Source organism: Lissotriton vulgaris, chromosome 7 (assembly GCF_964263255.1).
Source record: "Lissotriton vulgaris chromosome 7, aLisVul1.2, whole genome shotgun sequence".
Classification (NCBI taxonomy): Eukaryota; Metazoa; Chordata; class Amphibia; order Caudata; family Salamandridae; genus Lissotriton; species Lissotriton vulgaris.
This window is the reverse complement of record NC_141695.1, coordinates 897,226,407-897,298,495: the sequence shown is the minus strand read 5'-3', so window position 1 is coordinate 897,298,495 and position 72,089 is coordinate 897,226,407.

Sequence of the window (72,089 nt, the reverse complement as noted above, 5' to 3'; positions counted from 1 at the left end):
TGAAAATCTGCTTTCATTTGCCAATAGTGACTGAGTGTGAAGCTGAGTAAGTATAGAATATATCCTCGGATTCCTTGACCAGCCTGTTGCTATGACCTTATCCGCCCCAGCAAGTGTGTGGAATTATTGCTGTCATTTAGTCACACATCAATCAAAACCACACAGCCCAGGGGAAGAGGGTTAGGGTTTGTAAAATGGATGGGAATGGGGGATTTTGGGAAAGTTTTTTTGAGAGAAGAAAAAAAAGCACAGCATGGACAAACAATAATTGAAGATAAAGAAATCTTTGGGTACAAAGCTAACCATAAATCTTTTAAGTGACATAAAGGAAGTGCATGCACTACTGCATGCATTGTTACTGAAAAGTAAGTAGTACTTTCGACGACCGTGAATGATAGAATGCGACAGTACAGGGCTGCAGCGTTTTCACTTGCCTATCTCTGCACTCAGAGAAACACTTCTTACATTAAATTAGTTTTAAAAAATAGCCGAAGTAAAACCTATAGAATGGCTGTAGGGATCAATTTAGAAGCAGAGAGAGATCCAAGAAATGCAGAGTCACACTCATAGAAGTTCACAGCAATAACATTACTTAAAAAATAATTAGAAAAGAACGGATACTGTATCTGTATGTTGTTGTAGTTGTCTTGTTGAATTTGGTAAGTAATTTGCACGCATCAAACCATTCCTCTTATTAGCGGCACTCCTCCATTCCAGCTGACGCTTCGTCCATCAGTGTTTGTGATCAGAAGACACCCTGTCCACTGCCTGCCTGGCGGATGCTGAATTGCGGCTCGCTAATGTGAAGCCTGACGTCATCCTTTTTTTCCCATTGCACAGACTGAAACCCGGCCTGTAATTATTGATGGAAAAACAGGAAGTGATATTAGAACACCACTGACATAAATATAAGGTATGTACGCTGTGTAGTGCAAAAAGTCACACTTTGAGTTTCTTAATAGACAGTACAATATTTTTGAAAGTGCGTACTCTGTCTGAGTCTCCTTCTGAAGGATAAATAAGTATGGTCAAATTAATTTAGCGGATCTTTCCCCTCAAGCTAGGTGTACTGTAAACTGTGTTTTAGAACACAATTAGACCTTCCCAGCAGTGCTCCCACCCAGACCCTTACTAAAGCCAGTTGTAAAAATGTAGAAGACCCCCAATCAGATCTCAAAAAACGAGGCCTAGTAGAAAACTGGTGACAAAACGTACTTTGAAAGTAAAAGTAGGCCCAAATCCCTCCTTACCACCGTGGATTGTATTCAAACCACTTGCAAGCAAGCAAAAGTATCCATACCCAGCATCGCTCCAAGACTCGCAAACCCCCCACAAACAGCCCCCCACCCAAACACATGCAATACAAATACTGCTAACCCTAACGAGCCCTAAGTTAAGAATAGTGGCAAAATCTTTATTTAACTATGCCAAATCCCCCCTTTCGCACCATGGATTTTCTTCAAATCACTTGCAACCAAAATTACACATTCCCACGAGTACTCTAAGACCCCAGAACTCAGTTGCAAAAATCTAGAACACCCTGAAACACATGCAATCCTGCTGCTAGGGCTAACCCTAACAAACCCTAAGTTACAAAAAGCGCCAAAAGGCTTTTCCGCATGGATTTTCTCCAAACCAGTTTTATCCGGTATTAGACCTTCCCAGCAATGCCCCAAGACCCGCCAACCCACCCGCAAAAAAGCACAACACCCCCAAAGAGCTAAAAAGGAAAATCTCATACTTACAATATTTTTCGGCCTTCTGTCCAAACACGCTGTGCAGCTAGGTCATAACTCCCGTTCTCCACCATGGATTTCCTGAAAAGCAAATGCAATCAAAATTAGAACATGCCAGCAGTGCTCCCAGACCCCAAAACCCACCCACAAACACCCGGAACCCACCCGGAACCTAGAGTTAGGGCCTAGCTCTGCAGCTAGGCCCTAACTCCCCTCTGTCACCATGGATTTGCTTCAAACCTCTTGCAATCAAAAGTATCCATAGCCAGCAGTGCTCCCAGACCCCAAAACCCACCCACAAACACCCAGAACCCCCCCAAAGAGCACCTCAAAGACAAGCAAGTCAGCAAAAAAACGCAAAAAGAATTTCGCCTCCGATTTGGTCCAAACCACTTTTATCCGGTATTAGAGCTTCCCAGCAATGGCCCCAGAGCCGTCAACCCCAGCGAAAACAAGTAGAAGACCCCCAAACAGCCAAAAAGCAAAAGTACAAAAACGGGGACAGACATTTTCATGGCAATTTCCAAAATCACTCCGCGCGTACTCTGCAGCTAGGCCCTAACTCCCCTCTGCCAACATGGATTTGCTTCAAACCTCTTGCAATCAAAAGTATCCATAGCCAGCAGTGCTCCCAGACCCCGAAACCCACCCACAAACACCAGGAAGCCCCCCAAACAGGCCCCCGAAAACACTACATTGAGCGAAATGTCAGAAATAGCAAAAACTTTTTCCTCATGGAATTTGTCCAAACCACTTCTATCCGGTATTAGACCTTCCCAGCAATGCCCCAAGAGACCCACCAACCCACCCGCAAAAAAGCACAACACCCCCAAACAGCCAAAAAGGGAAATCTCATACTTACAATATTTTTCGGCCTTCTGTCCAAACGCGCTGTGCAGCTAGGTCATAACTCCCGTTTTCCACCATGGATTTCATGAAAAGCAAATGCAATCAAAATTAGGCTGTGCCAGCAGTGCTCCCAGACCCCAAAACCCACCCACAAACACCCGGAACCCCCCCAAAGAGCACCTCAAAGACAAGCAAGTCAGCAACAACGCAAAAAGAATTTCGCCTCCGATTTGGTCCAAACCACTTTTATCCGGTATTAGAGCTTCCCAGCAATGGCCCCAGAGCCGTCAACCCAGGCGAAAACAAGTAGGAGACCCCCAAACAGCCAAAAAGCAAAAGTACAAAAATGGGGACTTAGTCATTTTCATGGCAATTTCCAAAATCACTCCGCACGCGCTCTGCAGCTAGGCCCTAACTCCCCTCTGCCACCATGGATTTGCTCCAAACCTCTTGCAATCAAAAGTATCCATAGCCAGCAGTGCTCCCAGACCCCGAAACCCACCCACAAACACCAGGAAGCCCCCCAAACAGGCCCCTGAAAACATGATAGTGAGCAAAAAGTCAAAAACGTTTTCAAGTCTGATTTGGTCAAAACCAGTTTTATCTGGTATTAGACCTTCCCAGCAATGCCCCAAGACCCGCCAACTCACCCGCAAAGAAGTAGAACACCCCCACAAGTGCAGAGTCTTTCTTCATTGGGCATAATCCAGCCCTCTTCTTTGAGGGAAATAGGAGTCTGGAGGAGGAGGATAGAGGAGCATGTTCTTATGAACTTGTGAACCTGAGGAATGCAGACTGCGGCACCTTGAAATCAATAAGCAAATAAGTGAAGACAGTTCTGCTGATGGGCTTGTTTTTGTGATTAGGTGATTAAAGTTTTAATTATATTAACTGTGCAAAACAAAGAAAGACAGACACACAGGAATAAAAGTGAATAAGGACGAAAAAGAAAGTTATTGATTCATTGGCTCATTTTCAGGGCTCGGTGTCAGGGAATAAGAGTTCGTCCTCATACTCTGCGAATTCAGGCAGGAGTAGGTCAGTGTCACCTAACAGAAAAGAAATTCCCTCATCTAAGTTGCTGTCCTCCTCTTCTTCTTCCGGCGTGTATTCTCGTACTTTGTAATCTGGTGGTATGAGGTGCTGATTCATCTTGATCATTGTTAACCTCTCCACATTTTTGGGCGAGAGGCGGGTCCGTTTGCAAGTTACAATGCCACCAGCAGCACTGAAAACACATTCAGAAGACACGCTTGTGAGTGGGCAAGACAAGTAGTTTACAGCCGGGTTGGAGATCTGTGACCACAATTCTTTTTTCCCATGCCAATAAGCCAATGGGTCAGCATTAACATAGACCTCTGTTGAGTCATTCAGATAGTCCTGCACGATCGACTGAAGGTTCTCCAAGGTTCCTCCACTTTGCTTACTTTTAGCTGGGACCTTTTGAGAACCAAACCCAAGCTGAGTTAGCCAATCCTCTTCTTCACCCAAAGTTACTGTTGTGTCTTTAACGGCTGAGAGGTCACTTCTGCCACAGCCACAGGTGCAGAAGTGGATTCTTTTGACTGGGGATGGCCTGCTGATGTTGATGTACTGCCTATTCCTTCAATTTTCTGCCGTTCTCTTTCAAACCTCATGGCTGACAAGGCTAGCCAACGTTTGTACTTTGTAACATCTTCATCACCAAAAGGAAAGAATGCTCTGCCTGCCAGCGCCTTTTTGTAGCGTGGATCCAGAATAGTAGCACAAATGTAATGCTGTTCTGAGTGGATCATTTTAAGACCTTCATCGCCAAGTAGGCGCACTAATAATTTCACCGCCAAAACAAAAGCGTCTTGATTTTCTTTATCTTTTTGAAACATAGAAGACACCGCCTTCAGTTGGTGCTCCAGCATGCGCAACAATGGGATAGCTTTTCCCAAATTACAGTCCTCCCTGCTGACTGCACGCGTGAAGACCTCAAAAGGACGAAGCATGTCTGTCAGGCTTTTAACTAGCTTCCATTGCGCCACATCTAGCCTCAGGTCCTTCTGAGCTGTACCCAGTGTTAAGAAATACTGATCGAGTACCGTAAACTGCTCATACAGACGCTCAAGCATGTAGAAGGTTGAGTTTCAACGTGTTGGCACCTCCTGGATGAGTGCTTTCACTGGCATTCGACGTTCATGTAGCAGGCCCATCAGATGCTTCCAGGCCTTAAAAGAATGGCTGAAATGGTTGCATATTCTTCGGCAGGTGGCCACTAACTCGCACGCTGGACTGTCTTCTTCACTCAAATTTTTTTTTAACAACCAGGTTTATACAGTGCGCCAAACACGGCACTCTGAAATAGTTACCCAGATCCATGGCCTTACCTACATTGGCGGCATTATCCGTGGAAACATAATCAATCTTGCGTTTTTTTGGGGACAGCCAGTAAAAGACATCTGTGTTAAACTCGTTCAAAATGTTTTCTGCTGTATGACGTTTCTCCAAACCAAACATGGCTAGTGTTGCATGTTTCCGAGCAGCTTTAAAAACTTGGTCCGGGTCAACACCTGCGTTTAGCTTTGCTTTAACCCCTGAAAAAGAGACCCAGTGTGCAGTGATGCACATGTAATCAGTGCCTGCACCACTAGTCCACATGTCTGTTGTCAGATGTATAGTGTGAACCGCACTCTTCTGCAAAGCTGCCCCAATCACCTCCAGCACATCTTCATGTAGTGCTGGAACCGCAAATCTGGCAAAATAGAACCGGCTAGGAACCTTCCATTTAGGGCAGAGCGCTGCCACTAATTCTAGAAAACCAACCCCTTCTACAAAAGAAAAAGGGAGAAGGTCCAGAGCTAGTATTTTAGCCAGCTTAGTGTTATACAGACGCGTTAGTGGGTGGTTGCATTCATATGGCGCTTCTGAAAACAACATGGTTCTAATGTTGGCCTGGACCATTTACGGAATGATGATGATGACTTCTTCGACCCAGTTACGCTCCCTGATGAACTTTTTCACATTGGTGTCTCACTCTCTCCCACACTCTTAGTGTGGCTCACAGGGGGTGTGCTGAGGCTCGAGTGAAGCCTATGATGACTGCGTCGTCGTCGTGAGAGTCTTCATCAGCAGGAGTATACGCCACTTCTTGTTGAGCGTCATCACACTCCATAACTATGAGAGTTTCGACGACCTTCGTTTTACGCTTAGCTACCTTTGTCAGATCATGGTGTGCCTCACTCTCAGACGGCTGTGGTGGTTCCCAATTGTCATCCATATCATCAGAAGGAAGGGGGCTTGAAGAAGATGTAGACACCACCCTTGATCTTTTCCTTGCTAGGGATGTGGAAGACAATGAATGATCATCAGGAGGAGTGGCTTCCTCAAATGATACCTCGGCTTGATTGTCGATTTCCTGATGTGCCCCTACTTCGGGAGGAACAAGTATTGTGGGCACTTGTGCCCCTCCATGCACCTCTGCTTGCGCATCTCCTTGCGCTGCCTCTCCTTCCACATGTACTTGGGCTTGTACTTGCACATGTGGTTATTGTTGCGGCTGTGCTTGTTCAACACTCGTCAGATGAGTTACAACAATCTGTGTTGATTGAGGGACATTGCTGCTACTTTCTTGCGATGAGCCAACATCACTGGTCGATGGTGATTGAACAACTAGACTAAGTGCCTCTGCTGCACTCAAGGGCTTGGACTTAAGTTGGCGTGGTGGTGGTGGCACTGAGCCCAATGGAGCGGGGGTGCTGCTCCCAGCTTGGTCCCCAGCAGATCCCGCTGCTGCTGCAGGCGTACTTTTTTTTATTCCCAAAAAAATGTGGCATGATGTTTAAATTCAAGACACCCCACAGAAAGACTAGGCCCATGCACCACTCACTGGCCCTGGTCAAAAGGCCCCAACAACAGCCCAAAAATCGAAAAACACACAGCAATCACCACAATCCCATGCCATCCATGCCCTCAATGATGTTTAAATTCAAGACACCCCACAGAAATACTAGGCCCATGCACCACTCACTACCCCTGGGCATAATGGATGAAAGCTAGGCAAAATGGGTGCAGGCCTGAGAACACTGCCTGCATTCAAAATGGCCCCTTGCCTCCCAGCACATGGCCAGGGCCTGCCTGTACCAGCACTCAAAATGGCCCCCACCCACATGGCCAGTCCCCATGAACACCCCAAAAAAATCGAAAAACACAGAAAAATCAGCACAATCCCATGCCATCCATGCCCTCCATGATGTTTAAATTGAAGACACCCCACAGAAAGACTAGGCCCATGCACCACTCACTAGCCCTGGTCAAAAGGCCCCAACAACAGCCCAAAAATCGAAAAACACACAAAAATCACCACAATCCCATGCCATTCATGCCCTCAATCATGTTCAAATTCAAGACACCCAACAGAAAGACTAGGCCCATGCACCCCTGAGTACCCCTGGGCATAATGGATAAAAGCATGGCAGACTGGGTGCAGGCCAATGGCAAAATAAAGCACACTGCCTGGCTTCAAAATCGCCGCTAGACCCCCACCACATGGACAGGCCCGGCCTGCACCAGTCCTCAAAATGGCCCCCACCCACATGGACAAGCCCATGAACACCCCGAAAAATCGAAAAAACACACAAAAATCACCACAATCCCATGCCACCCATGCCCTCAATCATGTTTAAATTCAAGACACCCCACAGAAAGACTAGGCCCATGCACCAATCACTAGCCCTGGTCAAAAGGCCCCAACAACAGCCCAAAAATCAAAAAACACACAACAATCCCCACAATCCCATGCCATCCATGCCCTCAATGATGTTTAAATTCAAGACACCCCACAGAAAGACTAGGCCCATGCACCACTCACTACCCCTGGGCATAATGGATGAAAGCTAGGCAAAATGGGTGCAGGCCTGAGAACACTGCCTGCATTCAAAATGGCCCCTTGCCTCCCAGCACATGACCAGGGACTGCCTGTACCAGCACTCAAAATGGCCCCACCTACATGGCCAGTCTCCATGAACACCCTAAAAAATCGAAAAACATAGAAAAATCAGCACAATCCCATGCCATCCATGCCCTCCATGATGTTTAAATTCAAGACACCCCACAGAAAGACTAGGCCCATGCACCACTCACTAGCCCTGGTCAAAAGTCCCCAACAACAGCCCAAAAATCGAAAAACACACAAAAATTAACACAATCCCATGCCATCCATGCCCTCAATGATGTTCAAATTTAAGACACCCTACAGAAAGACTAGGCCCATGCACCACTCACTAGCCCTGGTCAAACGGCCCCAACAACAGCCCAAAAATCGAAAAACACACAAAAATCACCACAATCCCATGCCATCCATGCTCTCAATGATGTTTAAATTCAAGACACCCCACAGAAAGACTAGGCCCATGCACCACTCCCTACCCCTGGGCATAATGGATGAAAGCTAGGCAAAATGGGTGCAGGCCTGAGAACACTGCCTGCATTCAAAATGGCCTCTTGCCTCCCAGCACATGGCCAGGGCCTGCCTGTACCAGCACTCAAAATGGCCCCCACCCACATGGCCAGTCTCCATGAACACCCCAAAAAATCGAAAAACACAGAAAAATCAGCACAATCCCATGCCATCCATGCCCTCAATTATGTTTAAATTCAAGACAGCCCACAGAAAGAATAGGCCCATGCACCACTCACTACCCCTGGGCATAATGAATGAAAGCGAGGCAAAATGGGTGCAGGCCTGAGAACACTGCCTGCATTCAAAATGGCCTGTTGCCTCCCAGCACATGGCCAGGGCCTGCCTGTACCAGCACTCAAAATGGCCCCCACCCACATGGCCAGTCCCCATGAACACCCCCAAAAATCGAAAAACACAGAAAAATCAGCACAATCCCATGCCATCCATGCCCTCCATGATGTTTAAATTCAAGACACCCCACAGAAAGACTAGGCCCAGGCACCACTCACTAGCCCTGGTCAAAAGGCCCCAACAACAGCCCAAAAATCAAAAAACACACAACAATCACCACAATCCCATGCCATCCATGCCCTCAATGATGTTCAAATTCAAGACACCCCACAGAAAGACTAGGCCCATGCACCACTCACTAGCCCTGGTCAAAAGGCCCCAACAACAGCCCAAAAATCGAAAAATACAAAAATCACCACAATCCCATGCCATCCATGCCCTCAATGATGTTTAAATTCAAGACACCCCACAGAAAGACTAGGCCCATGCACCACTCACTACCCCTGGGCATAATGGATGAAAGCTAGGCAAAATGGGTGCAGGCCTGAGAACACTGCCTGCATTCAAAATGGCCTGTTGCCTCCCAGCACATGGCCAGGGCCTGCCTGTACCAGCACTCAAAATGGCCCCCACCCACATGGCCAGTCCCCATGAACACCCCAAAAAATCGAAAAACACAGAAAAATCAGCACAATCCCATGCCATCCATGCCCTCCATGATGTTTAAATTCAAGACACCCCACAGAAAGACTAGGCCCATGCACCACTCACTAGCCCTGGTCAAAAGGCCCCAACAACAGCCCAAAAATCGAGAAACACACAAAAATCACCACAATCCCATGCCATCCATGCTCTCAATGATGTTTAAATTCAAGACACCCCACAGAAAGACTAGGCCCATGCACCACTCACTACCCCTGGGCATAAGGCCCCAACAACAGCCCAAAAATCGAAAATTCCAAAATTGTAGTTGCAGCAACTGTAATGCCCCAAACAAACCTACTTGTGAAATTTCTAATCCAAAAGTGATCCAAAGAAAGTAAAAAAGGCCTCAAATCCAAATATCCAGCAGCATCCACAAAAAGTAATCCTTCCAGGTCAAGATCCGGATGAAAGTGACCAGCACATGAAGAAAGCACTGGGAGGAGCCTGCTGGACAGGAACAGGAAGTTGGAGACTGTGGGGCACTTCCTTCCTCCCCCCCCCCCCAAAATGGACTCCTTGCAAAAAAAGTGCAGGCAAATGTCAACCTGAGGAGTTATTCTGATAAAAATCATCATTTTCAGAAGGTTTATGCTGCTTGCTGGTGGATTGCAAATTCTGTATTTCGCGAGTGCAAGATTGTTGCTGCCCGCCGCATCTACGTGTTCGCAATTGCGAACTCTCGCGATGCGTGCTGTGCAAGGTGGCAAGCCGCGATTACGTAATCGCGGTCGCCAAACTCCCGCGGGATCCCGCAGCAAGATCCAAAATGGCGCAGCACTCGCAAAATATCGAGAAAAATAACTCGGCAAACGCTAAATGATGGTAAGTAAACGCCACGCGCTGCAATATTGTATCACCAAGCAAAAAAATCTGCTGCGTGCGAATTTGCGGATTTTCGGCAAATTCGCGAGAGTTCGCGGATTGCGAATTTGCCAAAAATACGCAAAATCCGCGAGCGGAACGGATTTTACGCCCATGCTTAGTCAATACGATGTGTGCATGTTTCTCTGAAGTAAACATTGCCTTGGAACAACCATCTTTCTCGCTTTCCCTTGATATTGAGGTGGAAGAACTGTTTGGCAATGATTTAGATGACAGACAACTTCGTTCAGTGTCAATTTGTCTCAATTTATGTCGCCGCTTGACCTTATGGGTGTGCGCCAAACGTTGCTTCTTGGAATGTTCTAGCAGCCATTTTGTGTTTGCACTTGCTTTTGGCTTTGCTTTACAAATCATCAGAAAATGATTATGTTTACCACAGACTTCACATACCTGTCCAATGGAAGGACATTTATCTTCGTGTGGAAATGAAAATCCACATCTAAAATATACCTTATTTTTATGTATAGACATCTCTATGTGTCCTTCAGTCTTTTGCTGCAGCTTACTTTTTATATTCATGACTGACTTACTGTATGCACCTCCAGCCTCCATGTCATAAGCTTGTTTTTTTTTCTGCATGCTCCTATGCTCTGGCAGCCATCACTACTCGCTCCAGACTAAAAGTTTATCTCAGCATTCATCATCTGAATGAGTCTGACAGGCATCCATCAATAACTCTAAGATGCATAGCTTCTTCAGCATTAAATTCCTTGGACTTAAAGTGTTTGATGAGTGTATCAAATCTCTCCACGAATTCATCAATGGTTTCACAAACATTTAGGTGTTTTTGACTGAAAATGTATCTTTTGTAATCAACGTTTGGTACTGTATTGAACTTGAGATTCAGCATTTCTTAAATCCGACAGAATGTGATTTCTTCATCCGTTCACAGCATTTTCTTTTTGACTTCTTTCACACCATCACCAGCAAGGTTTTTTAGATACTTAATAATCTTTTTGCTATCAATCTCTTCAAGTGCATCAATGAAGTAATCAAATGTCTCTATCTACGCAGTCCATCTATCGCCATAATTTTGCTCTTTGGTGGTATCGAAAGGTGGTGGTGGTTTCAGGAAAGCAGCAGCATTGTAGACCCTTGTGGAACTTACTGACACCGCTTGTAGATCACTGTGACTTGGTTTAGGCAACTCATCCGTGAGACCTTGCAATGTGCTGGCCTCTGAATCATCTTTAACGATAGTTGGAAACGTGACTTTCTTTGCTGCCATCAGAATGATTTCACTATTCCGAGAGTCGCTCTGTGCTCTTTATTCTTTGAAGACCTGTGAAGATGTTCTGAGCCCCACTTGCCATTTTTGCGGATTAATCAGTACGGATATGGATGCACTATCCTGAAAACTTCTCCATGAGCCAACTTCTCCGAGTGCTGTGGTACGATGACTCTGTTTAGTGTATTCAGTAAGTCATTTATTTCTTCTCTTTTTAATGTCAATTTACATTTTCTGACACCTTGTTGATTTCCGCCTTGAAGCGCTTCTGTTCTCAGTGTTATTTTGCAAGTTATGATTATCAGTGGTTGCTCTTCATAAACCGGGTTGAACTTGCCTTCCGCGTTAACACTTCCTATAATGTGCAATTGAATTTTATGTGGCAGCTTGGGCCCTTTATGTATGGCCTGACCAACATGTTCTTGACCATCGAGGTGCAGATTCTTTGCAACGCTTTTGTTGTCTTCACCTGCTTTACAGCGGCTGGAGCTGGGCTTTGCCTCTACAGGCATGAAGCGTTGATTCTGTACTTTGTCAGCCACACATGTAGCACAAATGTTGAACACAGCAAACTCTCATGGAGAGCAAGGGTGTTCTTCGAGTTACTGATCCACTAACTCGCCAACAGTTATAGCACCCTCCCCAGTCTAGGTACCCACCAAAGAATACACCACACACAGAGGTTATTACTACATGTATTTGCCTGTCTGTGTGTAACTGCGAACTCAACATTCTAAAACAAGCTTTCATTGCATTCCGCTCTGACACCTATGTCACAGCTCTACCGAATCCGTTGGGAGCAAAAAGGGTTCTGTCACAAAACTTGCAAGACACTACACATGTGTACCCCCAACATCAGTGGAAGGTGACTACTGGCCCCTCAGCAGTCTTTAGGGAAACTGAGTTGTGGTGGTGGCTAAATCTTTGTTACAGAGGTCATGGCTTTTTTACTAGTACCCTCTTGTCCAGTCACTTATTATTGTAATTGAAACACTTTTTATGGGCTTATGTTGTGAGCTGGGCTAGGGCATCTAACAAGTGAGTTTCATACTTTTGTTGGGTGTTACAAGTTTGGAAGTCAATGTGAAGAGTTAATGGTGTTCTCTTTAAAGACATAAAGGTTGCAGCCCAAGATAGAAATCCTTATTCAGGGTGCTTTTCTTTCACATGAAAACCTACCAGTAGCTTCCCCCCTGCAAGTTCTTTCATCTTTCCCCTCTACAAGGGTTTGGGAAATCCACGTTTTCGTTGTATTAAGCCAGAGCTCTAGTAAAGAACAAAGGACTGCCCAAAACTGGTTTGGTATATTTTTGTAACAACACTTTGCCTACACGGGGATAAGCAGCTATTCTTTATAAAAATATTAATTCGAACTGCACTTACAGTGTGTGGAGAGTTTGTTTAGTGTGACAAATGTGTCAAATTGCATCTGAGCAAGAGCGGCCTGTGCAGGTCAGAGCGGTGTGGCATGGTGCATGGGGGTGTCGACAGACGACGACAAGGGAAAATATAATTTAAAAAAAGAGAAAACCACTTACTTTGTGCTCCTATCTTCCCTCGTCATCATCTGTTGGCTCCACCCATCCCGCCCCACCGCCCACCAATCTTACATGATCCTGCATATAAGTTCCAACGTATTATCAATCATTTGAGATGCTCAACCAGACTACCTTCCCTTGGAGAGTGAAATCTACAGTAGGGAGCAACTTTCTTACACAAATGGGGTGCAATGACGCATTGGCCCTAGGGACATATATGTGCTGTCAGTACTCACCAGATGCTAAATGTGGCCTCTGACGGCCTCAGAACACCACCAAGAAGGGAGCATGTTCTCCTCTCCTCTTTCCCTCACTGACTCTTATTGGCTATGTCACGAATCCAAAGTCTTTCCTGTGAAATGAGGTTTTTTAAAACAAGAAGCCACTCTCAGTTTCAGGCCTGCAAGCAACAGATAAGCTTTCAGATGCGTCTGGGTTTCGAGATTACAAGATATCCGCTAGAGTGCCAAATTTGACATCGCTGTTGCTAAAATCAATGGAGACCAATGAAGAGGACCCTTTGTGAAAAGATTGAAGACTTTACGAAAACAATACGTCATAGTTCCATGTTGTATTCTCGGAGGAAGGGATAATTATGCTGTGAAACAGAGAGAATTAGAATTTCAATCTGTCTTCCTTTAGTACCTTAAGCCTGAATATCAAGGGAAAGAAAATCCCTAGCTTGGCGATCACTGTGGTCGCAGACGCAAGCCATTTCTAATTCGCTGGGATAGCTGCCTCCTCTTCCACTGACGTAACAAAACTCGAGGGGGCCTCCCTGCATGGCACGTGGAGGGGCCCCCTCAGGGCTCGATCAGGAGCTCTGCAGCCAGAGTGCTGTGCTGAGGGGGCCCCCTAGAGCTTGGGGGCCACCTGCACCGCAAGGGCATCGGGGGCCTGTGTGACGCCCCTGTCCTCTTCAGAGCCCTGTCATGAATGTTGCATTAAGGAACATGCCCTTTCAGTAACAATGTTATCTCTGCCATTAGAGCAGGCTGACCTTTGGAAGATCCGGCCCTTTCATCGGTTATATAATTGATTCAGAAGATGTTCTCACAGTAATACATGCAAAACGACACATTATATCTGATTTTTAGTCTGTTGCATACTAGAAACATACAGGGACTAGCTGCTACTCTGCATAAATCATTCAAAGCATTCTCCTGGTTTTCCCAGTCATCTTTTTAAAACGTATTACACCTAAAATAGTGGGAACAGCTGCTAGATCCCCCGCGACAAGGCAACTCACTTCCCATCCATCAAAGTAGGAATGATTTTAAAGTCCCTTAGACTTAGGTCTGTAGTGGTAGCAGCCATTCTTTTTGCATGTCAGATCTGTCAAGTACATATAATGCCACTCATTAGGAAGTAGAGTGCTACACAGAATGAGGCAGGAAGCAACCCATAGGACATTGTGCATTATTAATAGTGTACAGAGTGATTAATTTACACTTAAATTCACATTTGTATACTGATATGGAACTATTTCAGTTGAAATGAATTTGCTATGACCGGTTAAAGTGTGTTTTCCTGCCTTAGGGTAACTAGGCCCCAGTTACACCTCAACACCATCTTGTCCAAAATGAATGCATATCATTATGTTGTTCTCTGTTTGTATTTCTGCCTGACACTACGTGCAGCAACATGTGAATTTGTTTATTTTTGAAATGGCACTGTTCTCAAAGCCTCTAGCTTTAATAACAATTCACAACAACCTTCTATTTGCACGTGGTATTGCATTAATTCACAATGGTTCACTGTTATTTTTGTAACTAGTTTGTTCTGACACCTCTGGGTGACATTAGGTCAGAAGGCTGAACCCATATAGTGGGTTAGTGCTAAAGTGATATGGTTATATGACAATCCATAATTCTATAATTTGATTTGTTGAAAATGTAACTCTTTGCTTACACCATGATGATTTTGCAATCAGTGGCTTTTTATGGAGAGAGTGGCAATTGAAACCCTTGAATTTGGGGATTAGCCAGGACCCTTTTGAGACATTCTGCCTTCTGCTAGGGATGCTGCCTGATTTCTTGCTGATTTATATATTGACAGTAAGCATACTCCAGTGCAGCGGTGAAAGAGTATGCTTGCTTTCAACATTATGGTTCGCTCACTGAAAATTAGAACTTTGGTGTAACCACAGTGCAGACTACTCCCTCTCTACCATGGTTGCACCCCTCCGACAGTCTGGCGGAGTAAAGGCTGTCAGAGGTTGACCTGTATATCTGCGGACAAAGTTTTCACTGCCTGTTACTGCCAATAAAACCACCTTAGCAAGAAGGGGCAATGAAAACTGTGTAATGCCCCTCTGGACATAGGAGAAAGCTCTCATGGCAAGGGGGGATTTTTTTTTTCTTTTCCAAAAGAAAATCCAGCTTTCTTTTTGAAAAGCAAAATATACTTTGCTGTATGGAGTTACTTTGCTATATGGCTCTGTCATGTTTGACAGAGCCATACATCAAAGTTACAATGCATTTACAGGAACCACCTTGATGGCAGTTCCTGTGAATGCTAGAAATGTCTGATTGGTTGGTGGACATTTCAAAATTAGGCAGTCTGGACCTCTGCCTAGAGTGATCGAGTATTTACTCCGTAGCCTTAGTGTAGAACATCCTGGCAGCCAATATCAAAATCATGCCCTAAGTCTAGTTTTGAGTTTGCCTATTTCTGCACTATTCCTATTATTGAGACCCTTCATGGCAGTAACTTTATGAATTTCAATAGGAGTAATGCTGATCTGCACATAACTATTTCTGTAGTATACCTTAGAAATAAACCTTCATGGTTTTTGTAAATTTCACTATAGAACTCACTTTTTGAGTCAGTCCTTTTCTTATTTGATTGGATTTTGAGATGCTGTTTTGAACCTTGTCTCTGGGACACCTTGCTTTGTGATTCGAGGTTAACATCGTCCTTGATCCACCCAAATTCTGGACGAGCCACTGAGATGCAGCTTTTCTGGGCGTACAGCATGCCTACAGTTTTATAGTAGCAGAGATTCAAGAGAGGGGATAGTTTCAGAGACTACGTTTGTCCCTATGCCTAGACTGGATTCCTGAAGTCCACATTTAGATTAATAACGGAGTCCCAAAGTTCCAGTACTGTTCCAGAACAAGAGGATTGTGACTATTACTAGATTGGAATGATTTTTGAGATTGAGAATGTTTAGTGTGCTGGTAATGCATTGTGGAATTTGTAGTTGAGTTATGAATTGTTATACTCTTTGGTTTTGCTCTGCTGATTGTTGGATCAGTTGGTGGTTTTATTACTGTAATTTTGATGAATCTGTTATATTTGTGAATTGCTTTTAAAATATTTTGGTTTTGTTAGTTTTTGGTTAAGGTATTCCCATTTGTCTTGATCTTAGATCTCAAGATATTGTTTTACTTGTCTGCAAAGTAGTAGTGTGATTTGCAGGGCACAGCATTCACACTGGAAAGGGATCTTTCGGTATTAACTGTTTTCATTCAGGTTTTGTGAGTCTAATCTAGGTTGGTGTTACTTCCTTTTCATCGCCAAGAGTAAGCACGCTAATCAGCAGTGGATTATGCAGGACGGCAGTCCGATTTAGTGTGAATTCATGATTGTCAAGTGTTGCAAAGGTACTGGTCTTGTTTCTATTGATTGTGAGATTCTTCCATTTAATTTTCAGATTTTCTCACGTCTAGGTTGAACAGACAAGATTTTGTTTTTGTTTGGTGGCAAAAGGCATTGCATTGTTTTCCCTATTCATGAAGCAGTCAAGCCGCACTTGGCTTACGGATGCTGAAAGTAAAGCTAGTATTGGTGAGACATCCTCACTGTGTCACACTGTCATTTGTTGGTTGCAGCTGTAGCGGCACTGTGATTCATTGACCTTTGCCATAGCCGCGCTGGCCTTGGCTGTTGCTCATCTTTATATTTTGTGAGGCTTTTGGATTATTCTGTGTGAAAATAAAGGGTGCTGCACTGAACAGGCCTAAAACTCCTAGTGTACAAGTAATGGAGGGACCGATGGTTCCTCCTGAAGGTTCTCCTGCATTCAAAATGTTGACAGATGTTGGTCTATATTCATGTGCATGGTTGGCCGACTGACATGAGTGCACTTCTGTTGACAAAGGCCTACAATTGTATCTAGATGGTGCATTCAATATTTGGAAGCTTGATTTTGAAAGACACACAATGTGTAAGATAAAGCTGCAAACTAAACCTATACAACTTGAAGCATTGAATAAATGGGATTGAATGGCCATAGCAAAAGTGAGAATGCAAACTGCCAGTACCTGATATGGGTGCCAAGTATGCAAGGAATAGCAATGCTTCCAGAACCAAGTGCAAGTACCACTGCAAATGCAACTGCTTCACCAGAGAGTACACTGGCGAGTTAACGTGGTCCTAGTGAGATTACAGCTGCTGTGGATGCAGAGGGTTCTGCTGTAGAAGCCGTATCTCCTACACCTCCTCAGAAAAGAGAAATTAACATTGTTAATTTTAAAACAGAATTTGGAGAACTTTTGCAGGGAGCAATTGGTTTAGATAGAATACTGATAAATAATTAAGACACTTGAGCAAAGAAGCAGTAAGGTGTGCAAATAAGGCACATGATAATCTTGAAGATTAAGGTGATGAATTTGGTGTTCATTTAAGTAAAATAAAGAACTTTCAGAAAATTACAAAATTAAATTGAGTGAAGCAGAAATACTGGACATGAGTCTAATGACTTTGGGAGCTCATATCAGAGACGGTAGGGTGTTCAAATATCGATTACAAAAATATAGTTGACATAAATATAGTTGTAAAAATATTGTTTACAAAAATATCGACACCCTATACCTAAACAGGTAAGTACATAAATATCTACTCAAAAATATCGTTGTAATAAATATAGATGTAAAAAATATCGACTTTTTAAATTAATTAAAATTACATTAAATAATAAATAAATATAAGTACTATTAACAAAATACATTACATTACTTTTATTTTTTAACTATTTAAAACAAATTAACTACACTTTTTCATTATAAACTTAATAAATGTGTACATATACATATATTTAACACATTACTTTATATAACAACAATAATACATACATATAATTAAAATATAAAATATATTATTATTTAAAACATTTGATAGCGAAGGGGTAAAAATTACTATTCCCACTCCAGAGGGTGCAACAGTAGGGAAAGCGTTGGATAGCGTGGGGGTAAAAATTACTATTCCCACTCCAAAGGGTGCAACAGTAGGGAAAGCATTGGATAGCGTAGGGGTAAAAATTACTATTCCCACTCCAGAGGGTGCAACAGTAGGGAAAGCGTTGGATAGCGTAGGGGTAAAAATTACTATTCCCACTCCAGGGGGTGCAACAGTAGGGAAAGCGTTGGATAGCGTAGGGGTAAAAATTACTATTCCCACTCCAGAGGGTGCAACAGTAGGGAAAGTGTTGGATAGCGTAGGGGTAAAAATTACTATTCCCACTCCAGAGGGTGCAACAGTAGGGAAAGCGTTGGATAGCGTAGGGGTAAAAATTACTATTCCCACTCCAGAGGGTGCAACAGTAGGGAAAGCGTTGGATAGCGTAGGGGTAAAAATCACTATTCCCACTCCAGAGGGTGCAACAGTAGGGAAAGCGTTGGATAGTGTAGGGGTAAAAATTACTAAATGTATTTACTCGTTTAAAAATTAACAAATCTTTTTTTTATTTAATTAATCATTAATTAAATAAGTATTCAATTAAAATGTAATTAATTCACTACATTTTCACTTAAAAATTCCAGTACACACACCTAAAATTAATTAAACAATTAACATAATTAATTTACATAATTATTAATCAATTAACTAATTGAAATTAATTAACTATTATTTATTACACTATTTATATTCAATTAAAACATTAATTAATCTATTATTTTATTATATTTAAATTACTTCCCACCCTACTCCCCTATAAACCCACAACCCGCTACGGAACTATTAACACTAAATTCAACATAAAACAGATTATTAACTAATAAAATAGTACAAAAAATACTACTTTGACAACCAATACTCATTAAAAACTCTACATTACTTATAATTATTTAAAAAACGATATTTTTGTAAACTATGTTTTTGTAAACGATATTTATTACAACTATATTAATGTTTTCGATATTACTTACCTGTCTGTCGATATTCTGGTCAAACTATATTTTTGACATCGATATTTCTTCTTGTACATATTTCTGCGGCGATATCAAGGTTAGTCGATATTTTTACGACGATATTCCCACTCTGCACCATCAGAGACTTAGTGGAGCACATGAAAGATTGAAGAGATTTGAGAAAATACAGGGACAAGTGGAAGAAGAAAACTAGTTATAAAAAATAAGAATGTTAACACAGGAAAGAAAGCAAGTGTGGTTATGAGTAATCCTAAACCAGAGTCAGTGGCAGAATTTCCTATATGAGAAATGCATGGACGGAGTTATGTGCATATTCCTTGGTACAGAGGTGATCTCTATACCTTTGGAACAAAGTTTCCAAAACGGAGAGAGGACTCCTAAAAATGGTATAAAGAGGTTCATATATTGGAAGAAAGGAAAAAAAGCACAAGCAAAGGCAACACCCAAAGAAAACAAGCACAAGCAAACACAAGAGTGACATACAAGCACGCGGAAAGGCAAAGTGACCAAGACATAAATCAGAGATGTCGACGTCACCACAACGGAATGCGGCAGACGCGGCGGCAACCACGCCAATCACAACTAGTGTCTCATATCTGCGTCCTCCTGAATCACTGCCCCTGATAGCTGGAGGGGCCATAGGCCCCAGGTGGCAGGAGTGGTTCGAGGATTTTGAGGACTATATGAAAGGATCGAAAGTCACGGATGACGATGAGAAGTTAATTGCATTATGAAATCTGGTATGGAAAGAAGTCAGTAGGTTAATAAAGGAATTGCCGACAGCCGAAACAGGATCATATGTCAAGGTGTGAGATGCGTTAAATAAAAGGTTTTTACATAAAAGAAATGTGGACTATGAAAGATACATGTTTCACCAAGCCCATCAAGAAAAAGAGGAACTGATGACCACGTTTATAATGAGACTACGACGACTGTCTCGATACCGTGAATTTGACATGTTCTCCACGGAGGACGCTATAAGACTGTGAATAATTGAAGGGTGCCAATCTGAAACGCTCAGAAGGCGGTCACTAAGGAAGAGTCACAACCTTGATGAGATTGAAGAGATGACCCGGGTGCATGACCAAGCAGAGGAACATGCTAGAAGAATGGAGACGGGACACGGTGAGAGACAGGAACAAATCTATCGTGTACAAGCCAAGAGCACTCGCAGACACTCTCGAGATTGACGGAGGTCATCCAGGCCGTCTTCCCGCCAACAGTACACAGGGCGCAGATGCCATGAGTCTGGCCGTGGAGACAAGAAACGAGACCACCCACGAAAATGTTATCGATGTGGGTACGACTTTCCGCACACAGATGGCTGCCCAGCACTTGGTCAGCAGTGTCGTAAATGCAGAAGGGAAAATCATTTTGAGGCTATGTGTGGAGAATATCGCAAAGAAAGGATGCAAGAGTCAACGAGATCATCTCGACCAAACACAAGGCGACATCATGCAAAGGCGGTGTAGGATTGGCCGGAGTCGTCTTGGTTTCCTCACACTCCAGCTGAGAGTCTCGCAGGTCCCAATGGGTGAAAAGGTCTCCATCCAGAGAATCTAGGTCAGCGTAGCTGGAATCGGTATACACTGACGAGTATGCGAGCATGGTAGCTGATCCAGACCAACTAAAAAAATACCCAAGACTAGACATCAGTGTGGGAACTCATGAAACCAAGTTTGTACTGGACAGTGGAGCATCACTGAACTATATCCCTGTAACTGAATACAACAAAATGAAACCACAACCCACGTTGAGCCCGGCCCATGTCAGAGTGTTCACGTGGATGTCGAAGAAACCCCTCCCATGCCTGGTAAAATTTGCAACGACACTCAAGCACAAAACCACATCAGTGCCAGCCTATGTACATGTCATTGAAGGCCCAGAAGCTGACTGTCTCCTCAGTCCCACTGCAGAGCTTCTTCGGCTGGTCGAAATTCTGTATAGAGTAAGCGATGATCTGGACATCATACACAAGTTCCCTAAACTATTCACCGGACTCGGGAAAATGAACAAGTGCCAGATCCTGTTGCACATCAATGAACGGGTATGTCCTGTTGCACAATACCACAGGCGAGTACCCTTACACCTTCAACAAGCTGTGGAAGATGAAATTCAAGAGTTACTACGGACGGACATTATCGAGCGGACAGAAGGGCCAACACCGTGGGTATCACCAGTATTCATCGTGCCAAAGAAGGGCACACCCGAAAAGGTGCGCCTGTGTGTGGATATGAGGCTTCCCAACACGGCCATCGAAATGGAGCGTCATCCAGGACCCCATTTAAGTGACATGATTTCGTCTTTAAATGGCGCAAGAGTGTTCTCCAAATTGGACTTGAATAAGGGATACCACCAGTTGGAACTGCATGAGAAGTCGCGATATATAACAACATTCGCCATTCATCTAGGGCTGTTCCGCTACAAACGACTTAGTTTTGGAATTTCATCTGCTGCGGAGATTTTTCAAGAAGCCATCCGCCAGACCATACAGCACATACCAAATACACTGAACTATAGTGATGACATTCTAGTATACGGTTCGAATGTCCAGGAACACGACAAAGTACTAGACCGGGTGTGCCATGCTCTTCTGGAAGCCAACCTCACCCTCAACAAAGACAAGTGCGAGTTCCATCAATCCACTCTTAAATTCTTTGGTCACGTGTTTTCTGGAGCCGGGATGAAGCCTGATCCTGAAAAGGTGATAGCCTTAAACGATACCAAAAGTCCACAAGATGTTAGTGACATTCGATCTTTTCTGGGCATGGCAAGCTATTGTGCCAGATACATAAAGGACTATGCTACCATCAGTCACCCATTACGGGCCCTTACCAAGCAAGGGCAGCCCTTCGTCTGGACTCCCCAATGTGAGCAGGCGTTCCAGGAAATAAAAGGTGCCGTTGAGTCAGCGGACAACCTGGCATACTTCAGCCCCAAGAGAAATACGGGGATCACTGTTGACGCCAGCCCAGTGGGACTGGGTGCAATATTGGCTCAATTTGACAATGAGACAGACCAGAGGCACATCGTGGCCTATGCCAGTGGAAGCTTATCAGACACCAAGAAAGCCTATTCCCAACCTGAAAAGGAAAGTCTTGCGGTTGTGTGGGCGTGTGAGCACTTTCACATTTTTATATATGGCAAGCACTTCACGCTAGAACCCGACCATCAATCGCTAGTTACCATTTTCGGAAACCCCAGAGCCAAAATGCCACCTCGAATTGAGCACTGGGGTTTGTGTCTACAAGAGTACACGTGTACAATAGTGCACAAACCAGGAAAGTCAGCGAATCCAGCTGACTACATGTCGAGACACCCTCAAGCATAACAGGCGTCACGTCCATCTGTAGCAGAAGAGTACATACACTTTGTTGTGGACCAAGCCAGGCCACCGGCGGTTCCCTTGGAGGCCATATGTGAACCTACGGCTCAAGACGACATCCTTCAAAAGGTGATGCGTCGATTGCGGACCAATCGATGGCGCCATAACAGCGAGGAGGAAGGGCGAGATCCACACTTCCGCCAAGAAATGCAGGCTTTCAGGCATGTGAGTGAAGAACTATCTGCCACCTCAGAGGGGCTCCTACTGAGGGATCAACGGATTGTAATTCCAACACAACTCCGCCAGGGTGTCATCAATCTGGCCCACGAGTTTCACCGTGGAGTGGTCGCTACTAAAAGAGCACTCAGAGAGCGAGTATGGTTCCTGCTGCTTCACCAGATGGTGGAGCTCACTCTCAAAGATCGCCCCCAGTGCCAACTGGTAAATGAGGGAGATCCTCCAGCACCACTACAGATGTCAAGGCTACCCAGTGGTGTATGGCAAGAGCTTGCCATGGACTTTTATGGACCCATTCAGCCGGGCAAATACGTTTTAGTGATAATGGACGAGTACTCCAGATTTCCAGTAGCACAGTTTGTATCATCTACCAGTGCTACCGGTACCATTGCTGTGTTAGATGAAGTGTTTTCTGCCTGGGGTGTTCCAAAAGAACTCAAGACAGATAATGGTCCCCCTTTAATGGGCACAAATTTGGAAATTTTGCGAAGCACCTAAATTTCAGGCATCGTAAGATCACTCCCCTATGGTATCAGGCCAATGGAATGATGGAGCGTTTTATGGCAACTTTAAAAAAGACATTCCAGCAGGCCACCATTGGCAAAAAGGACTTACAAGTGGCCCTCAATGAAGTTCTGAGAGCATATCGAACGACACCCCATGCCACCACAGGGAAATGTCCTGCCACTCTCATATTAGGATAACCGATCAGAACACGGTTACCTATGTGGGAAGGGGCACTGCGACCAGTGTCACCTGCAAGAGCACATACGGAGCTAGTGGTGGCTGACCGCGAGCGCAAGAACAAAATGAAGTCCCATGCTGGCGCTCGGAGGAGAGCCAGATCTCCATCTCTGCATGAAGGAGACTGCGTACTGGTCAAGCAGGAACAGCAGAAAAAGACAGACTGCAAATTCAGAGCTGAACCTCTAGTGATCACTCAGCAGAAGGGTACAATGATAACAGCGGAGTCGGAGAACAGGAGAATTACAAGGAACGTGTCGCATTTTCAAAGGTGCATCCCTGCTGTCAAAGATGCCCTCAACAGACTGACTGAATGACTGGGCACAGAGAGATCTGGCGGTGCAGCTGAAGTGCAGAGACCTGAGACTCAGGCAGACGCTGAATCGGGGGAGGGAGGTGTGACCCTACGCCCCAGACGAGATATTCGACGACCTGTACGGCTGATCGAAAAACTATAACCAAGTCAGACTTTTGTTTTCTTTACATTTGTTAACAAAGGGGGACATGTAAGAATGTGTGCAGTCTAGTTGTTGGTGGGGTGGAGTTAGGGGGACACAGGAAGAGGAGGAGCAGCAACAGGTAGGGGTCAGTTAGAGTAGGGACAAGGAACAGTGAACAAGAGTAATAAAGAGCTTGTGAATAAGGCATCCTGTGTAGCATCATCCTTGTTAGTAAGACCCTACACCCCGGAAGAAGAGGGGCTTTATAGGGCCAGACTTCCAGGTGATTCCTGATCCTCATACCGGCCATGCATCCCAAGGGATTCTGGGATTCGGAGTTTCTCTGGTGCCAACTGCCTGCTGGCGGCGCCAGTTTCCCCTCAGACAAAGCCACATGCACACAGGGGAGGAAAACCCTATGCATAGAGGCCACCGACCCCTGCTGAGTGAACATGACAGAACCCCCTCTCAAGGACCGACGTCGCGGTGGTCGCCCAGGTCTACCAGGATGCAGGGTGTGAAAGCTTTCCAACAGAAGGTGGCAGTGTAGGTTTTGCACTGGTTCCCAGGTTCTGTCCTCTACCCCAAACCTTTTACAATCCACTAGATACTGCAACCGGCCTCTCACTAGGTGAGAGTCCAAAACTTCCCGTACCTCATACTCTTCCTGGCCTTCCACCTCTAGGGGCAGTGGTTTCGCCTGTAAGCTTGTGTCGACTGGACAGGAACAGAGCAGCGACACAGGAAAGACAGGACGGATATGCCAGGACCAAGGCAAGGACAGCTTCATGGCAACATGATTGATCACCTTCTCAATGCTATAGGGGCCTACATACTTGGGTTTCAGTTTATCCACCACCTTAAGATGTAGATTCCTGGTGGTCAACCACACCTTCTCCCCCACATGGTAAACGGGTTCAGGAGCCCTCTTCCTATCAGTGAAATGTTTCTGTGCTTTCTGTGGCACAGTCAAATGACGCCTGGCATCTATTAACCCTGCTCTGAGATTGGCATGGTGTTTGTGTACGGTAGGGTGATTGGATACTATAGGCCATTCGAAAGGAATGGTGCCCATACAGACAGAAGAAAGGAAAGCAGTCAACGTAGAATGGTCTGCGTTGTTGTATGCAAATTTTGCCATCCAGATCAATGTGTACCACTCCGTGGCATTCTGAAGGGTAAAACAGCATAGGTACTGTTCTAACTTCTGATTGAGGAGTTCAGTCTATCCGTCCATCTGAGGGTGATAACTGGTGGACAGTCTGGCTTCGACCCTCATGGTCTCGCAAAGAGCCTTCCAGAAGTGGGAAGTGAACTGAGTTCCCCGTCGGTGATGAGAACACAGGGTATCCCATGGGCCCGCACTATGTGCTGGAGTAAGATGACTGCTAACTCCGAAGAGGAGGGCAGGTGTTTCAGCGGAATGAAGTGCCCCAGCTTCGTCAGACAGTCTTTAACAACCATGATGGTGTTGTAGCCTTCGCTGGGGGCCATTTTCACAATAAAATCCATAGACACGGTGTGCCAAGGGCAAGGAGGAATGGGTAATGGACGCAACAGCCCTGTGGGTTTTGTATGACTAGACTTCCCTTGCGCACATACCGCGCAGTTCTTCCGATAAACCTTGGCATCCTTCGGCAACGTGGGCCATTGGAATGAGCGCTCCATGCAGGAAATTGTTTTATATTCTCCCAGATGCCCTCCTAATATTTAATCTTGAGCCCAGGCCAGTACTTTTTGTTGTAAAGCGGTATCCAGTATGTATAAGACATGATAGTGAAAAAATCAAGTGGGGAATGGATCACTTGTACTGCATAACTAGTTTTTTTTTTAATTGTATAGCATACCGATAAAAAACCCTCATTCACGTACAGAGGTTGGTGGTGGCAGTATATCTTGGTTCTCCGCCTTCCTCTTAAAAACGTGACAGCATCATCATAGGGTTAGTTCTCATGCTTCCTCCACCCGGAGGTCTACCCCTGGTTAGTGCAGTAGTGATCAGTGATAAAGGGGTTATTGTGTAGTGAATTTCAAAAAGAAAATTGTGGTAAAAAACTCATATAGCCAGATTCAGAATTTTAATAGGTCTGGGTTTGAGATTTATCTAAAAAGTAGTTCTGTGTATTGGGAGATTTTTTAGGTATCTCACTCACGTTAGTATGTCCATAAAAAGAACGACATGTTTCAGCCCCAGTATTTGCCCATGCGGGTGAGGTGGCTTTCTTCAGGACCTAGAGTGAAAAAAAGCGATTGGAGACCTCCGATCCGGATGGGTTCGGTGCTGTCTGTTGCCTTGGTTCGTTCTTCGGTTATGGGTCGGTGCCTTGCGAAAAAGAAACTGTTCTCTCCCCTTGATCTGTCCCCTTTTCGCTCTTGTAATCGGTAGTGCCGCTGAGATCAATCAACTCTTTGCAAGATTGGGGTAGTTGAACTACTTAAGACAAGACGTCTTATAATTCCACGCACAATCCCTGGTAGAACAGAGTAGTACATTTCTCTTGGGGCCAATCGGTTTCCACTACCAGACGGTTGAACGTAGTTATGTAGGTCAGAAAATCCTGGGAACCTTGTCTGAGAGTTATCAATTCCTAGTCCAATGTCATTACATGTGATTTTCGGTCAAACAGCTTTCTCATTTCGAGACAAAAGTTCGAGAAGTTGAGCTGGATGGGGTCGTCTCGCTCAATTAGAGGGATGATCCAGCTTGCAGCGTTACCACCCCATGTAAGGCATCATGAAAGCTGTTTTAGCCAGTTCTTTTTTTAATATATATAAATGCTTTATTTGTTGATTAATTAAAATCATTACAAAAACAAAAATACATAACAAGCACAAAGTCTGATTGAACAAATATGAATACAATGCCAAAATATAACATGCCCGACATTGGATTAACCGTTTTCCAGTTTTGGAGGTAAAGTGCATAAATACATGTGATAGCAGCTTATAATTTCCAGTTAAAATATAACATGCCCGACATCATATTTACCGTTTTCCAGTTTTGGAGGTAAAGTGCAAAGTTTTAGCCAGTTCCTCCTGGAAAACCGCAGGCTTACATAGGAAGTGCAACCTGCATTGATTCAAGAATATTTCGAATTTCTTTAGGTCCCCAAAAAAGCATTCTGGAGGGGCCAATGGGATCCCTGTATTCTGCATCACATGGACACTAGGAGTAGAGTCAGGGAAAGGGGTAGGATGCTTGTGCAGCTGTAAAGAACCCTGTTCCCTGCACCTTATCCTGTGAGGGTGTGTGTGTGGTATGTATTGGAGGAGGTAGGGTCCATTCCTTAATGTAGGCTCCCTACCCTGAACTATCGGGTCTACCTTTTCTGGACAGGCCTGCTACTTCCCTGCGTAACGTGCCCATCTCCTTTCTCAACTCCTGATTTTCTAATCGGGAGGTGTGTACCTGTTGTTGCAGAGACATAATGCTCTCCAAGAGGGAGGTCAAAACCGCATTGGTGTCCATCGTTCAGGCTGGGCAATAGTCTTGGGCTTGACAATCTGTCGCGATCTGTCAACAGCGCAAAACCAGTAATGACACAAACCTTTGAAACCACCAGCAGGAACGAAGGAGCATAGAAAAGCCCCCCTACTCCCCTGAGTGTAATCCCACACAGAGTAATGACACACTATGCAGGGGACAACCCCGGGGAAAAGGAAGTGGATAGAACAAAAAACACAGCTGCTAGGATAGTGTCTTCTTTGTACTCAAGTTTGGTCTAAGAGTTTGGTACGTTGTCAGAAGTCACCCCAAAGGTGAGTGCTGGATACAAGAGAAAAGAGAGAGGTGTGAGAGGTAGAACAGGGAGTTGCACACATACATAAATAACAGAACACTCAAAGCTTCGTTATACTCACAAACACGTATGCAGCATCAATCTGATAATGGAACATGAAACAATAACCCTGTTTTTGGAGACCATCAACATCAGGTAGAAGATAGTACTCAAAAGACACTGTGAATACCAAAGCAAAATGTCCAGTACAATAAAGGTGATGTTTTAGCAGCTAGAAACATGAGCCAAGGCAATGCTCCAATGCTCATCTAGGTCAAGAACAGTATAAACCTATGCACAGTCCGCTACTAAAACAGCAGTGAATTGCACTAATCCGCTGTTGAAAACACAGCGTTGATAGTGCCTTTTCACTGCCCTCACATCCCACTGGTTACGGAATGGCAGCTGAAAGAAAACAAGTAAATGTCACAGTGTGGGAATGCGGGAGGAGCGCTCCTGCGTTTCCCTCCCGGCTTTATTTTAACAATACTTGGTGATGGCCATAGACAGAGCGGCGATGAACAATGAAATCCGGGTGGCTAGGAATCACTGTCGGGAGAAGGGGTGACCAAAGGAAGCCTCGAGGTCTCTACTTCCAGTGGAACACTCTCTTGGGAAATGCAGCGGGAATAAACTCTGTCTGCATTGTACATGATCCAGCGGGGAACACACTTCCGCATTCAGGAACTCTGGAAGCTGCGGGAGACCAAACGTTTCACAAACAAGCACCCCGGCATGGAGAATGGCCAGGGATGGTTGGCAACAGGGCACAAGTTCTGAAAAAAGTAGTGGGGGACGCTGTCACCGGAAGTGACGTCACAACAGGAAGGGACGTCCCGAAAGGTGCCAAGCTCCTCGTCCCAGAGAGGCCAAATAGTTAAGTTCAGCTGTTTGGTAGGGGGGATGAGGTAAAATAAGTGGGGGGACGCCGTCCACCCGAGTAGTACCCCGACTTGAGCCCTGGTTGGCAAGATTGGCAAGCCCGACCCCTGGAAAGGGAGGGGCTTTATAGCTCTGGAATTCCAGGTGATTCCAGGTGACTCCTGATCCTTATACCGCCCATGCAACTGAAGGGATTCTGGGACTCGGAGTTTCTCGGGCGCCAACTACCTGCTGGCGGCACCAGTTTCCCATCAGACACAGCCACAGCCACATGGACACAGTAGAGGGAAACCCTATGCATAGAGGCCACCGACCCCTGCTGAGTGAACATGACAACAAAGCAGATTCAGAAAGCAAATAATGAATTCTGATCCAGATTTTTGTGCAGCCTGCAGCTTCTAGAATGAATGGAGCACAAGGAATGCAAGAAGTGAAGGAATGAGGTGGTGGAAAAGCAGGCTAAGGGTCGAGGTAGAGGATTAGTGAACTGTTGACGAATGAATGTGATTGCTAATTTGCTGAAGAAGAGCATTGCTTGTAACATCTATGAGAAGATTAAGCTCAGGAAGTGCACATTTAGGTAAAATCCAGATCGAATATAAATTAATTTTATTCCCCAGATGCAGAATAATCCAAATCAAATGCAAACCACTATGCAGAATGTGCAAAATCAGGGGCAGTTCAATATGATCACGCCTAAAGCTCCAGTGTTGCAGCAAAACATGCGAAACAAGATGCCATATAACCCAGGGTACCAGCAGAATCCACTTAATTATGATCAATCATTTTACCCAGTTTTCACCAGATGCAACAAATTCACAATGACAGTGCCTGAATGGGGGAGGAAGATTGCATGATGGGTCCCATCTTACAGGTAGACCAGAGTGGCCCATACATGGATATAGATGTGAAAGGCCACGCCATGTAATTTCAAGTCGATAGTGGTGCTACCCACTCTACTATTCGTTTCATGGTGGTTCCAAGCCCACCCTCTCTGCAAAAGACATCTAAGTTGTAGGAATCAGCAAGAAACAGATTACTAATCAGGTTATAGCAGACATCCTAGTTGAATTAGAGTCAATGGAGAACAGTCACCAATTCAAATTGTGTGATTCAAGTTCTATTAATTTGTTTACCAGAGACTTGCTTTGCAAGATGAATCATGTGAATTATTGCACAATGGATGGTGTTGCAATTGAAAACCAAGAGAAAGATTCAATATTTAAAATAAAATCACAAGTATCAAGAGTTCAGTTGTGATAAAGCTGAAGATTTTTATGCAAATTTCACCACATAATAATAATAATAATAATAATATAGAAGCACGCTAAATATTAATATGGAAATGCAAAATGTGTTAAATGTTAGAAAATGTGCCTTTACTTTAATATGCACACATGAAATATTTTGTTTCTTTTTGGTGGATATCTTTCATTACTGTTGTTCTCCACTTGCTAGCCAGCATTGCCCATTTATTCAACACTGTCCTTTTAAGAAAATAAATGCTTTCTATAGAATAGTGACTTAACGTTATAATTGAACTGTAGGGCTTGAATTTTTGTGAAATTTGCTGTATCCTGAGAAGATGTATTCTTCATTTTTCCTCACACCATAGGACTTCACTGTACTTAGTTTTCTTTGCCCCTATGCATAATGAACACGTGTATGAAGGAAAACAAAATGCTTGCTGTAGCTTACATTTTGTGATCTAACCAGGACATACCAGAATTTGAATGTTTCATTTCATAGAACAGCTCCTTGTTATACAGTGTGCAATTAGACAACTAAAAGAGTAGGTTTCCAAAAGGTTCTCGTGAGAACCTTCGTATATGTAACTTTTTGTAACACATTTTGGCCATTCTTAACTGACTTTATGTTGGAGTGAACGTTTACCGAGGGAATTGAGGGCAAAGACGATGGACCATTGGAAAACCTCTCACCACTGAACCATGATGACACTGCTGGTTGGGTGTTTAAGTCCACTTGGATACTGAGGATCCTAGGGGCCCAACAAGCCCTCCTGTTACCTCTAATAAGTCCCAAACATGGGATAGCTGAGAGGACTTCTGAGGCCACGCCCCCTTTCTCCACCACTCTGCAAATGCCTCCTGGCGCACTGCTGGTTGGGGGGTGAACTCTTCTTGGCTCCAGATTGTCCTTGGGGGCCAACTACCCCGCCTGTTGCCTCCACTAAGTCCCACAGAGCATGATTGCTGTGATGGATTCGGAAGCCATGCCCCCTTTCTCCAACACTCTACAAAAGCGTCTTCTTGCACACTTGTGTTAGGGGGATAAGTCCTCATTGATGCTGAGGGACCTTGGGTGCTAAGAAGCCCTCCTGTTACCTCCAGGGGGATTCCTGTGATCTGCTCGGAGGCCCCGGCCCTTTCTCCACTACTATGCAAATGCGACTACTACATAAAAAACATAGGAATTCAAATTAAAAACAAAGGTTACCGGGACGTTAAAGTTAGGAAACAAAATTTTAAAAATCTTAGAAATTCACTGAAAAAAAGCAAAGGTTAAAGGGACATTATAATTATGAAATAGAATTTAAAAAAGCTTGCAAATTCACTGAAAAAAACAAAGTTTACAGGGATGGTATAGTTAGGCTGAGATTTGTCTTGTACAAAACCAGAGAAAGTCAGCTGTTATAGTTAGCTGAGCTAACTATAACTTATGCCGCCGCAATGCACTGCCTATGACCTCACATATTACATCACTCCCGACATGGTCAATGACATTAATCATGACATCACTGATGACATCTCAAATTACATCACTGATGACATCTTAAATGACCACTGATCACTGATGACATCAGCCAGTGATTGTGAGTGTTTTCTAAAAGTTACTGAGTGTTAAACATACAAAGGTAAGTGGCTGTGGGAGTTCCTATACGGGTGAGTGAGTGGGTGTATAAGTGTTGGTCAGAAGCTGGTGTTCACTAAATGCTTGCTTATTGTGAGTCTTTTGTGGGAAAATGGTTGTATGCCATTTTAGAATGCCGCTCTACAACAGGAAATCGAAGGGGTCCATATGAAATGCCAAAAACAGGAAGTCAGATAATGCAAATGTTTGCGCAACCAGTTTCTCTGGGTGTGCTACTCTGTTTCAGTACTGTACCAATGTAAATAAAAGTCATGGCCCTCTTCAACAGAAGCTTTGAGAAAGATCTTGCATTGAACTATAGTGTAACTATCTGTCAATGAGATCAGCATGGACACAACAACTAATGTGATCTTGGATTCCACTGATATTGATCAAGTTGTATTAATACATTTTACTTTGGGCACCTCAAATATATTGGCAGTTTATTTTAAAAAATGTTTTGAAATAATCCCTCAAACCTGTGAACAGTTTGGAACTAATCACCTCAACGCAGATAAGACCACAACTGATGATGATCTACTGTTATTTGAAACCAGTCGTCTTCTGATTTTATTTCCAAAGGGATAAATTACGTAAATAAGACTAATGATCCTATTTTACGGACGTAGGAGGATGCAGGGCCTTTATTAGGCATCCTTAATTCACTAACACAATGATGAAAGTACTTGGCTGGCATTTTGATAAAATGGACATCCAGGTTAGTTTACTTGAGTAGATAGCCTCTCATGTTTCTGGTGCAAAAGCCAGCCAGGCAGAAAGAGCAAACAGGAGATCCCTATCCTCTGAGCATATTCTGTGTAAGGGATGGGACATGCACACTTATTTATTGGAACATGGCTGGTTTTGCCAATATTTTCCAGAATAAAGAGGCCCGATTATAGTTCTAGAATCAGGCATTTGCAGTCTCCAAGAGACATGGCAGAGGAAAAAATCAGAAATGAGTGCAGCCTTCGAGGTCTTTGAGAGGAGGCCCTCTACATTTAAGAGAAGCAGGGTAAAGGAACGTCTGGTTGTGTTAATTTCCACAGCTTGCAAAATTATGAATCGGCTGACTAAGAGCCATGTTTTTTTAAGGCTTAAAACAAGTTGGAAAGGGCAGGTCAGGAATGGAAAGGACTACCTCATTTTATGGAAGGCATACTTGATTACTTTAGATAGCAAATTTGACAGCTGGCGATTTGAAATGCTAACCTTTCTCTAACTGTCCAATTCATGTTTCACCATCCCTGACTCACAGTTAAGTGGCTGAGAGGCCCCCTGTGCCTCCTTTGCCTGTGCATTCACACATGGGGCTTAAAATGTGTCCCCTGTGTTCACGGGTAACAGTTCCTGCACGGCATGGACTTTTCACTCCATGCCATGTAGGAACCTTGTGAGGCGTTCCCATTGCAGGCACCTTGTCCTCTGAAAGAGGCACCATCCTGGGAACACTACGCCGCCCCCCCCGACTACAAATAACGTGTAATGAGGCTGGCGCGCGGCGGCAAGGTTCGGCAGTGCAGGGAAGCAGTGGTGGAGTACCGGCGGCCCCCACACCACCGAAACTCGTATTCGGGCCCTATGTTGGGATGCCCACATGATTCAAAGGGCGGTCTAGTGTGAACTATTGGCATATAGTGACTTTTCAACGGGGATGCAAGTTTGTTAATGTGTTTTGAATTTACCATCGTAAAGGAAAAAAGCAGCATTTTGAATCTCAGTTGACTTTGATGTGGAAAGCTGCAAAAAGAAAAGAAATCAATTCTGGAACTGCCACCACCTACAAGAAGATTGAAAGCCACATCTGTCCACTGGTAAAAAATAATTTATTTCAAAGTCAAAGTCAAAAGCCAGCTTTATTCGATTACTTAAAATCATAAAAGCAACAAGACAATACAATTTATAAAAATTTTAAAAAGATTATTTTACATATCGTGTAATTCATATAGTTAAAACTATTAAAAAATCAGTCCCAATGATATATAGATCCAATCAATAATTTAGAAGTTGGTACAAAAACAATACATTCGCAATGTAATCATAAGAAGAATAGTTGATTAAGAAGTGTTAACAGAATCTGCACTATGGTAAGGTCGCCCTTCCAAGTCCTTCGGGGATAGCTTCCTGGTTTTCGTGCGCATAGCTGCAACCAGAAAGCTTGCAACCCCGAAGATTATCTTGGTGCTACCTAGTAACTGTAAATAAAGTAGTGCTGGGCGTACTTGCATAAAACCTGCTTCCCTTAGGATAGGGACCAAGTACAGTTTTCTGCTCTTCTTAAAGTGTTCACAAAACATTACAAAATGCAGCTGCATTGAATTGACTCATCTGAGACCCCCCATACAGGGAAGACTCCTAAAGAGTACTGGATGATGTTGAACCTAAATCTAATAAGAAGATGTCTATGGTATGGGCGGCTTACAATTGCTAGATAAGGTTCAATCGAGGGCGTAGTCAGGAGGAGGAAATTGGCTCTAGCTCTAGGTTTGGTCAACTTTCGCTCTCCCGCTTTAGCGATGCCCTCCTCAGGAAATTATCCTTGATCCATTTCACGTCCCCCTTGCAAATTGTATTTGGGTGGCTAAAAAGATTGGGCCTGCCAAGACTTTCCAGGGCGCCCTTTACGTAAGCCATCCACGGGATCTTTGAGACATTGTCCAACGCCATGCAGTCCCTAAGAATGATGTGGTTAAGTCTAATATCGTTATTCAGCCAGATTTTGGCCCAACACACCAATGGTGCCAAGAGAAGCTGGTCAGTGATAAAACCCAAACCTAACTCTGTGTGTAAGGAAAAAACTGGAGTGGATTGTGGAACACTTAATAGGGTTCTAAGAAACTGGTTTTCCACAATCTGCAAGTCACCAGATGAGTAGTAACCCCACAGCGCTGCGCCGTAGGTGGCTATGGATAGGCATTTCGTTTTATAGACTTTCAGTAATGCCTCCATTGGTCGTGAGCCTAGTAGCTTTGCAAAGCTTAGCAAGGCTGAGGTTGAACAGGTTACGGCAAGTGACTTTGCGCACACATGTGGTTTCCATGAGCCCTTCTCCTCAAAGATCACACCCAGATAGGTGAAGACCTGTACCCATGAGACCCCCTCACCACAACAGGTAAAAGTTTTTAGTTTTTTCGGCCTTTGCCACCTCCCGGCCACCATGACATGAGATTTGTTATTATCGATCAGGAGGTCAAGCTTTGCCATAAAGTCACCAAACGCGTCCAGAAGTCTTTGTAGCCCCACTCCCGTACGGGCTAGGAGGACCGCGTCGTCTGCGTATAGCAGAACAGGCACTGCGGAACCCCCCACGTACGGGATGTCAGGTGTGGACCCCTCCAGGGCTTTATCCAGAGAATTAATGTATAAAGTGAACTAGAGTGGGGCTAAAATACAGCCTTGCCTCACACCTCTTCTGGATTTAAAAGGTCTGGTGGTATTACCATCCTGGGTTATTCTGATGGATGCTGATAAGTCTTCATGAAGTGTGGCCAGGAAATCTATAAGAGGAGGATCAAACCCTATACCAGCTAATATGGCCCATAACTTGGTCCTATTGACCAAGTCAAAGGCCGAAGAGAGGTCAATAAATGCAAGGTATAAGTGACCCTCCTACGCCATAGTATACTTGCTAACCAGAATATGTAAATTCAGACACTGATCAATTGTGCCCAGTTTCTCACGGAAGCCGTACTGGAGTTCCGAGAGCACCCCCTTCTCTTTAGTGATGTTGCTCAATCTAGTTAAGATAACTCTGCCAAGGATCTTGACAGCGGAGTCAATTAGCGATATCGGCCTGTAGCAGGCTGGATCGTTTCTTGACCCCTTCTTATATATTGGGACAATAGTTGAGGTGGCCCAAGATTTAGGGAACCCCGCTATAACCGTAGCATTAAAAACGTTAGTGACTATTTTAGCCCAAAAAAGTGGACTTGAGCTATATAAGTCTGCCGGGACACCGTCGGGTCCTGGAGCCTTGTGTTTGGTCATCTCAACTATAGCCTTGTTGACCTCCAATTCGGTAAAAACAACAGGGGGGGCTTCTGTCATGGACTGGTGGGATCTGCTGGGTGCTGGAAGCATATCACTGTTATAGATCTTGCTAAAATGATCAACCCATTGATCTTCAGGAATTACACAGTCCATAACAGTGTTAGTTGATGTAGAAAAATAAGGATGGTTGATAACCATCCAGAATTTGGAGCTGTCCTTCAAGACATTGGCCGTTATTAGACTATCCCAAGCCTCACTTTTAATTGACTTTTTCCGCTTCTCGGTGGCCTGTCTATATTTTTTCCTAAGCCCTGCCACCAGGTCTCTATTTCTTGGCTGTTGTTTCAGGGCTTAAAGTAAGTCTTTGTGTGTCTTTGAACATTCTTTATCAAACCATCTTGGGATGGAAGGATCTACTTGGTTCTTAGTGCATGTTAAGTCCCTGTTGATGTTAGAACAAATAGTAGTAAAAGAACTGATAATGGCAATACCTTCGGATGTACTATCCATACATATTGTCATATTGTCTTTGGACTTCAATACAAGATTCTCCATAAAAGTATCCGGCACCACCTTTGCCCATTTCAGTCTGCGGCCCTGATCCTTAGGGACAAGGGCATCGCCACGTCCCCCAGACGCTCAACCTGGGTGACGCTATTGCGGCCCATGTTCAGGAGCAAGGCCACCGGGTTATGATCACTAAATGGGGAGGAAATCACTTCATAGGATACCACTATATCGATTATCCCTGGTGAAATAAAAATGTAGTCAATGACTGTGCTAGCATCCCTGCCAACAAAGGTCGGTGTTCTCACATCCCCCCATGACCCGTGTGCCTCGTACAAGTTTTGGTTTGCTAGTAGATTCTCCAAATCCGCCCCCTGTAGGGTGTGCTCAAAGTGAGTGCTGAGAGCTCCTGGAGGACCCAGTTGCTCCTTATTCTGACATCCCCAATTACACGGGTGAACGTTAAAATCTCCCAATAACAGGGTTTCGAATAAAGCAGATTGCTGTGACTTGTATGTTGTTAAAAAAGAAGATAGGGAACTCAATTGTGAACAGCTTCTATCTCTATCGGGTGCATTATAGAAGTTGATTATCAAAATTAAAGGGGAATTTGGCCTTGCCCACTCTATGCCTAGTATGTTTTCAGATGAGTGCGCAATTTTCCGTGTGGTACCCCGCAATTTTATGGAGAAGAGTATATACAGACCACCCTTATGTCTGCCACCCTCCCCAGGAGTAGCTTTGATCGAGAAGCTGCGGTACCCATCTAAGAAGAAATCCACACTGGAATCCCAAGTTTCCTGAAAACCCAGGATATCATATTGTGTAACTAGATTTAACCATCTATCATCAGATACTTTCTTCTTTAACCCAGCAATGTTCCAACTCATTGCAGTGACATGGCAACCGCTAGCTACTGAGGTGACATCCCGGCATGGTGAAACGGTGGGTGGTTGTCAATCATTAGTGTCTAGCGTAGACGTGTTTAAGAGAGGATGGAACCTATTGCTAAGTGTAATCCCTGGCCCCTGACTGAGAGTATGCTCAGCTTGGGATGCTATTGCTACTGCGCTATTTGGTCTTGCCCGCAATAATGCCTGCTGGGTTTGATAGGATACATGAGGCTTCACTCTCAAGCCCTCCACACTGCCTGAGGAGGCTTGGACATAAGGGTAATTTGTTTTGAATTGAGGATAGGTGGGGGGAGGATAGAAGTACCCTAGTAGGAGTGGTCTGATGCCTACGCCCCCTAGGTCAGATCCATCCCAAAGTAGGGAATCTGCTATGTTGGGTGTGTTAAAATTAACAATCACACAATCTCCAGTGATGCATTTGGGCCTCCTCCCCACCCAGTCTACCCTTCGTGCAGCTATGATATGTTTACCCACATCCAGGCTTCCACTGCTGAACTGCATACACCATCTCCTAGTTCTATTTAGCAAGTCTAGTTCTGATTCCCTCTGCTGTGGTTTAAGGCGCAGAATCCCAGTTAGAATGACAACTAGACTTGCTGCCTCCGGAGGGAGATCCACTGGGTGGCTCAGTCTTTTGCTGGGCTCGCTGAAGGGGTGCTCCTGTGGTCTAGGGGTAGGTAACATATTAACCAACCCTATCTCCTCGACCCCTGCTAGTTGCGGCCCCTGTGCTAAATCAGTATTCTTATCAAGTGTAATAGGTGCGGGTAAATACTGCGTGCTGTGCGCTTCCCTTGGTGAGCTAGATAGTGCGTCAGTTGGTGTTTTAACCCTCCCCTCTTGCTCAGGGGCCACTTTTCTTCTAGTGTGGGGCTGACAATGTGGGCAATGTGGGTTAGGCTCCGTGAGATATTTGTCAATCCTTTCACATTTTTTCAAAATGTTATCTACACATAATTTGAGAGTGTCCACAATGTCTTGAACCAGGTTCACCAGTAATGGTTCCAATCGAGATTCGATTAAGCCCTCCACCACCCCAGCCAAATTGTCCTGAAGGCCCTGGAGTGTCTCTTTATCCGCTTTTGCACCGTGTACTTCACGGGGTTTCTTGCCTCGTGTGTTTTTGGCCTTATGTCGCATATTTACAGTGGAATCTAAATGTACAATATCGCTATCCAGGTCGTGTGGGGGGGTAATGGCCCTGGGGACAGAGGAGGCAGTAGGAGCCGTAACTTCTATAATGAGTTCCAAGGGGATGTGTGATGCGTGCTCAGGAACCGCTATGTCTATTAAGTTCCTCGCCTCAGTGTCCGAGTGATCAAGACCCAGTTCTTTTTCCGCGTTAGCAATTTCATCATTTAAAGCCCCTACTGCAGATGTCAAATAAGAAATAATAGTCTCTGATTTCTTAGGGACTTTAGCCTTCTTACCTTCTCCGCCATTCGTAGTTAGCTTGCGTTTTCCCATTACGAGGAACAGAGTCTCTGGCCCTGCCCTGCCTACTCCTGCCAACGACTGCCAAAGACTGTCCCGCCCTTGTCCCGGGCTTCTCCCAGGCAGCTCCCACGCGCGACTCACGGGGCGAGAATGTGGTCAGCGTTATCTAGCGCCTCTGGGCGCTCCAAGCGCGTCACGGGCGCGCCGCCCCAAAGGCTGCTGGGGGCTGTAGTTTGGCGCTTACTCAGCGCTCGTCCGCCGGTGTTTTGGTGCTGCCGCCGTTCCCCTCACGGCTCGTTGGCGTGCAGGGTGCACTGGTTGCGCTTTCTGGTGTTCCCCCACTGTGCTCCTGGGAGGTCAGCGTTATCTAGCGCCTCCGGGTGCTCCAAGCGCGTCACGGGCGCGCCGCCCCTAAGGCTGCTGGGGGCTGTAGTTCGGCGCTTACTCAGCGCTCGTCCGCCGGTGTTTTGGTGCTGCCGCCGTTCCCCTCACGGCTCGTTGGCGTGCAGGGTGCACTGGTTGCGCTTTCTGGTGTTCCCCCACTGTGCTCCTGGGAGGTCAGCGTTATCTAGCGCCTCCGGGCGCTCCAAGCGCGTCACGGGCGCGCCGCCCCTAAGCCTGCTGGGGGCTGTAGTTCGGCGCTTACTCAGCGCTCGTCCGCCGGTGTTTTGGTGCTGCCGCCGTTCCCCTCACGGCTCGTTGGCGTGCAGGGTGCACTGGTTGCGCTTTCTGGTGTTCCCCCACTGTGCTCCTGGGAGGTCAGCGTTATCTAGAGCCTCCGGCGCTCCAAGCGCGCCACGGGCGCGCCGCCCCTAAGGCTGCTGGGGGCTGTAGTTCGGCGCTTACTCAGCGCTCGTCCGCCGGTGTTTTGGTGCTGCCGCCGTTCCCCTCACGGCTCGTTGGTGTGCAGGGTGCACTGGTTGCGCTTTCTGGTGTTCCCCCACTCTGCTCCTGGGAGGTCAGCAGTATCTAGCGCCTCCGGGCGCTCCAAGCGCGTCACGGGCGAGCCGCCCCTAAGGCTGCTGGGGGCTGTAGTTCGGTGCTTACTCAGCGCTCGTCCGCCGGTGTTTTGGTGCTGCCGCCGTTCCCCTCACGGCTCGTTGGCGTGCGGGGTGCACTGGTTGCGCTTTCTGGTGTTTAATTTGCTTTAAATCTTAAAAGGGTGGGATAAACCACCACGATATGCACAATATAATGCAATTAATCTGGGTTAAAATTACAATAAAAACATTTGTCTAAATAGTGAACCAACACATGATGTCATTGATTCCAAGGACCAACATTTTTGTGATAAGACACTTCAGCCGATATTCTTTGAGATTGTTCGTAAGCGTGTCTACTCCACCGATGTGGGATAAAGTGCTTGTGCTGATGTGAAGCACAATACTGGAGGGGGCTCAGCTAGTCTGCATGATGGGATGCTGATCATCTGGCCTTCCTTCCAAGTTCTTTCGCCTCTAAGTTCAGGAATGTTATTGTCTTACAAGACAATTGAACAGAGGCACCACCAAGACATTTTATGACTGTCGCTCTGCAAGTCCTTATTTGTTTGTCTCTCATAATTGGCCGTAAAAGGATCTTCCTCATGTTTTGTAGAGCCGAATAGATATAGTAGGTGCAATAGTTACTCTTCTCCTTTGCCACAAAGGTGGCAACCCATAGACGACCAGGTCCGTTGCTAATTTGGAGTAAGATCTTTTGTCTGGAAGGACCCCAGCCTCAATAGGGTCATGTTAAGCTTGTAATAGTTAATCAAACAATAGGATTCTATCAAACAAGTATCTCAATTTTTATTTTTATTTTTAATATAAAATGTGAAATAAATCCAGTGTGTGTTGCTGGTCTCTGTGGATGACAAAGATAAGCACTATGTGTTTTTAAAATACCCCTCACACACTATGATTCCTATAGTGTCATGCTTCATCATTGGGGTCTTCTCATCGGACTACGTGGGAGCACTTTTATTGTGAAGATAGACTATGTGTAGTGTGACAAATGTGTGAGTGGTAGGGGGTGTAGGGATTTTGGTGCAAAGTAAAAAATAAAAAAATTCTCTGGCAAGTAGAAAACAATGATTTATTCGCTTCTCTTGCTGGGAATATTAATAAAGGGGTTGTGGTAGGGCAAAATATTGTGCCCTACTTGGTCGACATGTTTCGTAAGCAGTTCCTTACTGCTTTACTTGTCAGGACCTCTATTAATCCCTACTATACTCAAGTAACTAATATTTGTGCAGTATGCCTACTTTCCTAAAATAGAATAGCAAAAATAGGCTAATCTATTTTAAACCAGGGCTTGAGTTGGCTCTCTAAAAGAGAAAATATTGACCCAGTCTGGTCTATTCTTCATAAGCTATCGTGCCCCATGAGATCAGCATCAGAGGTATATCCTCACGGTCATTAACCGCTAGCGTTAACTCTCCATTTCGGAGCAGCACAGAGGTGTAATGGAGAGTTAATGCTAGCGGTTAATGACCGTGAGGATATACCTCTGATGCTGATCTCATTGGGCACGATAGCTTATGAAGAATAGACCAGAATGGGTCAATATTTTCTCTTTTAAAGGGCCAACTCAAGCCCTGGTTTAAAATAGATTAGCCTATTTTTGCTATTCTATTTTAGGAAAGTAGGCATACTGCACAAATATTAGCTACTTGAGTATAGTAGGGATTAATAGAGGTCCTGATGAGTAAAGCAGTGGGGGACTGCTTACTAAGCATGGGCGAATTTTGTGAATCTGGCGTTCGCGAATTTGCTTGTTCGCGAATTCACAATCCGCAAAAACCGCGAACTCTCGCGAATTTTTTTTTTTTGTTCACCAGGGTTTTTGCTAGTTCGCGAGGGTTTGTACCAGTTTGCAATTGCGAACTTACTTGTCAGCTCACAACGGTCGCAACTATGTTGTTTCTACGTCTGGTTCATCATCACAGGTTCACAGCACCCTCTGTTTCACCACTGCCACCCTCTGGTTCACCCATGCCACCCTCTGGTTCACCCATGCCACCCTCTGGTACATCACTGCCACCCTCTGGTTCATCACTGTAGATTATGGGGGGGGGGAAGCAAGCACACCTGCCCTGCTTCAACTGACATGAATTAATTTGGGGTTGATTTATTAATGTGTCACTGAATTTAAACTTCCAGTCTGGCACCTGCTTCCTTATCTGTAATTTGCTTTCTGTTGCAGTGCATTTTTTTTCCCAGGACCTTTGTGGCCTACTTGTAGCTATTCTATGAGCCTGCTGTGAGGGTCAGAGCAGGGTCATAGAATAGTTGCAAGTAGGCAACTGAACTCTGGAGGGGCCCCTCAGGAAGCACTACAGGGAATGGTTACTAATGATGAGTTTGAACTTTTGCACCTGCTGAGTGCTTTCAGTTGTGCAAAACTCGATTTTTCTGCAATTTCGCGGGATTCGCAGGGCGCGAATTTGCGCGAGATCGAATTCAGAAGCCGCGAATTCGTGCGAATGTGCGATTTGTTTTTTTGTGGCGTGTTAGTTCGCAAGGTTTTGTGAGTTTTAGCGAGCCGCTTGTAGCGCAATGGTGCGAAGTTACCCTCACGGTCGTTCACGGGCGCGGCCATCTTGTTTGCATGACGTATTTCCGTTTCCGGGTGCGATGTGTAATCTCGCAAAGTGTGCGGCTCGCTAGTACAATTTTGTGTGTGATCGCGAGGAAAATCTTGCGCGAACTTACCCACGCGGTCGTGAACGGGCGCGGCCATCTTGTTTCTCATTCATTGCTATGGTTCTGGGCATGCTTTCTGTATCCTCTCTGCATCTCTGCCATCCTTTGCTTGTTTGAAGTTTTTTTTAATCTATTTTACTTATTATCTATCCCTCTATTTTTCTAGCTCTATATTTTTGTGTTTTCTGCTACTTTTGGTTAAATTTAAACGACTTTTTTAAACTCTTTTCTTTTCTTCTTCCCTATTCTATTTCTTCTTTATTATTTAGCTTCCTTTCTGCCCAGACCATGATAAAGGGAGCCGGGAAGCATCCTGAGAAGGGGAAGGGTCCTGCACCCCGTGCCCGGCTCCCGTGCGGGCGTTTGAGGGGAGAGACAGTCACAGCCCGGGAGATCTTCAGCGCAGAGGAGGTGGTCGCACTTGTTTTTTATGTTCAGCGCCGCCTCCCCAGGACCATCATGCCAGGCGGCAAGATCGCTAGCGGGTACGGGATCCGGGAGCGCCGGAAGCGGTGGGAGAAGGTGTGCCGGGCCATGTACCAACACTCTCGGGTCCGGCGCACCTACAACCAGGCCACCCACCGTTGGACGGATCTCCTGGACCGGGAACGCAATCTGCTCGACCTGCTCGGCCGTGAGATCCCCGGGCTTGGTGAGTAGTAGTAGCTATTTCTTTACTACTCTGTTTTCTCCTGCTCTGTGTGTTATTATCTTGCAAATTTTTGTTTTTTACCAAGAGCAATAATGATTACATTGTAGGTAAATTATATTTCAAAATCTTCTGTGCATTTCAGGTGCACTGCTCTCCTTCTCAGTAGCGCTGCTACTATGCTTATTTGTTTTCGATTTTGTGTTCATTTCATTAGCCTGTGAAATTATGCATGAGTGTAGTTTAAAGAACTGCGTAATGCTAGACACTAAGGGTCAGATTTTTAATTACCGGCGCATCCCTGCAAAGTAGCAGGGATGTGCCAGTAATTGTGCGCCACGCCACCACCACCCATGGTGCGCCGTATTTACAATGCGGCGCACCATGGGCCCAAAACGTCACCGAAGCGTTACGCTTCTGTGCCGTAAAGGCGGGGCATTGCTGGAGTTGCGTCGCAACTATGGCGCAGCTCCAGCAATGCTCTGGGGTGCCCTATCTCCCGAATGCTGCGTCAAGCCATACGTCTACTTCAAGCAGGCGCAGGGTTTGAGTCGCGCATCATTGTCCTCAAAGTGACTGGTTGAAATCTTGTAGACTTCCCTCAGCCACTTTTAGGATGCGTTCCTGCGTAGGAACGCCCTCCCTTGCACAGGAACGCCCCCTGATGGTGCAGGGCTTTACAACGTGATGCATCTCCCATATGCGTCACGTTGTTAATATACGCCGCACCATGGCGCCTCTTTTGTTCTGCCGCTGTGTCACAAAAGTCACGCAACAATGGAGCAAAAGAGCCGCAAGGGGCTTCTAAATCAGCCCCTACAGACTCAAGTCCAGTCCTTCTTTTGTACACCTGGCAATAAGAAGAAATAGTGGTGGTGGATTGATAGTTTGAGTATTTTAATGACTGGTTAATGTAGTAGGAAACTTTTTAGTATTGTCGCTGATCTGCCATCACAATGGACTTTGTCTGTCACTTCGCGTGCTGTGGACTGCTGCCTGCCAGTCCTAGGCGAACCTTTTTACTAGTTTGGTTAGTGAGTTACATAACTTTCCAAGTCGACGGTCCGCAAATCAAGCAATACTAATATCGTAGTAGACCACATGAGATAGGTCAATATATCCCGTGGAATACTTGTCCATTTGCTATTTCGCCAAAATATTTTGTTATTGTTCTTTTGAAATGTTTGATTTGGTTGACAAATATCATCCATGTTTTCTGGTTTTTCTTTCTTTCATGTTGTACATCAGCTCCCCCCAGGGGCAAGAGGGCATTGGAGGAGGCTGCTGCTGCTGCTGAACAAGGCCAGGATCGGTCAGGCGAGGGCTCCTTTGCTGGCCCGGTAAGTTTTAATTTTAATATAGAGTACCTATTTTTTCCTAGCGTTCCTCATTCGATTTTTTCTAAATCGTCTTTGATCTTCTTGTAGACTGTATCTAAATTCTTATCCTGCCTCGACTATGACTCCCTGTGGTATTACTAGATTATTATTATTAGTCTGTCTGTGTAGCTAACTAAGATTGCACATTTGGGAATTCCATTGGACTCCCATTCTAGTCAGCAATATCTCTATGCACTGAGTGCAGTCCTCTGGGATTGTCCATAATGTCTTTTCAAGTCTTCTAAATGTTTATGCTTTGACAATTGCCAACAATAAAAAGGTGAATGACCACCAAGAAAGAATAAGATACTACTTTACTTTTGGTTTGGATAGGAGGACAATCCATTCTACTACTGTTGCAGGGACAAATCTGCACAAACAGAACTATGGACACTAAATAGTGCATTGTTTATCAATTATAATAGGCGCAGGTAGACTTTCCACATACCTCAGTGATATCAGACTTTGAAGAACCCCCAATCTCCTTACTGACTAGATAGTGTGGCAGAGTCATTTAGCTCCCGAATTCATCGATGATTGATCCCCAATGATGATTATCCAACGCAGGACAAGAGTACGGAGTCAGAGTCCAGAAGTGTCAGAGGCACGGACTCATGCTTGCAAATTGCAAAACCTTTTGCTCATTCACTCATGACCAAAAACCACTCTATAGTCTATTTAAGTTTTAAAGCTTTATTAAAAGTAAAAATATTTATTAAAATCAAGCTTGTCATAAAACATAAACGGTTGATTAAAAATGGAAAAGTGCTTATACTCATTTTTTATTTCACACATTTATTGTGGGCGAGTCGAGCCCTCACCTAGTTTGAACTTTCATTTTTCTTTTTGGTGCTGAATCATTGGTCCCTTCGTCCTAATGATTTGTTCTTAGAAGAGAAGCTTCTGTCTGTTATGAGGAAAATGGTGCGTGTTAAAAAGCAAGCATTCATCAGTTGTGCCAAATATTGCTGCAAGACAACACCCTTCCCTGGAAAAAGGGACATTTTTACTTTAGAGTAGACAGTCACAAATTATTAGATTGGTTTCTCTATTCACATTTCTTCATTCCTAGACAAAGTACTAGTGAGTGGTGTATGTCTATGACATCTAACATTCTTAAATGTACTTTGTAGGTGGAACATTTGGTGCTGGGCCCAGCGCGAAGGTGGAGGGAAGCTCTGGGGAGGAGGCGGAGCAAGTGCCGGACTAAACTGCTGTGCGGGATGCCACGGTAGTGGCAGGCAGTGGTAAGCTCTTATATTCCTTACTTATTGAGATTGCAGACTGCATAGTGTGCTGCTCCCCGTGAGAAAACGTAAGGTTTGTCCAGATGAGAGACATGAAGAAGAATGATTGACATTTAGGGGCCTATTATGATGGCCGACGGACCTGAGTCCGTCTGCCACCATAGAGTAGGAGGGACCGTCTGCAGGGGCAGCGGCGGTTCCTCCGTGGTAATTAGGATGTGACTGCCACCCTGGCGGTCACATCCTGTATTTTTATAATTGCGGTGGGTGCTGCTTGAAGCAGCACCCGCCACAATGATAAAAATGTAAGTTGTGCATTTGCATGCACAAAGCGGCGCGCACCGCGCGGTGCCTGCCGCTTTGGGCAGGCAAATGCAGGGGAGTACCATAGGTACCACCCATGTGCACCCCCCACCCCCCCTTCACCTCTGGGGGCCCGCAACGGGCCCCCAAACAAAAATCTGTATGCCTTTGCACGTCGGAAATGCCGCTGTGTAAAGGCATGTTCCTCCAGGCATCCTAATATGGCTGGCGGTGTCTGATAGACACCGCCAGCCATGTTAGTGCTTTTCCGCCGCGGACGGAAGGCGACCGCGGCGGAAAAGCTGCGGACTGAAAAACGATCCCCCAGCCATCCTAATCTGGCGGGGGTCTTTTTCAGTCCACTGCGGATTTCCCGCATCCTCCGGGCCGGCGGTGGATTCCGCCGGCCCGGAGGATGCGGGAAATCCGCAATCCTAATCTGCCTCATAGTTTGAATGGATGGATGCCTGGATCATGGTACTATCTGACTCTTAGATAGCATATGTGTATCTAGAGAGAGTAGACGGTCACTGGATGAACTAAGTGTTACTTTGAAGAGCATGTAACACCGCACCCGCACGTCCGTCCCAGTGTAGGAAAGGCAAGGAAAAGAAGTTGTAATTTTGTCCGAATACTACCATGAATAGTAGCAGTAGTTTGTATTGCAAGCACAGCATATATCCAGCTATTATGATGGCCACTCACTACCTCTGTTAATAAGTTTAGTAGAACTCGGTCATTCATGTGTGGGTGTATCACTTTTCGCTGAATAACAAGCAAAGCACCTAAAGTCATCCCATATGTAAGTAAATACATACCATGTGCAGTGATAGATAATCAGATTATTTATCTTCTTCATTTTCCTTCCTAGTATTCATTGGCACTGTAGGGTGAAAGTTAAATTAATTAAGCAGTAGCCCTTGTAACAGAGTATTCTCAGTGCCACCCGTAATAGAAAAGTAAGAGCATCACCGCCTGCATGTACTGGACTGGTACAGTAACGCAAGTCTGTCTCACTCATCATGGCGGGCGTCTGTTTTCCTCGGGTGCAAGTTGACTGCGCTGGCATTATGCCGGCTTGCAGAAGTTAACGTACCAATTTTGCTAAACAAGAGAGAAGAAGAAGAATAAGACTGGTGTACTGTCATAGTCGACTCTAATGGAGTGAGTCCATAGTGCTCGTAGAATTGATTCCTTAAACTCCCAATAATGTTAGAGCAAGGGTGAAGAAGTGGGAGGGTAGATAGATACTGGCCACAATAGTTATGTACTGCACTTGCAAGTTGCTAGTTCTACTGTGACACAACTTTCTGCTGAATCATTTTTTGTTAATTTTAAAGAGCATTGGTTACAGACTATGTCTTTCTTTCTTCATATAGATGCTCCTTCCAAACCAACCCGGAAGGAGCTGGCTAGACGGGCCCGGCAACTGAGGTTGGAGGCCAGTGTCGCTGAATATCGCCGGCTGGTGGCCCAGGAGGAGGGGGACACGCAGTCTACCACAATATCTACAGGGACAGCTGCATCCTCCTCCGCGCTCCCTGGGTCACCCAGTCAGCGCAGGTCTCCAGCGGTACGGAGCTGGGGTACCGCAGCCACCCCCCACCGCCGAGCAAAGAAATCAGCTGCCCCCCACAGCAGTTGCAAGAAATGCATGCACCGCCTTTCCCTGAGGGTTTCCTACCTCGAGCAGGAGCTGCTCAACACGAAAACCCTGCTCGAGACCTTCCGCAAGGAGCATTCCGACCTGGCCCGGAAATTCAACAGCAGCAGCCAGCAGTAGGAGGAGACTGTCCCTTGCCCCTTTTTTAAAGACTTCTGGGGGGTGGTAATTGGGAGTTTGGTTTTTTCACTTTTTTGGACTTTTCACGGACATTCGTTGGGGTTAGGGAGTGGGGGTGGGTTGGGTCTTGAGGGAGATTATTTTTGTCAGGGATATAAATATACTTTAAACTTTATCTTAGCATACGTGTTTTTTTTACTGCTTTTGAGGCTGGTGGGTGGGGGTTTAACAGTAACTTTGTTTTGGTGACACTTAAGTGGCATCTTGATTCAAGTTGTGTAATTAATTGCCCAAATGTTTTCAAAACTAAGTGCCTCTCACAGAGTAAGTGAATTCAATAGTCCTAGGACTTTACTAGTACTAGCGTCAGTCTCTCGTCTCTCCTAATACTCCATTATACTTCCTCCCCCCAAACGCTTATCTTACCTGTAATTTGTGTTTGGAAATAGGGCTAGGCACAGGGCTGGCTGCACGGCAAATGGCGATTAAGGTTGGCAATCCTGGGGGGATGAAATGTCATCATTGCGTTGGTACTAGTGGTGTTACACAGTGGCAGTTGCAGCATCTGAAAAAAAAGAAAATGAAACCTTGTTTGTCCTTAACGTAGCATTAGAACTGTACGATAGAGAATATAGCAGGTGACAGTACACTAGAACAGTGCCACAATGTAGCCTAACAAATGGTAAAGTATTGAAAGTATAACTAGTACTTGCGTTGAATTTCTTTGACATTGGCTACTACTACAAGAAATAGTACTGAAGGTGAAGGACACAGCAGCGTAATAATTTGCCACTTCTAGGAGGAGGATGTTCTTGATGACCTATCAAGTTGATGGCGCACATGAAAATCTGCTTTCATTTGCCAGTAGTGACTGAGTGTGAAGCTGAGTAAGAATAGAATATATCCTCGGATTCCTTCACCAGCCTGTTGCTATGACCTTATCCTCCCCAGCAAGTGTGTGGAATTATTGCTGTCATTTAATCACACATCAATCAAAACCACACAGCCCGGGGGAAGAGGGTTAGGGTTTGGAAAATGGATGGGAATGGGGGAGTTTGGGAACGTTTTTTTGAGAGAAGAAAAAAAAAGCACAGCATGAACAAACAATAATTGAAGATAAAGAAATCTTTGGGTACAAAGCTAACCATAAATCTTTTAAGTGACATAAAGGAAGTGCATGCATGGTTACTGAAAAGTAAGTAGTACTTTCGACAACCGTGAATGACAGAATGAGACAGTACAGGGCAGCAGCGTTTTCACTAGCCTATCTCTGCACTCAGAGAAACACTTCTTACATTAAATTAGGTTTAAAAAATAGCCGAAGTAAAACCTATAGAATGGCTGTAGGGATCAATTTAGAAGCAGAGAGAGATCCAAGAAATGCAGAGTCACACTCATAGAAGTTCACAGCAATAACATTACTTAAAAGATAATTAGAAAAGAACGGATACTGTATCTGTATGTTGTTGTAGTTGTCCTGTTGAATTTGGTAAGTTGCACGCATCAAACCATTCCTCTTATTAGCTGCACTCCTCCATTCCAGCTGACGCTCTGTCCATCAATGTTGGTGACTAGAAGACACCCTGTCCACTGCCTGCCTGGCGCATGCTGAATTGCGGCTCGCTAATGTGAAGCCTGACTTCATCCTTTTTTCCCAATGCACAGACTGAACCCGGCCTGTAATTATTGATGGAAAAACAGGAAGTGATATTAGAACACCACTGACAAATAAATATAAGGTATGTACGCTGTGTAGTGCAAAAAGTCACACTTTGAGTCTCCTAATAGACAGTACAATATTTTTGAAAGTGCGTACTCTGTCTGAGTCTCCTTTTGAAGGATAAATAAGTATGGGCAAATTAATTTAGCGGATCTTTCCCCTCAAGCTAGGTGTACTGTAAACTGTGTTTTAGAACAAAATTAGACCTTCCCAGCAGTGCTCCCACCCAGACCCTTACTAAAGCCAGTCGCAAAAATGATGAAGACCCCCAATCAGATCTCAAAAAACGAGGCCTAGTAGAAAATTGGTGACAAAACGTACTTTGAAAGTAAAAGTAGGCCCAAATCCCCCCTTACCCACCGTGGATTGTATTCAAACCACTTGCAAGCAAGCAAAAGTATCCATACCCAGCATCGCTCCAAGACTCGCAAACTCCCCCTCAAACAGCCCCCCACCCAAACACATGTAATACAAATACTGCTAACCCTAACGAGCCCTAAGTTAAGAATAGTAGCAAACGCTTTCTTAACTATGCCAAATCCCCCCTTTCCCACCATGTATTTTCTTCAAATCACTTGCAACCAAAATTACACATTCCCACGAGTGCTCTAAGACCCCAGAACTCAGTTGCAAAAATCTAGAACACCCTGAAACACATGCAATCCTGCTGCTAGGGCTAACCCTAACTAACCCTAACTTACAAAAAGTGCCAAAAGGCTTTTCCGCATGGATTTTCTCCAAACCAGTTTTATCCGGTATTAGACCTTCCCAGCAATGCCCCAAGACCCGCCAACCCACCCGCAAAAAAGCACAACACCCCCAAACAGCCAAAAAGCCAAAATGGAAAATCTCATACTTACAATATTTTTCGGCCTTCTGTCCAAACGCGCTCTTCAGCTAGGTCATAACTCCCGTTTTCCACCATGGATTTCCTGAAAAGCAAATGCAATCAAAATTAGACTGTGCCAGCAGTGCTCCCAGACCCCAAAACCCACCCACAAACACCCGGAACCCCCCAAAGAGCACCTCAAAGACAAGCAAGTCAGCAAAAACGCAAAAAAAAAATCGCCTCCGATTTGGTCCAAACCACTTTTATCCGGTATTAGAACTTCCCAGCAATGGCCCCAGAGCCGTCAACCCAGGCGAAAACTAGTAGAAGACCCCCAAACAGCCAAAAAGCAAAAGTACAAAAATGGGGACTTAGTCATTTTCATGGCAATTTCCAATATCACTCCGCGCGCGCTCTTCAGCTAGGCCCTAACTCCCCTCTGCCACCATGGATTTGCTTCAAACCTCTTGCAATCAAAAGTAGCCATACCCAGCAGTGATCCCAGACCCCGAAACCCAGCCACAAACACCAGGAAGCCACCCAAACAGGCCCCCAAAAACGCTACATTGAGCGAAATGTCAGAAATAGCAAAAACTTTTTCCTCATGGATTTTGTCCAAACCACTTCTATCCAGTATTAGACCTTCCCAGCAATGCCCCAAGACCCGCCAACCCACCCGCAAAGAAGCACAACACCTCCAAACAGCCAAAAAGCCAAAATGGAAAATCTCCTACTTACAATATTTTTCGGCCTTCTGTCCAAATGCGCTGTGCAGCTAGGTCATAACTCCCGTTTTCCACCATAGATTTCCTGAAAAGCAAATGCAATCAAAATTAGACTGTGCCAGCAGTGCTCCCAGACCCCAAAACCCACCCACAAACCCCCCAAACCCCCAAAGAGTACCTCAAAGACAAGCAAGTCAGCAAAAACACAAAATAAATTTGCCTCCGATTTGGTCCAAACCACTTTTATCCTGTATTAGAGCTTCCCAGCAATGGCCCCAGAGCCGTCAACCCAGGCGAAAACTAGTAGAAGACCCACAAACAGCCAAAAAGCAAAAGTACAAAAATGGGGACTTAGTCATTTTCATGGCAATTTCCAAAATCACTCCGCGCGCGCTCTGCAGCTAGGCCCTAACTCCCCTCTGCCACCATGGATTTGCTTCAAACCTCTTGCAATCAAAAGTATTCATACCCAGCAGTGGTCCCAGACCCTGAAACCCATCCACAAACACCAGGAAGCCCCCCAAACAGGCCCCCGAAAACATGATAGTGAGCAAAAAGTCAAAAACTTTTTCAAGTCTGATTTGGTCAAAACCAGTTTTATCCGGTATTAGACCTTCCCAGCAATGCCCCAAGACCCGCCAACTCACCGCAAAGAAGTAGAACACCCCCACAAGTGCAGAGTCTTTCTTCATTGGGCGTAATTCAGCCCTCTGCTTTGAGGGAAATAGGAGTCTGGAGGAGTAGGATAGAGGAGCATGTTCTTGTGAACTTGTGAACCTGAGGAATGCAGACTGCGGCACCTTCAAATCAATAAGCAAATAAGTAAAGACAGTTCTGCTGATGGGCTTGTTTTTGTGATTAGGTGATTAAAGTTTTAATTATATTAACTGTGCAAAACAGAGAAAGACAGACACACAGGAATAAATGTGAATAAGGACGAAAAAGAAAGTTATTGATTCATTGGCTCATTTTCAGGGCTCGGTGTCAGGGAATAAGAGTTCGTCCTCATACTCTGCGAATTCAGGCAGGAGTAGGTCAGTGTCACCTAACAGAGAAGAAATTCCCTCATCTAAGTTGGTGTCCTCCTCGTCTTCATCCGGCGTGTGTTCTCGTACTTTTTAATCTGGTGGTATGAGGTGCTGATTCATCTTGATCATTGTTAACCTCTCCACATTTTTGGGCGAGAGGCGGGTCCGTTTGCAAGTTACAATTCCACCAGCAGCACTGAAAACACGTTCAGAAGACACACTTGCGAGTGGGCAAGACAAGTAGTTTATAGCCTGGTTGGAGATCTCTGCGCACAATTCTTTTTTCCCATGCCAATACGCCAATGGGTCAGCATTAACATAGACCTCTGTTGAGTCATTCAGATAGTCCTGCACCATCGACTCAAGGTTCTCCACGGTTCCTCCACTTTGCTTACTTTTTGCTGGGACCTTTTGAGAACCAAACCCAAGCAGAGTTAGCCAATCCTCTTCTTCACCCAATGTTACTGTTGTGTCTGGTGCAGATGATCCGGTTGCCGGTGTCTTTAACGGCTGAGAGGTCACTTCTGCCACAGCCACAGGTGCAGAAGTGGATTCTTTTGACTGGGGATGGCCTGCTGATGCTACTGCCTTTTCCTTCAATTTTCTGCTGTTCTCTTTCAAACCTCATGGCTGACAAGGCTAGCCAATGTTTGTACTTTGTAACATCTTCGTCACCAAAAGGAAAGAATGCTCTGCCTGCCAGCGCCTTTTTGTAGCGTGGATCCAGAATAGTAGCACAAATGTAATGCTGTTCTGAGTAGATCATTTGAAGACGTTCATCGCCAAGTAGGCGCTCTAATAATTTCTCCGCCAAAACAAAAGCTTCTTGCTTTTCTTCATCTTTTTGAAACATAGAAGACACCGCCTTCAGCTGGTGCTCCAGCATGCGCAACAATGGGATAGCTTTTCCCAAATTACAGTCCTCCCTGCTGACTGCACGCGTGAAGACCTCAAAAGGACGAAGCATGTCTGTCAGGCTTTTAACTAGCTTCCATTGCACCGCATCTAGCCTCAGGTCCTTCTGAGCTGTACCCAGTGTTAAGAAATACTGATCGAGTACCGTAAACTGCTCATACAGATGCTCAAGCATGTAGAAGGTTGAGTTCCAACGTGTTGGCACCTCCTGGATGAGTGCTTTCACTGGCATTCGACGTTCATGTAGCAGGCCCCTCAGATGCTTCCGGGCCTTAAAAGAATGGCTGAAATGGTTGCACATTCTTCGGCAGGTGGTCACTAACTCGCACACTGGACTGTCTTCACTCAAGAATTTTTTAACAACCAGGTTTATACAGTGCGCCAAACACGGCACTCTGAAATAGTTACCCAGATCCATGGCCTTAACTACATTGGCGCCATTATCCGTGGAAACATAACCGATCTTGCGTTTTTTTGGGGACAGCCAGTGAAAGACCTTTGTGTTAAACTCATTCAAAATGTTTTCTGCTGTATGACGTTTCTCCAAGCCAAACATGGCTAGTGTTGCATGTTTCCGAGCAGCTTTAAAAACTTGGTCTGGGTCAACACCTGCATTTAGCTTTGCTTTAACCCCTGAAAAAGAGACCCAGTGTGCAGTGATGCACATGTAATCAGTGCCTGCGCCACTGGTCCACATGTCTGTTGTCAGATGTATAGTGTGAACAGCACTCTTCTGCAAAGCTGCCCCAATCACCTCCAGCACATCTTCATGTAGTGCTGGAACCGCAACTCCGGCAAAATAGAAACCGGCTAGGGACCTTCCATTTAGGGCTGAGCGCTGCCACTAATTCTAGAAAACCAACCCCTTCTACAAAAGAAAAAGGGAGAAGGTCCAGAGCTAGCATTTTAACCAGCTTAGTGTTATACAGACGCGTCAGAGGGTGGTTGCGTTCATATGGTGCTTCTGAAAACAACATGGTTCTAATGTTGGCATGGACCATTTTACGGGATGATGATGATGACTTCTTCGACCCAGTTACGCTCGCCGATGAACTTTTTCGCATTGGTGTCTCACTCTCTCCCACACTCTTAGTGCGTCTCCTCGTCCTGATTCAACATCCTGCGCATGCTACGTAAGATCTTCCGGTGGATCCCCACCGAGACCAGGAAGACGGTCACCCAGGCACTCGTCACCAGCCGACTGGACTACGGCAACGCCCTCTACGCCGGAAAAACCGCCAAACTCCAGAAGAGACTCCAGCGAATCCAGAACGCCTCAGCGAGACTCATCCTCGACATCCCCCGACACAGCCACATCTCCGGACACCTGAGAGACCTGCACTGGCTCCCGGTCAACAAGAGAATCACCTTCCGGCTCCTCACCCACGCACACAAAGCCCTACATAACCAAGGCCCGAGATACCTCAACAGCCGCCTCAACTTCTACGCTCCCACACGCCAACTCCGATCGACCAGCCACGCCCTCGCCGCCATCCCCCGCATCCGAAGAGCCACAACAGGAGGAAGGTCCTTCTCCTACCTGACAGCCAAGACCTGGAACTCCCTCCCGACCCACCTCCGCCTGACCCAAGACCACCTCGCCTTCAGGAAGCAGCTCAAGACCTGGCTGTTCGAGCAGTAGCGGACCCCTCCTCCCAAAGCGCCTTGAGACCCTCCGGGTGAGTAGTGCGCTATACAAATGCTATGATTGATTGATTGATTGGCTCACAGGGGGTGTGCTGACAGGGGTACTGGGTGTAAGTGAAGTGTTTGACGCTTCTTCCTCCTCGTCATCATCAGATGAAACATCAACATTTTGTTGACGTGCAATTCGGGCTTCCTTGATCTCCTTTAGGTGCGCAAACCATTGGACAGCGTGCTGTCTCTCAAGATGACCTCTCTGGCCTCCGGTACCATAGTTGGCACCAAACTTACCACGACTAACTGCAAACTTACAAATGCTACAAATGGCTATGTTTTCCTTTTTTGGGCAAACACTAAAGAAGTCCCAAACTGCGGACTTGAAATGTCTGTGGGGGCCGGAGGAGGCGATACTGGTGGTGGTCATGCTGCTAATGCCAGATGAAGTGGAGGATGTGTGTTGCCGAACTTTACTACGTTGTGCACTTGCACCACCACTAATTGAGGTCGAGGTGGATGGAGGTCCCTTCTGGCGAGGAAGAAATATGGAAGAGGTAGGTGGTCGTGTACTAGTTAACTCCAATGATGGTGGTGTTCCCATTGCCTCCTCGTCGACAACATCATCACGCTCAGCAGCTTTTCGGGCTAGGGTCAAAATGTCTGTTTGCTGCATGCCCGCTGAGGCTGGAGTGAAGCCTATGATGACTGCGTCGTCCTTGTGAGAGTCTTCATCTGCAGGAGTATACGCCACTTCTTGTTGAGCGTCATCACACTCCATAACTATGAGAGTTTCGGGGACCTTCCTTTTACGCTTAGCTAACTTTGTCAGATCATGGTGTGCCTCACTCTAAGACGGCAGTGGTGGTTCCCAAGTTTGATCCGTATCATCAGAAGGAGGTGGGCTTGAAGAAGATGTAGACACCATCCTTGATCTTTTCCTTGCTAGGGATGTGGAAGACAATGAATGATCAGGAGTGGCTTCCTCAAATGATACCTCGGCTTGAATGTCGATTTCCTGATTTGCCCCTACTTCGGGAGGAACAACTATTGTGGGCACTTGTGCCCCTCCACGCACCTCTGCTTGCGCATCTCCTTGCGCTGCCTCTCCTTCCACATGTACTTGGGCTTGTACTTGCACATGTGGTTGTTGTTGCGGCTGTGGTTGTTCAACACTCATCAGATGAGTTACAACAACCTGTGTTGATTGAGGGACATTGCTGCTACTTTCTTGCGATGAGCCAACATCACTGGTCGATGGTGATTGAACAAGTAGACTGGCTGCCTCTGCAGCACTCAAGGGCTTGGACTTAAGTTGGCGTGGTGGTGGTGGCACTGAACCCAATGGAGCGGGGGTGCTGCTCCCAGCTTGGTCCCCAGCAGATCCCGCTGCTGCTGCAGGCGTACTTGTTTTTTTATTCCCAAAAAATGTGGCGGGCGGCACACCAGTCTCCTTGGTAACTTGCTTCTTCTGCTCCTTACTGGCAATTTTCTTGCTAGAGGAGCTACGGGGAACTTTTTTTGGGGCCATCTTCTTCAGAGGTCAGAACAGCAGGCCGCAATTGCACGAGTTGCAGAGTTGTCTGTGGCCAGACGTGACGTCGCGTGACGTTATGCTGCACACACACACCGCTGCAGGACTTCTTCCTGGCACTGAACATCAGTTCAGTTATACATCCCAAAAAGTCAAAAAACACATAAAAATTAGCACAATCCCATGCCATCCATGCCCTCAATGATGTTTAAATTCAAGACACCCCACAGAAAGACTAGGCCCATGCACCACTCACTACCCCTGGGCATAATGGATGAAAGCTAGGCAAAATGGGTACAGGCCTGAGAACACTGCCTGCATTCAAAATGGCCCCTTGCCTCCCAGCACATGGCCAGGGCCTGGCCTGTACCAGCACTCAAAATTGCCCCCACCCACATGGCCAGTCCCCATGAACACCCCAAAAAATCGAAAAGAACACAAAAATCAGCACAATCCCATGCCATCCATGCCCTCCATGATGTTTACATTAAAGAGACCCCACAGAAAGACTCAGTCCATGCACCACTCACTAGCCCTGGGCAAAAGGCCCCAACAGCAGCCCAGAAAATCAAAAACCACAGAAAAATCAGCACAATCCCATGCCATCCATGCCCTCAATGATGTTTAAATTCAAGACACCCCACAGAAAGACTAGGCCCATGCACCACTCACTACCCCTGGGCATAATGGATGAAAGCTAGGCAAAATGGGTGCAGGCCTGAGAACACTGCCTGCATTCAAAATGGCCCCTTGCCTCCCAGCACATGAACAGGGCCTGCCTGTACCAGCACTCAAAATGGCACCCACCCACATGGCCAGTCCCCATGAACACCCCAAAAAATCGAAAAACACAAAAAAATCACCACAATCCAATGCCATCCATGCCCTCCATGATGTTTACATTAAAGAGACTCTCAGTCTAAACAAAAGTTATCGTGTTGTTCCTGAGGAAGAGAAGGAAATGCTACAGTCTGAGATGCAGGTGATTTATGGCAGGGTAACCAGGTGGTAGCCCTGGGAATCCATTTTGTTGGATTTAATGCCCTCACACACCCTTTCAGGTGTCATGCTTCATCATTTGGGCCTGCTCCTCGTTGGGTCGGCGGTGCAATGCCCAACGGGCAACACCTCGTATAGGGGCTCTTTGGCGGAGATCTTTTTCCAACAGCCGTATGGATGAAGTGCGGGTGTGGGGCAGACGTGATGTGGTGTGGGAAATTTAAAATAAAGCTAGTGGTACCGGGAATACTTTATTCATAAGGGCCACTGCTTTGGTTAAAAACGGTTATTCTTAGAGGAGAGTGGTGGAAAATAATGTTTCCAACTATCCTCTAGAAAATTTATAGTCCGGTCAACATGTTTCTCGCTACTGTGAAAATTGGCTAGAGATTCTTCAGGACCTAGTTGACTATTAGCAAATATCTAATGTTGTGAAACTGTCTACGCTATTAGAATGTGGTGTCTATGTGCTTCTATGGCTACCACATTTGTGGGTGAAGGGAAAACAATATTATATTACCCTTCTAGTTGTGATTGTTAGTACCTATAGTTAAAAACAATCAGACAACGACAGTGTCCAGCGGGTAAATCTCCAGGGAGTTCTTCCACCACAAGGTTGGTAATGCCTGGGCTTCGCTGTATGCACCTACCCTTCGCCGCTGGAACCGGGTGGAGTTAAAGAGACCCCACAGAAAGACTCAGTCCATGCACCACTCACTAGCCCTGGGCAAAAGGCCCCAACAGCAGCCCAAAAAATCGAAAACCACAGAAAAATCAGCACAATCCCATGCCATCCATGCCCTCCATGATGTTTACATTAAAGAGACCCCACAGAAAGACTCAGTCCATGCACCACTCACTACCCCTGGGCAAAAGGCCCCAACAGCAGCCAAAAAAATCGGAAAAACACACAAAAATCAGCACAATCCCATGCCATCCATGCCCTCCATGATGTTTACATTAAAGAGACCCCACAGAAAGACTCAGTCCATGCACCACTCACTACCCCTGGGCAAAAGGACCCAACAACAGCCCAAAAATCGAAAATTCCAAAATTGTAGTTGCAGCAACTGTAATGCCCCAAACAAACTTACTTGTGAAATTTCTAATCCAAAAGTGATCCAAAGAAAGTCAAAAAGGCCTCAAATCCAAATATCCAGCAGCATCCACAAAAAGTAATCCTTCCAGGTCAAGATCCGAATGAAAGTGACCAGCACATGAAGAAAGCACTGGGAGGAGCCTGCTGGACAGGAACAAGAAGTTGGAGACTGTGGGGCACTTCCTTCCTCCCACCCCCCACCCCCCCAAAATGGACTCCTTGCAAAAAAAAGTGCAGGCAAATGTCAACCTGAGGAGTTATTCTGATAAAAATCATCATTTTCAGAAGGTTTATGCTGCTTGCTGGTGGATTTCTTGTGCAGGATTGCAAATTCTGTAATTTCGCGAGTGCGAGATTGTTGCTGCCCGCCGCATCTACGTGTTCGCAATTGCGAACTCTCGCGATGCGTGCTGTGCAAGGAGGCAAGCCGCGATTACGTAATCGCGGTCGCCAAACTTCCGCGGGATCCCGCAGCAAGATCCAAAATGGCGCAGCACTCGCAAAATATCTAGAAAAACAACTCGGCAAACGCTGAATGACAGTACGTGAATGCCGCGTGCCGCAATATTGTATCACCAATCAAAAAAATCCGCCGCGTGCGAATTTGCGGATTTTCGGCAAATTTGCGAGAGTTCGCGGATTGCGAATTTACCGAAAATCCGCAAAATCCGCGAAATCCGCGAAACATGTCGACCAAGTAGGGCACAATATTTAGCCCTACCACAACCCCTTTTTAATATTCCCAGCAAGAGAAGCAAATAAATCATTTTTTCTACTAGCCAGGGAATTTTTTAATTTTTTACTTTGCACCAAAATCCCTACACCCCTACCACTCACACATTTGTCACACCATACACAGCCTATCTTCAAAATAAAAAGTGCTCCAACGTAGTCCGTAGGTCGCAGCACGCCCCGCCCCGGAGAGGGACGGGAAGACCCCAATGATGAAGCATGACACTATGGGAATCATAGTGTGTGAGGGGTATTTTAAAAACACATAGTACTTGTCTTTGTCATCCACAGAGACCAGCAACACACACTGGATTTATTTCACATTGCATATTAAAAATGAAAATAAAAATTAAGATACTTGTTTGATAGAATTCCAATGTTTGATTAACTAATTCGGGAGGTTGATTCTATCACTTTAACCTCTACCCTCCCTCTTCTGTTTATTTAAATCTGCTTGTAATAGTCTGTGAAGTGATTTTGTAAATATGGTTGCGGTTGCAGCTGTTTATAAGATGATATCACCATCCATGCATGTCTTTTGCAGGCTAATGAGGCTTTATCTATTTTCAGTGATTGTTGTTTAATTGCTTTATTGGTGATTTGTTTAAATGCGGAGCATGGTAATGGTGTATGCCAGTTTTCCTCTAGCTTTAATGCTGAAAGAGCTTGTTTTAAAATTCGAAATATTGACTTGTTCTGCCTTGATTGTTTTTCGACCTCCTCCCAGCAGTGAAGGGCTAACGTAATTTCTTCAGCTTCCCTCATTCTCCAATAATATTTGGCCAGTGCTCCTTGTCTAGCCGGTATCTGTTTTTTTAAACTGTATTCCAGTCGTATCTGGGCCTGAGAAATATGACGTGAGATTTGGAACAGTTTCCTAAATAGACTGTATTGGGCTGTGTTAGACCTGGGGGTCGTTAGTTGGCTGAGGTAGGTACCTTAGGCCAAATAGGGACCCTTGCTTCCACGTCAGGGAAAGGAAGGACACCTTCTAGGATAGCCCCACTCACTCCCTCGGTAGCTTGGCACGAGCAGCCAGGCTTATCTTCAAAGCAAGTGTGTAAAGTATTTGCAACCACGCTCTCATTAACCTAATGATGACATCATAAATGGACTCCACAAGAGTTTCCTAAAAACAAGTATAAGTTTATGTAAAAAGATATATGATGAGACCACACAATATAAATTTAACCTTTGCGTATTTTTAATATTCCTCCTGGCCGGCTATTAGGCCAGCCAGCCCTTATAAGTTCTAGCGATATTAATGAGCAACTCTAAATGATCCACTGTAGTCCTAATACAAGGCTATGTAGTTCATAATGCAAGAATCAGGTACTTTTCAATGTAAAAATAATGCAGTTCGTTATGCAACAATCAAGCAGTTCGTAATGCCAAAATAGAGCATTGTGTAATGCAATAATCAGGTAGTTTGTTATGCAAACTAACGCAATACATAATGCAATAATCAGGTAGTTCATTATGCAAAATTAGTGCAATGTGTAATGCAACAATCAGGCAGTTCGTAATGCATAAATAATGCAATGCGTAATGCAACCATCAGATAGTTCGTCATGCAGAAATAATGCAATGCGTAATACACTAATCAGGTAGTTCATAATGCAGAATTAATACAATGCATAATACACTTCAGGTAGTTCGTAATGCAGAAATAATGCAATGCATAATACACTTCAGGTAGTTCGTAATGTAGAAATAATGCAATGGGTATTACAAACATCAGGTAGTTCGTAATGCAGAAATAATGCAAAGCGTAATACACTCCAGCACCGATCACGGTGCCTTAGGCGGTCTCTCTGCCACTCGTACTGACCCAGTTTCCGTCATCAGATGCCCCCACATGGGTATGATGTAAACCAAAAGTGTAGCTCCCCACTCCGGCCCCGGTACTGCCACTCCTTGGCAAGTACGGGCCGTGATACGAGCCGAAGCAGAGGCTCGTGCTGCAGTAAGGGGAAAGGCTGATAGTGTCTCTCTCTGAGCCCGCACCCATCCCTAGGTGGCAACACACGTTACCTGGGGGGTGCGACCTCGCTCTCCTCTCTTCTTCCTGCCCCTTGGGCCTCTGATGCAACTTTGTGGATTCCGGGCAGTGCATCTCAGGCCCTCCCTCAACGGGGTTGGCTCAAGGTCCTGCCCGGGCAATGGTGGGCTCAGGCCGGTGGCTCAGATTCTCTGGGGCTGCCAGTCCAGGCCGCTGGTACTACTGCGATCTCAGGCTGCAACAGGTCACATGCACACAGCGCCGCTGAGACTCACTTGAGGTTTGGGTGTGCACGATCACAGGGCACTCCTCACAAAGGTCTCAGGCTGCACGAAGCACATGCATATAGCGTCGCTGAGACTCACTTGGACTCCGGTTGCACGATAACAGAGCAATCCTTACGAAGGTCTCAGGTTGCACATGGCACACGCACACAGCATTGCTGAGACTCACTTGGACTCCGGGTGTATGATAACATGGCAATCCTCACGGAGGTCTCAGGCTACACAAAGCACATGCACACAGCTTCACTGAGTCTCACTTTGACCCTGGGTGCACAATAACAGGACAATCCTCACGAAGGGCTCAGGCTGCAGAAAGCACACGCACACAGTATCGCTGAGACTCACTTGGACTCCAGTGCACACAATCTCATGGCAATTCTTAAGGGACTCAGGCTGCAAAAAGCACACGCAAACAGCGTCGCTGAGACTCTCCTCGAAACTTTTGTGTTCCTGAGATTCTGCAACAGGGAGCCAGCTCACCTCAGGCCCGTGGGGATAAGTTACTTCTGGACACAGCACACAGCACACAGCAAAGTCCTTTCAAGCAGGGGGGCACAGCACACAGCAAAGTCCCTTTAGCCTCTCCTTGGTTAAAGCGGCAAACTGCAGGCCAGCCCCAGAACACGCAGCAACGGTCAGTCCTTTCCTTCAGTCTCTTCAGCTGTTTCTTCCTCAGCAGAGGTTCCTCCTAACCACAAAGTAGGTTCAATCCTCTTCAGTCTTGATCAATGCATTTCTCCCAAGTTCAGGGGCTTCAGCTCTCATAGCTATACCCCTAAATGTCTTTGAAGCCTTTGTGTTGAGGGGGGCACTGACCCCTGCTCAAACCAGTTGTGAGTGCCTCCCTGCCAGTGACACCTTCTTAGTTTGATTAGTGGGGGTCTGGATTCTCAATCACTCAGCAGGAGATGGGACCATTATTTTATGGCAGGAATCCAGGCCTCTTCACTTCTAGGGGCTATTCCTCTCCCCTACACTCCAGATGCAGGTCAGCCTGTAGCTGTCTCACCTCCTCCCCTGGGTCAAGACATTCCCCAGATCCTACCACTATCAAATCCAGACAGTCAATCCACAACCAGGCAGAGACACACAGAAATGTTAGAGCACAAAGATCCAGCCACTTCTAAAAGATGGTTTTTAAACACACAATGCAAACACCACCTTCATAAAAAAGATGTGTTATTACATTGTTCAGGCCCACTAAACTTCACCTCTCCAGCTTATGCCTTTGGGAAGATAGGCTGGAAAACATATTACACAGCCTCCCCATTCTGTCCTATGAGCAAGATGGCCTTTCAACAGTGAAAAACGAAATGGGGAGTATTTCACTGCAAGGACATGGTACACACCTCAGTACATGTCCTACCTTTCACATACACTTCACCCTACCCAGGATGTATCTTGGACCTACCATAGGAGTGTCTGATATGCATAGAAAGGGAAGGGTAAGGCCTGGCAAGTGAGAGCCCTTGTCAGGACAACAAACTGCGTGCATGCACTGCAGTAGCAGGCCTGAGTGATCTCTTTTAAGGCTACTTGTGTGGGTGGCACATTTAGTGCTGCTGGCCCACTCTTAGATTTTGCATTACCAGCCCTGGCACACATAGTACACTTTACTAGGGACTTTACTAGTAAGGCAAACATACCAATCATGGACAATCAATTACCCTTACACTTTACACAGGGAGCACTTGCACTTTGACACTGATGAGCAGTGACAAAGTACCCAAAGCATCTAAGTTGGCAACACTATGTCACAAAAAAGGTCCAGGGGTAAAGCGAAACATTTAGGGAACTTTATCCAAAAATGGCCAAGTCCAACAGCCTGTATTTAATTGTTGAATTCTTAGTATTTAGCATTTCTGAGCCATACGAGATAGATGGCAGTAATTTAGCTGCTACGACCTTTAATAAATGATTTGTTGAACTTCTATTTAGGTTTTTCTGCAGGATTTTAAAACCAAATAATAGTTGTTTTGCTTTTGCTTGCCCAAGGTCTTGATGCTGCTTGTAGCTAAGTTGGTGATCTAGATGAACCCTCAAACATTTATATATGTTCACCTGCGATAAAATGCTGGAATTTAGCCTCCAGACGAATTTGGGGCATTGTTTATGGATGCCAGAGAAGCATAGGACATTTGAGTTTTTGACGTTGATGGTTAGTTGAGCTTTTGAGGTGTATTGTGCTAGTTGAGAAATCAGCCGCTGCAAGCCATGAGGTCTTTGGGAGAGTAGCACAATGTCATCCGCGTATTGCAGGCTTACATGTCACATGTCAGCTGGTTTTGGAAGAATACATTAACCTATTGCACAGAAACATTAAATACAAACAATGAAAACCAGATAATATGACAAATAGAATAGTCAATATCATGTGTTGAAGACCTCATCAGAAAGACAAAATTACTTTGGGCTCTGGATCCCAATAGGATTCAAACTGTTCTTTTAAAATTACATGCTAACTTTAGGGAAAGTGATCGAATTAGGCTTTTTGAGCCTGTATCTAACATCTTAACTGTACCATCTGATTATCAGTTGTTATTTAGAGGCCTTCTGCACCAGGATAAGCACATCAGGGTCAGTATATCAGGAGTACTTTAACATCACAGTTTTCTACATCAGGGGTACTTTCACTTTGCAGCTTCAAAGGTATGTTGTTTTCCTTGTCACACTCACACACACACACACATATATATTTTCAAAGGAAGAAAAAGCTGGCATTCCAAGGATATGAAACTGATCCTCATTTATTTTGTAACACATTTTGGCAAGAAGCTTTTCCTAAACCAATTACATGTCCATGTGCCATCAAATAAATAAAACCTGAAGATGGCCGCCGGAGGTGAAGGAGCTCCAGAAGCGAGCTCCCGAGGCAGGAGATCACTCTAAGGAGTAAAAATCTCCATTTTGCCCAGAGGACCGCTTTACGGAGCACTGCCACCACTCGAACATCCTCAGTGCTACAACTTGTGGTCTCGGTCCCGGCTAGGACCTACCACCTCAAAATACCGGGAGGACTTACCCCCGGTCACATTATCGCTCCGGAATGCTACAAGGATCCTGTGTGCCCTTTGAAGGTGAGCTGGCCCAGAAGAAGAAGGGCCCTCAGGCTGTTCTGCCATGCACTAGGGTTTGATTAGCCTACGCGTTCTCGCCCTTACCGCATCGGTTGAGGATTGCTCACCTCTTGCCGTAGCACTGGTTCTCTGCGGGGGTAGAGAGTTCCCGGTTCCGCTCACAGTGGTGGGCTCATCTGCGCACTCTCCCCACCATATCGAGAAGAGATTACTCACCACAGCGCCAGGCAAGGAAGCTGAGGAGAGTTTCCGGTGCCACTCACAGTGGGAGGTTCGCCTGCGTTCCTTCACCCCTGCATAACAGCTATAACCCCCATTGTCTCGGTGCATGAGACAATGGGGGAGAGGAAGGAAGCTGCAGCGGATCGAGCGCTCCAGATGCACGGCGCTTAATTCACCCAATTTCACCTCTCACTGCCAGACCCGGGAAGTTTGAAAGAGGGTCACAGCGCCGCGCTGCCTCTACTATTGTTATGTTGCTTCTGGGGATCCCAGCTGATCGTAATTACGCTCTACGGTCTGCTTTACCGTCTCTAGATGAACTTGAAAGACGCTTACTTTGTATGCAACCTAAGATTGAAGCTGAGTTAAATGGCCATTTTTACTTTTTATGCGCTGGCTCATCCATTTTGAAGGCGCCTGCATTACAAAATACAAGCTGTCCTTACATGCCCTACTCATAGTAAGTGAAAGAGCTACTGATACATCTCACCACGCATACCAACCACTGGGGCGGTAATCTCATTACTCTCCCCAGCATGGCAGAGACCGACAACTACTACACCGTTATCAATCCCTCAAACACTCCATCCTGAAAAGCCACCCTGAGACCCTGATATCTGACCTTCGTCTCTGTGTGAACCAGGGCACTGTCATTAACGACCTCATCTTCCACTCCAGGAAAATGTCTCTCAGGCGCAATGCCTTCTCGAGCCTCCTCAAAATACAGGAAGCCAGGAACATCCCTCGCGGAAAAAACTCACAATCACGCCATCTACAAACCTGCGTGCTGACCTCACTATTACCTTATACAACAGCTGCATTATCCTGATTCAAGGGCCTCCCAAAAACCTCATCAAATTTGCGGATCTCTTCACCCTCCTTAAAAAATATGTTCACAACCCTTCCAAGTCCATGCTCCCATTGCTCCACCCCGTCGCCCAATCCACCAAGTGTACCTAGCCTTTCACCACCCACACATGCCAATGACCACATCATTGGGCGACCCGACCCTGTCACCTTGTCACCAATGCATGCCAACCACTGCACGCCCCTACCACTGAACTTAGACCTGCAAGGGCTCCCCGCTCCGTCAGCTTCCGAAACTCCCCCTAGGACCCACATCTCAAGCCAACCTAGCCCCGCTATCACGCATCCAGCACCCACCATCAGAAGCATCCACAAACCCTTAACCTCCTGCCCGCATGATCTTCCCGCACTCCGGGCTACTGAAACTCCTGCTATGGCCCACAATACTTGTATTGGAACGTTTAATAGGGCCCCGAACTCTGGTCATTTTAGCCATACCATTAGGCTGCCAACTCACTCCGATAGAATCGCTCCCACCCTTTTGGCCCCTTGCCTGCAAATCCTTCCCTCTCGTAGGGACGCTGATCGACCTAGCCCCCCACACTCCATACGAATGGCTCACCTGCAACCAGCCCTCGGGCCACCTGAACCCACTTCTAGGCTACCATCTCAATATATCAGAACTGCTCCCAGGCAACTGGCCCCCTGCCTGCCAGAACCAACCTCTCTTAGAGATATTGATAAGCTCCACCGCAGAGCCACCGAATTAACACTGAGCATCCACAAGTCCATCCTGGACCTAAAGTACCTCCTTCACATCACCGAACTCTCCTTCTCGAATCTCTGGCTCTCGCAGAACATGACCCACATCCCCTTCACTAAGCTCCGCCTTGACCTACTACCACTATCTCTGAGACACTTGCACCCCCGCAGCAACCCTGCCACCTCTCGGAGGAGGAAATTCTTGCTCTCTTCCATACCTATAAACCCACCCCTGACACGCCTAACTTGTCAGACCTCACAGAGGAAGAAGTGGTTGACCTCCTCAGTAGCTACGACTCAGCCTTGACAACCCCATGCCCCTCAGACATGAGAGAAGAACACCCTATCTGAACAGTTGCAACCAACCCTAACAGATCTGCTACCCTCCGCGGCAGAGGGGTGGTCAATATCAACCTGGCTAGAGTTCCCATCTCTGTTACTAACCTTGACACTCACTCCTATTCCTCCCTAGCCGGCCTCCTAATAAACTGCCGGTCAGCAGTAAAGAACGCATCTGATGTCACCGACCTCATCCTGCAACATAAATCGGACCTAGGGATCTTGACTGAATCTTGGCTCAAGGAATCCTCATCGCCCTACCTAGGCCTCTTACTCCCACCCAATTACAATATCGTAAGGATGGACAGGCACTCAAAAAAAAAGGGGGTGGCATTGACTGTATCTACCGCTCTAACCTCCTTGTTACTGAACTGCCAGTGGACCCTACAGACTCCTGCGAATACCTCGCACTCTTCATTTCCAACAACACTTCCCAACTGTGCAAACTTGACATCTTTTACCACCCCTCAGGCAAGAATGACACCTTTACAGAACTCCTCATGGAAATCATCACAGCCAGGGTTTCTCCAAACTCTAATGACATTTTCCTTGGTGACTTCAACCTGCATTGTAATGATCCTAAGTACCCTCAGGTCATTGCCATCAGAGTCTTCTTGGCGGATCAAGCCCTTACCCAGGTCTGCTCCCTCCCTACTCACTCAAAAGGCGCCACCCTAGACTGGATCATTGATAAGGAAATGAATCAGAGGCCAAACTTATCTTTATTGACCCTTGTGATTGATCTGACCACCACGCCAACACCTTCCTCCTGCCCAGTACCCGCAAGACATGGACACTGCGACCTGTGATTCCCAAACGGTGGGTTAGAGACACCAAGATCCTTGATCATGAGAAACTGTCAGGGCGTTGTGATACCGACCCCCCCACCCTTCTGGGAACCTGGGTCGACAACCTAGCCGATCACTATTCCTCATTTTTGATGACCTGGCACCACTAAAATTAAAAAGAACCCAGATCAAAGACAAGAATCCCTGGTTCAGCGGATCCCTCAACAAGGAGAGGAGATCCCTTTGACAGACTGAACGAAACTGGAAACAACACCCATCAGCAGCCCATTTAAAACTTCCCCGCCAGGCCAGAAATGCCTACAATAAGAAAATCCTCAATTCTAAAAAAGAATTTTTTAGATCTGAACTTGAGAACGCCAACAATCGACCTTGTAAGCTGTTTGACTTGGTCAAACACCAATCCAACAAACTGGCGAAAACCTCCAAAAAAACACCTAAACCCCTAATATCAAACGAGGAATTTTCATCCTTCTTTGCAACAAAATCTCTGCTCTAGGAAATTAACTTAAATCCGCAACTCACCATCAAAATCAAAATCTGCCATCTCTACCTATTCTCTCTGCGCTGTCTTCCCAAACCTCACCCAAACCCCTAGCACACTGGTCTAACTTTAAAATCTATGACGAACATTCTATCTTGAGAATTCTTGCCTCCTTAAACCCGAACAATCACTTTAATGATCCTCTCCCTTCTAACTGCCTAGCTGCAGCCTCTCAGGCTATCATCCCTTCCTGGACCTCAAAAATCAACGCCTCCCTCCTACAGGGCTCAATTCCTGATTTGCTCAAGGCTGGCCAAGTTATCCCCATCCTAAAAAAAACCTACGCTGGACCCTGCTTCCGCTGAGAACTATAGACCCATATCCAACATCCCACTCCTAGCCAAAGTTCTGGAAAAATGTGTGCAACAGCAGCTGAGCCTACCCATCAACAACTTCAACCTGCTAGATGACTTCCAATCCAGGTTCAAACCTGGACACAGCACAGAAACCACCCTCCTCCACATCGTGGATGATGCCTTCCAAGCCCTCGACCAAGGCAAAACCTGTCTCCTAATCCTCCTAGACCTGTCTTCTGCTTTTAATATGGTTAACCACTAAATTCTGCTTGAATGCCTCAAACTCAGGATGGGGTTGGATGGCACCGTCCTTGAATGGTTTAGATCCTTTCTCCAAAATCGAGTCCAGAGAGTCCTCGTCAATGGTAATCTATCTGCCCCCTCTCTGGTTATGATTGAAGTCCCTCACGGATCAACCCTCTCCCCTACCCTCTTCAATCTTTACCTTGAACCACTCACCGAGGTGCTATGTGCCGTCAATATCTCCTAACGTATGTACGCAGACGATACACAGATCTACATAAAAATCTCTTCCCCTGTTGACATTTTCTCCCTGAACGAGGCCCTGAAGTTGACAGTCCATTTGCCCACCACCAACCAGCTTCAACTCAATGCAAATAAAACTGAATGTCTTCTAATCTCCCCACCCAAAACCAATCCAGACATCCAGGAATGGATCAAGGCCATCATAGCACTAAACTGCCCTCCTACCATTGTTGACTCAGCAAAATCCCTTGGAATAACCCTTGACGGCAGCCTGAACATGCATGGCCATATAAACTCGATGGCCAAAACGGCCAGGTTCCACCTGAGTTACCTAAGAAACCTAAAACCCTTCCTCGATGTTTCTGATCTTAAAACGGCAATCCAGGCACTAGTCATTTCAGGACTAGAATATGGATGCTCCACTCTCGCAGGGCTACCCAAGAACTCTCTGGCCCCATTGAAAGCCTGCCCCAACACCGCCGCAAGACTCCTAACTGGCTCAAAGAAATTCAACCATATCTCTCCCCACCTCAAAGTTCTGAACTGGCTTCCCCTAGAGGCCAGAATCCAAGTTAAACTGGACCGCATTACTCACAAAGCTCTTTACTCTAATTCTTCTGCATTTCTCGCCCAAAAACGTGTGATATCCGGAGGAGCCAGAAACTCCCGATCTGCCAAAGACCTGTTGCTGCAACCAGCATGCTTCCGGAAGAAAAAAAACTACAATCGGGCCTTCTCTGGGGCCGCTCCAAGAATTTGGAACTCTCTCCCACCCGCCATCAGAAGGCTTCCGTCCTTGGCACACTTTAACAAGCATTAGAAATGCAATCGGGCTCGGATTTATTTGAGTTTGAGCTAATGGCATTGTAAATGCCAATGTCTTTTCGCCATGTGTTATGGAGTGTGTGCATGTGGTGTGTAGTGGAATTATGTGGGTTGGATTGTAATTTTATCAATGGTGGCATGCTGTGTTTTATATGAATATGTTTAAAAGTAAAGTGTACCATACTGCGATTGCTTGGTGGAAAAGTGCACTGCCGGCTGGAGGTGTGTGTGCCTGGTGGAAGGGTGCACTGACGGCTGGTGGGTGTGTGATTGGTAAAAGCGTGCACAGATGGCTGATGGTTGTTGGTGTTTGTGCATGGTGAAAGCATTCATTGACGGCTGGGGGTGTGTTGTTCTGTGTGTTGTATTCTGTGTACTGGTGAGTGTGTGGCGGTGAGTCTGTGGGGGTGAGCCTGGGGAGTGAGTGTGGTGGTTAGTGTGTTGTGTTGAGTAGTGACGAGTGTGTGGTGTTGAGAGACTGAGGTGTATGGTTTCTGTGTGTGTGTGGTGTATGTGTGTGTGGTGTTTTCTGCACAATCACACACTGCCCCTACACATTCACACACTGCTCACCCGCACACTCCCAATGTCACCCTGCATAGTCACACACTGATTATTCTGCACCTGCACTTACTGCCACTCTGCACTCACCGCCACTCTGCACTCACTGCCACTCTGCACACACCGCCACTCTGCACACACCGCCACTCTGCACACGCCGCCACTCTGCACACACCGCCACTCTGCACTCACCGAAACTCTGCACTCACCGCCACACTCCACTCAACGCCACTCTCCACTCACCGCCACTCTCCACTCACCGCCACTCTGCACACACCGCCACTCTGCACACACCGACACTCAGCACTCACCGCCACTCTGCACTCACCGCCACTCTGCCCTCACCGCCACTCTGCACACACCACCACTCTGCACACACCGCCACTCTGCACACACCGCCACTCTGCACACACCGCCACTCTGCACTCACCGCCATTCTGCACTCACCGCCACTCTGCACACACCGCCACTCTGCACTCACCGCCACTCTGCAGTCACCGCCACTCTGCAGTCACCGCCACTCTGCAGTCACCGCCACTTTGCAGTCACTCTGCACTCACCGCCACTCTGCACTCACCGCCACTCTGCAGTCACCGCCACTCTGCAGTCACCGCCACTCTGCAGTCACCGGCACTCACCACCACTCTGCACTCACTGCCACTCTGCACTCACTGCCACTCTGCACTCACCGCCACTCTGCACTCACCGCCACTCTGCAGTCACTGCCACTCTGCAATTACCGCCACTCTGCAGCCTCTCTGCATTCACCGCCACTCTGCACTCACCGCTACTCTGCACTCACCGCCACTCTGCACTCACCGCCACTCTACACTCACCGCCACTCTGCAGTCACCGCCACTCTGCAGTCACCCCCACTCTGCAGTCACTGCCACTCTGCAGTCACCGCCACTCTGCAGTCACTCTGCACTCACCGCCAATCTGCACTCACCGCCACTCTGCACTCACCGCCACTCTGCAGTCACCGCCACTCTACAGTCACCCTGCACTCACCGCCACTCTGCACTCACCGCCACTCTGCACTCACCGCCACTCTGCACCCACCGCCACTCTGCACTCACCGCCACTCTGCACTCACCGCCACTCTGCACTCACTGCCACTCTGCACTCACTCTGCAGTCACCGCCACTCTGCAGTCACCGCCACTCTGCAGTCACCGCCACTCTGCAGTCACTCTGCAGTCACCACCACTCTGCAGTCACTCTGCACTCACTGCCACTCTGCACTCACCGCCACTCTGCACTCACCGCCACTCTGCAGTCAACGCCGCTCTGCAGTCACCGCCACTTTGCAGTCACCGCCACTCTGCAGTCACTCTGCACTTACCGCCACTCTGCACTCACCGCCACTCTGCACTCACCGCCACTCTGCAGTCACCGCCACTCTGCAGTCACTCTGCACTCACCGCCACTCTGCAGTCACTCTGCACTCACCGCCACTCTGCACTCACCGCCACTCTGCACTCACCGCCACTCTGCACTCACCGCCACTCTGCTCTCACCGCCACTCTGCAGTCACCGCCACTCTGCAGTCACCGCCACTTACCACCACTCTGCACTCACCGCCACTCTGCACTCACCGCCACTCTGCACTCACCGCCACTCTGCACTCACCGCCACTCTGCACTCACCGCCACTCTGCACTCACCGCCACTCTGCAGTCACTGCCACTCTGCACTCATCGCCACTCTGCACTCACCGCCACTCTGCACTCACCGCCACTCTGCTCTCACCGCCACTCTGCAGTCACGGCCACTCTGCAGTAACCGCCACTTACCACCACTCTGCACTCACCGCCACTCTGCACTCACCGCCACTCTGCACTCACCGCCACTCTGCACTCACGGCCACTCTGCACTCACCGCCACTCTGCAGTCACTGCCACTCTGCACTCACTGCCACTCTGCAGCCACACTGCACTCACCGCCACTCTGCACTCACCGCCACTCTGCACTCACCGCCACACTGCACTCACCGCCACTCTGCACTCACCGCCACTCTGCACTCACCGCCACTCTACACTCACCGCCACTCTGCAGTCACCGCCACTCTGCAGTCACCGCCACTCTGCAGTCACTCTGCACTCACCGCCACTCTGCACTCACCGCCACTCTGCACTCACCGCCACTCTGCAGTCACCGCCACTCTGCAGTCACCCTGCACTCACCGCCACTCTGCACTCACCGCCACTCTGCACTCACCGCCACTCTGCACTCACTGCCACTCTGCACTCACCGCCACTCTGCATTCACCGCCACTCTGCACTCACCGCCGCTCTAGACTCACTGCCACTCTGCACTCACTCTGCAGTCACTGCCACTCTGCAGTCACTGCCACTCTGCAGTCACCGCCACTCTGCAGTCACTCTGCAGTCACCGCCACTCTGCAGTCACTCTGCACTCACCGCCACTCTGCACTCACCGCCACTCTGCACTCACCGCCACTCTGCACTCACTGCCACTCTGCACTCACCGCCACTCTGCACACACCACCACTCTGCACACACCGCCACTCTGCAGTCATTCTGTACTCACCGCCACTCTGCAGTCACCACCACTCTGCAGTCACCGCCACTCTGCAGTCACCGCCACTCACCACCACTCTGCACTCACCGCCACTCTGCAGTCACCGCCACTCTGCAGTCACTCTGCACTCACCACCACTCTGCACTCACCGCCACTCTGCAGTCGTTCTGCGCTCACCGCCACTCTGCACTCACCGCCACTCTGCACTCACCGCCACTCTGCACTCACCGCCACTCTGCAGTCACCGCCACTCTGCAGTCACCGCCACTCACCACCACTCTGCAGTCACCGCCACTCTGCAGTCACCGCCACTCACCGCCACTCTGCAGTCACCG